Below are 63953 nucleotides of genomic sequence, written 5' to 3' on the forward strand. Positions count from 1 at the left end.
TCCAAAAGGATGACTACCCAGATACATCCAGCAAAGGAGGAGCCATCACCACACCAGGAAATTGGCGTGGTTATCAAAATGCACTTACTATGAAGGATTTCTTCCTTGCAATTCAGTGAGTATTTGCCTTCCTGAAACTTAAATATGTTATTCACTATTTTGCCCTTTGGAGACAGAAAAGAACAGCTCTTGATAATCTCTTTGTTATATCATACTTAGAGTCATAGACAAGCAATATTTGTTGCTTGCAGAGGTGGGCTTCACATAATTTAACAATCGGTTCATCCAGCATCAAAAATGTGCACACATGCGTGCTGCGTCGAAAACACGGCAATTGCATAGGACGGGATAGCCTTGCTCACGTGAGCGCCTTGCATACGTGCGCACTGCATCAAAAACACAGTGATTGTATAAGATGGGATAGCGCCGGGGCAGGTGAGTGGGCCCAGCCACTGGCAGTAACTATAGTTTCACTCGAACTGGTCCGAACCATCTGAATCTCACTTGCATCTATAGCAGGGGTCTCCAACCTTGGCAACTTTAAGCATGGAGGACCTCAACTCGGAGTTGAAGTTCTCCAAGCTTAAAGTTGCCAAGGTTGGAGACCCCTGATTTATAGGTATCTAAATCAATTGTTCTATGTTTCAAATCAGTTCAGTACAAAAAGGAATCTGATCAAAGTCTCTCAAATCCGATTTTGCAGCAGAAGTTGTAGGAAAACAATCTTGCCAAGAGGGAGTGGTTAAAATTTATTTATTACTGTCTTGTGCCAAACGTGTGCAGTGCTGAATCAGAAAAACCTCCGCCAACAATATAGGGTTGAATGGAAGCTACAAGACTGGAAAAACAAGGGGAATCCAGATGTTACAACATGCTTGTTTACACCCTAATCACTCACATCAGACCACCACATTGTTAGACAGTGAAAATAAACCCAAATCTAGTGATTCACATATCTCAGAGCCAGATGTCACAATAACCCACGTTTAAAGTCAAGGAATGCAATCAGTGGAAGGGGAAAATCTGCTCTTAAGTATGCAAGAAAAATAGTTTGATAATATATTCCAAAGTCAACATTCTGAAGAAGCAGCTACAACTGCTCTTTCTAAGGGGGCTACTCTGGTCTATCCAGTCCTTGGCCTTCCATCTGGAACTGCAACTGATAGGAGCACCTTATGGTCACCACAGCATCCCACCAACATGCATGCATGATGAACCCCAACACACATTATTTATAAACTTTGAGATGGGGTCATTTCTGCACACTATTCTTTTAAACGGCATACAATATTTTCCATTTTTAATAAAAGAGAAATACTATTATGATGCTGAAGGGGCGCGGCAGCCTAGCGGTTAAGTTGCTGGCCTTGTCAACTTGAACGTTGATGGTTCGAGACTCTAGTGTTGTGCATTGGGGTGAGCTCCCGTTCCTTGCTCCAGCTCCTGCCCACCTAGCAATTCAAAAGCAAGCAAATGAGAGTAGATAAATAGGTACCACTTTGGTGGGAAGGTAAGAGCGTTCTGTGAGCCTTTGGCATATAGTCCTACTTGCCACATGACCACAGAAGCATCTTCGGACCACGCTAGTTCCCTCCACTAAGAAAGGGAGATGAGCACCACCCCTCAGAGTCGGACACGACTGGACCGGGGAAACCTTATCATTTACCTTTACCTATTATGATACCATAATATGAATGTCTTCATTGTATTACTACCATGGAATAGTAGCATTCAGCAGTACTGCTGAATTTAAGCGGTGATTTTAAAAGCCTTTCAATCGAGAATGTTTTAGCCACAAACAGAAAGTTCATTTTTAACATTACAGAAGTGTTGTTATTCCTCTGAATTATAAAAAAAAACTTATCTCCATAACATTATTTCTGTAGTGTTACTATTCTTTATTGTTGCTTTTTTTTTCCCCCATAAAGAAGATCCATAAATAACAAAGTTACATGAGTTAACTAGATGTGCTTTCTGGATAATTTGTGGATCTCATATAAACCCAGCCCTTAAAAAAACAAAAGGAGCATCTGTACCTGTTTGGAGGGTGGGGGTTAAACTTTTTGCAGTTTGGAAAAAAAGTCAAATGACTACTGGAATGAGCGGATGCTGTTGTTGTATGGATTCTTCACAAAAGTAGATGAAACATGAGAAGCCATCATCAGGTGTAGCAGGAAGAGCTGCCAAATTCTAGGTTCACTTAAAAATTAATGAGTCTTTTTCAATACACCATGTTGACATCGGGGATGCCAGAGTGACAATGAGCAGATTCCTGGCTTCTTTCTGCAATCATGTCTCTGGCAACTCCCTGGCAAGTGGATCCCTTTCTAGGCAACCCTGAGGAAAATGACTTATTCTTTTTTTTTTTTAAGAGTTTTTATTGAATAAACAAGATTATAACAATTCAACTTTTTCGGTTTGGCTACGTGCAATTATGCTATGTACAATATGTAAATAGTATCAAATAAAATTTATATAATTTAAAATTTAAATATTTAAAATTTATACGTTATTACATTGTCAGTTATAGTAGATCTTATTACTTTACCTATGTAAGTTGCATAAATAGTTTGATATCATTTCTCCTAATTCAAGTTAACATTTACATTTATTTCCCAGCCACCTATACCACCTTTCCCATACCGTGTAAAATTCTGAATCCTCGTTCTCATTTAATATATAAGTTAGCCTGCACATTTCAGCGCATTCTAATATTTTACTAATTATCTGTTCTTCTGTTGGGCCTCCTTTCTCTTTCCATTGTTTTGCATACACTAATCTGGCGGCAGTAATGAGGTGTATTATTAAGTATTTCTTCTTCCCATATGCCCTTCTTAGTACTCCCAGGAGATAGATTTCTGGCTCCCAATTGATATTTTCCTCTATTACTTCTTGGATCCATTTTTGTATTGTTCTCCAAAATTTCGTCGCTTCCGGACACATCCACCACATATGGTAGAAGGTACCTTGGGAATAACCACATTTCCAGCACATTGGGCTAGCATTTGGGTATATTTTCGCTATCCTAGCTGGCACTAGGAAAATGACTTATCCTTTCACTTGGTCCCGACTGGCTTTTGGCTTGTCTTGCAGCTTGCATGGCCAGTTCACCACTAGGAGACTCACAGTTTAAGGAATGACACCCAGGGGTGGGCTGTTGGGGGTTCACAGGGGTTCAGGAGAACCTCTAGCTAAGATTCTATGCAGTTCTAAGAATCCCCAAATCTCACTCCTGGCTGGTCTCACCCACCCCTCCCTTCCCAGGAGTTCCCACATGGCCCGTTTTGGATGTAGGTAAGTGCAAGGCAAGCATGGAGGCTCAGTGAAGGTGAAAAATGGGCCTACCAGAAGTTTGGGAGGGCCAGAAATGGGACTGTTTCCAGCCTCCAGAGGGCCTCCGGAGCCTGGGGAGGCCGTTTTCACCCTCCCAGAGGCTCGGGGAAAGCCTCCGGAGCCCGGGGAGGGCAAAAACGCTCCCCACCCCGCCGTGGTGCAGAGGCTGATTATGCCATGCTGACCATGGCCACACCCACCTAGTAATCAGGCAGAGAACCCCTTGCTAAAATTTTTGAAGCCCACCCTTGATGACACCAAAGGACATCACTCCTCCAAGAGGTTGGCCTGCTTTCAGGATGCAAACTACAGTCTGTTGTGTTGTCTGGACTCTTAATCTTTTGGGAACTCTTCTCTACTCTTCTCTACTCTTCTCTTCCGTTCTCTTCTCTTCTCTCCTCTTTTCTCTTCTTTTCTCTTTTCTCTTCTCTTCTCTCCTCTCTCCTTTTCTCTTCTTTTCTCTTCTTTTTTCTTCTCTTCTCTTCTCTTCTCTTCTCTTCTCTTCTCTTCTCTTCTCTTCTCTTCTCTTCTCTTCTCTTCTCTCCTCCCCTCCCTCTTCTCTTCTCTTCTCTTCTCTCCTCTCCTCTCCTCTCCTCCCCTCCCCCCCTCTCGTCTTCTCCTCTTCTGGAGGACACAAGAGAAAACATTGGTGCTTTCAAGGACCTCCTTCTATCCATCAACAGGATATTCTCTTCCTGGTAGCTTTCATGATTCAGAAGCATCAAATACATAACTCAATGTATGTTTTTCTTTCCAGATTTGGAAGAGATGGAAGGAAGGAAATTTTTCTTCTTTGAAATCTGCAAAGTTACGCCCTTTTTTATTCTACTAAGGAAACTCGGCCCCCGCAGGCAGCCTGTTTTCCATGGGAGGGATTTCTCCTACGCCTCCCAACTGCCGGCACCTCTTCTCAACTTCACTATGTTATTTTCATTCAAAACCAGGGCAGATGCCATTCTCTTTGTCTCCTGACCTAAAGCCTCCTATCTGGTTCGTGGCCCTTCCAATGCCATGGAATTGGTGATTGGTTTATAAATGAACTTATTTAAGTCCTGCTTCCTGCACACCATCCATGCATTCGTTCACCAGTCTGCCACTCACCATGTATTCGACTCCAGCCATTCAGCTGTACTAATGGACTTTTGTTTCTAGCTCTACTGTTGTTTCTCTGAAGCCTGTGAGGTGATGCTTTTGGCAGCATTTGCTTCCACCCAGCAAATATAAGCAAGCACAGGTCGATACATCTAGGAAAATGGAATGGGACAACTTGCTGCGGCCAACGTCCCATGGCCAACTCGTCACGGCCAATTTGCTGCGGGACAACTCGCTGCAGGATAACTCAACAATTCGTTTCAATTATTTAAAATAATTTTAAAAACTATATTAGTGGAACTCTTATCTTGCAGTGAGTTGTCCTATGGTGAGTTGGCCACAGAGAGTTGGCCATGGTGAGTTGTCCTAGACCTCCAGGAAAGGCAACGGGTAGCAATAATTCCCCCCTTTTCTTTTTCTAGTGGCAGATACCAGTTCAGGACTTGCAAATGCAAAAGCTTGAAGACCAGGAAGCAGAATAAGGAACATTTATCTGTATCGTATTTGTTTGTTATTTATCTGTTACGATGATTTGTTTATTACAATGGTTTGTCATTCAAATAGCAATAGCAGTTAGACTTATATACTGCTTTACAGTGCTTTACAGCCATCTCTAAGCGGTTTACAGAGTCGGCCTATTGCCCCCAACAATCTGGGTCCTCATTTTACCCACCTCGGAAGGATGGAAGGCTGAGTCAACTTTGAGCCGGTGAGATTTGAACTGCTGGCAATCAGCAGTCAGCAGAAGTAGCCTGCAGTACTGCACTTTAACCACCCGGCTCTGATGCTAGGTGGCTGACCTTCATTACATTAAAATGATCCTTAATTCCATAAATATCAACATAGTATATTTAAACATCTGCTGCTGTCCTACTCCAAAATTTGCTCCCCCAAAAACCCAGAGAAAAGAATAGCTTTTACCTGTTTCCTGAAGAGTAAAAGGGTGATCTGATTTTGGGGAATGGCTGTTCTGAAGAGAGGTGCGTCGTTGTTGTGGCTCCGTTGCCTGAGCCTGGGCTATCGACAGATGCAGACTCTGAGAGTGAGGGAGAGGAGTTGGCAAGGCCTCCCTCTCCAGGACCCTCCTCTCTGGCAATGCCTCCGGAGGACACCGAAGGCCAAACGATAGGCTCAGAGCCAAGCACGTCCCCACAGCCACAGGTGGACAGCGATGAGGAAGATAAGTGCTGGCTGGACCCTTGGCAGAGGCGCAGGGAGAAGCATGCACAGCAGAGGTGAAGGCATGCCAGAGATTAGCTGAGTCACTGGACCACACCCCACAGGGTATAAATGTGGGTGTGGTGGCCGGTTCAGTTTGTGACGAGCAAAAACTGGAAATGCTCCATGATCTCTGCGTTACTGGACTTTGCCTGCTTTATCGGACTGCATTTGGATTAATCCTAGTATTATTGACACTCTGCCTGTTTTATCGGAATGCTTGCAGTCTAATCTTTGTTGTGTGAGTAAAGTCTGAATTGGCAGCTAGTCACTGGATTACTGCCAGCTTTATCTTCAAAGAGTTTTGTTGTGTGCCTTATTAACTCCGGGCCGTCTGTGGGGGTGCGTGTGGGGTACGGGGACAGAACAGTTGTTCCTTTACTACGATGCAATGACCAAAGAGGAGAACTGTCTGTGCTTATTAGGGTCAGTCTAAGCTTAAGTATGACTGGGAGCAAAAAGAAACTGCATATCACAAAGGAAGATATCATTTTCTGATTTAAATAACTTCTTCATGCAACATGAAGCTCTGCTCCTTAAGGTCTGAATCAGTCTTGGCTCCCAACTTTTTCTACCTGTTACTGGTTCTGGGTCAGGCCATGTTTGTGACTGGAGTCCAATGGGGTGCCTCTTTTTCCAAGGTCATTATCAAGGGTGATGGCCAACACCAAGCAGTGGTGGGTTGCCCCCGGTTCAGACCGGTTCACAAGAATTGGTAGTAAAACCGGCGGGAGGCCCCGCCCACTGCCCCGGATGTCATCAATGGCGATTTGCGCATGCGCAGAAACAAGGCGTATGCACAGAAGCAAGGCACACGCACAAGTGAAGCAATCGCACACAAGTGATCCCATTGCAAACTGGTAGTAAAGGTAAGCAGAACCCACCCTGACACCAAGTTGTGTCATTGCTTGGGCCTTCCCTTTCAACTGAGAGAAGGCAGTTTCTGCTGCTTGGCAGAGCTTAGTTTTTACTTTACTTTAGTTTAGTTTATTGTCATTGCACATCGTACAACAAAATTAAATGCCGTCTTCAGTGTACATTATAACTATAAAAATAAAAACACAAACATACATCCTTTACATTCTATATAATTGAAATTGAAAACCCGATATTGCACTATACTGTAGAATTCAATATGGTTACTGCCCTGGGATAGAAGCTGTTTTTCAGCCTCTTTGTCCTTGTTTTTATTATCCTGTACCGTCTGCCAGATGGTAATAGTTAAAAAAAAAAAAAAGGGTGCCCAGGATGAGATGGAACTTTGAACTTTCAAAGTTTTGAAGATTGTTTTGAACTTTCTTAAGGCAGCAGGGTCTATAAAGCTTAGTTGTGTTTCCTCCAAAGATATATGTTCTTGTCCACTGTTGCTTTTTCTCCCTCAGACAATTTCGTCTTCGATCACTGATTCAGTTGAAATAACTAAATTGTCATGCTCCAACATATAATCTTTATATACTCTTGTTGCTCTCTAGCCCCATCTAGTGGCCGGAGGAACAAATACCAATTATATATATTCACCGCCCTGAGTCCGAAAGGAGAAGGGCGGTATAGAAGTTTGAATAATAAAATAAAAATAAATAAATAATATTGTTTTAAAGCTGACGCCACCACTTTACCCATCAATCGCACTCTCAAAACAAGTGCACACTGAGAAGCCAGACTCCATTTTCCTTTAGCATTTGGAGAAGGCAGAAGCACAAAGAAGAATCCATCTTAATCTGTGGCACATGGTCATCCAAGGACAAACCTACATCCCACACACAGAGCATCGCTGGTGAGATTTAGATTGCTTGTATTTATTGTTATGTTCAGCCGTAACTCAATACCGCCTATCTTCTATTTGGTTCTCATTGTATGTATCCCTATTTTCCCCAGTTTCACCATATCCTGTTCTTTCAATAAAGCATCCAGATCTACACACATGGACCGATTTATTGGAGGATAGGTGGGTTTAGCCGCAAGTCGAGCTGCACACAGACTAACATGTAGTGTGGACAGAACACAAATCACAAGGCCTAGTTCTGGATCTGTTACAAATTCTTCAGTTGTCTCTGATGCCTTTTGTAGGAATAGTCTAAAGTTAAATCTTTAACAGGGTTACCTTTTTATGGCATACAAATAAACCTGGATTTCTCTATAAGGCTTTTAATTGATGTCTTTATCAATGAATGTATTGCACACATCGAGGGCATCTATTCAGATCCCTGTCAGAAAGAGTGGAATTTTCTGTTCCACTTCTTCCGGCAGCTGAGCCCATTGTTTTAGAGAACAATAAAAAAAAATCTCTTCCTTATCATTGTTTCAGGGCATCCAAGTTTTGAAAAAAAAACAAACAAAACCGAGGCCATCATTACTTAGCTAACACCCAAAATGGCACAATTCCTTAATACCTGTTCTGCAATCCTTCAACTGGCCTTCTAGCCTTGTAGTGGTTCTTCATGCTTTGACTGGACAACAAAACTCACATGTTCTTCTTTTAGTGGAAAGTTTGTTTTTCTTCTTTTGCTAAATTTAGAATCCCATCCCAGCTGTGCAGATGTTCAGTTTCACTTCTGACACTGATTTATGAAAAGACAGTGACACAAGAAGCACACTAGATTTACTAAAGATCAACTTGGATTCAACTCAGACTTGGAACAAAGAACAAAGAAACTGTTGGAAGAAATATCCAGGTCCAGTTCCAAGCCAGGAGAAAGGCACTGGAAATAAAATGGAGGCTGGAGGCAGATTGGGGAAAAAAGGTTCCATTTATTGATGATGCAGAACCACCAACCACATGTGGTTCTGGGACAGCTGACAAAATGGAGTTTAGAGTGGGTGGGTTTTTATACCTTCTGGATTCCTATGGGGTCATGTAGGGGTCATGGCTGACTCTATAGGCAAAAGGGGAAATGCAAATCTTAGGTGTTCTGTCTGAGCTAATCTTGTCAACCTTTGGCTTGCCTAATTGTGTTGTTTATCTGGAGTCTCTCTCTGACCCAGTCTTTCTGAATGGATTATCAAATTGCATTTCTAAAAACTGGTCTCCTCAGTTTCTGCTTGGGGCAGGGAAACTGGGGCTGGTTTCTGCCTCCCTTAAGGGTTTTTTTTTTCCTTCTATTTTTCCTTTAGGGGAAATATTCTATCCTGCCTTTTTAATATTCCCCAAAATATTTCATTCTTTGGAGGGAGGAGCATCCCACAAAATTTAACATTTTATTATTTATTTAACTTCTGCCTTTATTTTTGATCAGCTCAAGGCATACCTAATGCTCCCACCTCCTATTTTCTCAACAACAACAGCAAGGCTTTGAAAATAAATGAAGGATGATACGGAAAGACTGAAAATAAATGAGTGGGCAGTATATAAACTATTATAACTCTTGGCTAGGAAAGAAGATTCCAACCAGGATATTACAGCGAAAAGAAGGATCAGAGGAAGGAAGGACCATTCTTCCTTTTTTCCAAGCTATAATCTAAGAAAGTTGTCAACGTAACAGCATCACTGGATCTTCCCACTCGCTGTTTAATATCCAATCAGTCCTTGGGCAGTTGTCTCTCATCCAAGAACAGGTTGTGGATGGAAGCGCTAGTTTGGCATACATCCCAAACACTTAGCTAAGGAAATAAGGAGGGGGTTTTCTTGCCCACTATGTCTGCCTGATTACTCTGAGGCATAGCAAAATTAGTCTGGAATATGACAGCAGCTTTGAAGAATTCTATCCTAAATGCCAGATGCTTCATCCGGCAATCGACAAATTTTGGCTGCGTGTGGTTGCAATTGGATGGTTGGGAGAGTGTTTGGTTTCTGTGGTCAGAATGTTGTTTGGTCACCCAACAGTCTGATTTCTGAGCCATCCGCAGCAATCCAAGGGTGACCATTTTTATTTTATTTATTTTGTCGAGTACATATTAGATAATATATATAAGTATAAGTATGAATTGAATACATAAAATGAATACAATTAATGGAAACATTAGGACAGGGACGGTAGGCACGCTGGTGCTCTTATGCATGCCCCTTACAGACCTCTTAGGAATGGGGTGAGATCAACAGTAGACAGTTTTAGGTTAAAGTTTTGGGGTTTTGGGAATGAGACCACAGAGTCTGGTAGTGCATTCCAGGCATTGACCACTCTGTTACTGAAGTCATATTTTCTGCAATCGAGTTTGGAGCGGTTCACTTTAAGTTTGTATCTATTGTGTGCTCGTGTATTGTTGTGGTTGAAGCTGAAGTAGTCATTGACAGGTAGGACATTGTAGCAGATGATTTTATGAGCTATGCTTAGGTCATACCAAAATTGGCATAATTCTAAATTTTCTAAACCCAGAATTTCAAGTCTGGTGGCATAAGGTATTTTGTTGCGAGCAGAGGAGTGGAGGACTCTTCTTGTGAAATATTTCTGGACGCACTCAATTGTATTAATGTCCGATATGCAGTGCGGGTTCCAGACAGATGAGCTGTATTCGAGAATTGGTCTAGCAAATGTTTTGTATGCTCTGGTTAGAAGTGTAATATTACCGGAGAAGAAGCTACGCAAGATTAGGTTTACAACACCTTTTAATGTCTTTTTGGCGATGTTGTTACAGTGGGCTTTGGCACTTAGATCATTTGAGATGAGTACTCCAAGGTCCTTGACAGAATGAGGGTCAGATATCTACAAGGTCATGTCCACTTAGCTTGTATTTAGTGTTCTGATTCTTTTTGCCAGTGTGTAAGACATGGTATTATCCAGAGTCTTGGAGCAGCAATGGGGCAATTTTGAAGATCTTATGCCCTCTGGCTTCCCTGTGTACCTTCATTTCGACCCACAAACTCCTCCACTGCTTTTTTTCCTCCTAAACAATTATGCATGTCCCTTTGTTTCTTTTCTCTTCTCTTTTTCATGGTGTCCCTTCTACAACCAAAGGAGGGCAAGTGGGCAGCAACTAAGATCACTATGGCAGTATAGGCGCAGTAGTTACCAGCAGCAGTATAGAGGATAAAATGGCAGCAACTGTAAAAAAAAAAAAATGGTTGGGTCAATGGAGAGGCAAGCATGCTTTCTTGGAAAAAGTGTTCACCAACTCTGGAGAGCTGCAAACTACTACACTGTGGTATGAATGGAGCTGTGTCCTATCCAGGGAAGAAAAGAAACAAGCTTTGTGTTACCTGTGGTGTAACTGCCCATTACAAGAACCAGCTACACCTATAGGAGTGAGATCCTTGGTAGTTGCCCAGCCAAATGAACTTTCATGGGATCCAAAAAGGTACCCATGACTCTTTTATCAGAACGTGAATAGACTGGAAGGGATCTTGGAGGTCTTCTAATCAAACGCCCTGATCAAGCAGGAGACTCTATACAATTTGAGACAAGTGGCTCTCCAATCTCTTCTTAAAACCCTCCAGTGATGGAGCACCCAAAATTTCTGAAGGCAAGACCTTCCACTGTTTAATTGTCCTCACTGTTAGGAAGTTTCTCCTTAATTCCAGGTTGCTTCTCTCCTTGATTAGTTTCCATCCATTGTTTCTTCTCCTGCCTTCTGGTGCTTTGGAAAATAAGATAACTGCCTCTTCTTTGTGCAGCCCCTCAAATACTGGAATACTGCTATCATGTCACACGTAGTCCTTCTTTTCTCTAGTACCATTAAGATGTAGTACCATTAAGAACTATTTGTTGAGTATGGTTTGTCAGCCAGTTACAAATCCATCTGGTGGTGATGCTGTCTACCCCACATTTTTCTAGCTTACCAAGAAGTAGGTTGAGTCTACTTTGTCAAATGCCTTACTGAAGTCTAAGTATACTATGTCTACGGCATTTCGCTGGTCTACTAGTTTAGTCACTTTGTCAAATAATGGAATAAGATTGGTTTGGCATGATCTGTTTTTAACAAACCCGGGCTGGCTTCTACTTATAACTTTGTTTTTAGATGTTCGCAGATCTATTTTTTGATCATCTTTTCTAGTATCTTCCCAGGTCAGGCTGACAAATGAAGCTTGAAATGTTTATACTTAAAGATATAATAGGAAAATGAATACAACAATGGGTAGAGCTTAAGGCCTATACAAAGTTAACATAACAACCAAACAACCTAGTAAAATAACAGTAAATTGCAGTAAATTGCTCTAGAAGGAGAAGTCTTCAAGGAGAAAAGCTTTCTAGAAAGACCGGAACTGTCATTTTATGATTTTCTGTAACACTGGATGGTTAATTCGGCTGTCAGTTATACTGACATTAAGAAAGGCAAGGGATCATCTAAGAGCATGGCAGTGCCTAATTTCATGTTTTGTTTTGTTTTGTTTTGTTTTGTTTTGTTTTGTTGTTCTGTTACTTGGTTTTCATTTGTGAACCAGTAATTTCATACAGAGAGCAGGCTCATCTTTCTATATTTAAGAAAAAGGTTTACGTGGCAAACATGTATACAAGTAGAAAATGTCATGTTTAATATCAAAGTTTACCATGTCTTGAGTCAAGCTCAGTTGCCAAGGCTAAAATGATCCCAACCAGGCCTGAAGATGACTTCCAGCCCTCTCACAGCAAATAATTGAGGCCTGCCAGCCATATGGATGGATCATTCATGTCCTTGGGGGCTTCTCGATTGTGGGGTTCTGATTCAGAGGTTTTGCTTTAAACCCTGTAATATGAGAAATTTGAAGTAGCAGCTTCCTCAAGTTCATGTCATGATTCAGCTCACATTCATCTACTCAAGTGGTTATGATACCTAAAAAATATAATTTAATGTGAAAGTAAAGCCACATTTCCCTTCTTTATCTTGAAATTTATAGCCCTTTCTATAAAGTTTTAATTCCTCCTCAGTTCCAGTTTTGCATACTAGAATACTTTATTTTATTTTAATTTTATTTTTTATTTATTTTATTTTATTTTATTTGTCAAGAACATATTAGTAATATATATAAGTATGAATTGAATACATAAAATACTGTAGATACAAATAGAAGAAACATTAGGGCAGGGACGGTAGGCACACTGGTGTGCTTATGTATTACAGACCTCTTAGGGATGGGGTGAGGTCAACAGTAGACAGTCTTACGTTAAAGTTTTGGGGGTTTGGGGAAGAAACCACAGAGTCAGGTAATGCATTCCAAGCATTGACCACTCTGTTGCTGAAGTCGTATTTTCTGCAATCGAGTTTGGAGCGGTTCACTTTAAGATTGTATATGTTGTTTGCTTCTGTATTGTTGTGCTTGAAGCTGAAGTAGTCATTGACAGGTAGGACGTTGTAGCAGATAATTTTATGAGCTATGTTTAAGTCATACCGAAGGCAGCGTAGTTCTAAGTTTTCTAAGCCTAGAATTTCAAGTCTGGTAACATAAGGTATTTTGTTGTGAGCAGAGGAGTGGAAGACAATTTTTGTGAAATATTTCTGGATGCGCTCAATTGTATTAATGTCCGATATGCAGTGCGGGTTCCAGACAGATGAGCTGTATTCAAGAATTGGTCTAGCAAATGTTTTGTATGCTCTGGTTAGTGGTGTGATATTACCGGAGAAGAAGCTACCCAAGATTAGGTTTACAACTCTTAATGCCTTTTTGGCAATGTTGGTACGGTAGGCTTTGGCACTTAGATCATTAGATATGAGTACTCTACTTGTTTGTACATTTCTCATTGTTTCACTCGGAAAGCTTTAATTGATTTCTCAGACAGATCATAACATTAAAAGTTTATCTATAATAATAGAGTATCAAGTAAGCAATTGTTTGAGCAATACGTAATTGAATTCCAAAAATGTAATGCGTACTGCCTGAGCTGTGAGTTTCTCCAAAACCAGAGATATTTGGGCAGAAGAACTTTGTTCCTCAAGGCTTATTTTCCACCGTGGCTTCCTTTGTAAGGGGTCTTTTCAAATGGGGGTCAAATGGAGTTCTATATGTTATTTAAAACTTAATCAAACATTATGCCACTGGCTTGAAAGTAGCTTTGTTTCGAAAATCCTAGTTTACATTAAACTGTCCTTATTATAATCACCCAACTTCAAAATTACTGGAAATTCTTAGGAAGATCTCCCAAGCCTAGTAAAAGCGGCGGGAGGCTCTGCCCACCCAGCCAGCTGTCATCATGGACGATCTGCGTGCACTCCTGTTGCGAACCGGTAGTAACGGTAAGTAGAACCCACCCCTGACCAGGACATTTCCCTAGGTAAGTTGAAATACTACTGCAACACTCTCTACATGGGGCTCCCCTTGAGGAGCACCCGGAGGCTCCAACTGGCGCAGAGTGCGGCCGCGTGAGTGGTTATGGGAGCGACGTGGCACTCCCATGTAACACCTCTCCTGCACGAGCTACACTGGCTCTCGGTGGTCTTCCAGGTGTGCTTCAAGGTTTTGGTTACCACCTTTGGTTACCACCTTTGGTTACCACCTTTAGAGCGCTCCATGGCTTAGGGCCCGGTTATTTACGGGACCACCTGCTGCTGCAAACAGCCTCCCACTGGTACGCTCTCACAGAGAGGGACTCCTCCGGGTGCTGTCGGCCAAACAATGTTGGCTGGTGGCCCCCAGGGGGAGAGCCTTCTCTCTGGGGGCACCTACTATCTGGAACGAGCTCCCCCCCCGGAGATAAGGAGGATCCCGGATCTACACACCTTCCGCCGCGCTCTCAAGACCTTTTTATTTCACCAGGCGGGTTTGGCCTAACCTCTCCCATTCTCTTTTTAATGTAAATTTTAATGTAAATTTTAAATTTGTTCTTAACCTGGGGTTTTAAATTTGTCTTGGGCTAAATTGATTTAATTCGATTTTACTTCTGCTCTTAAATTTTTTGTATTCTATGTGTTTTATCTTGTGCCTGTTCACCGCCCTGAGTCCTTCGGGAGTAGGGCGGTATACAAACCAAATAAAATGAAAAAAATGAAAAATGAATTGGTTGGGCTGATTATAGTGCGGAGAACGTAGTCATGAACTTAACTTGGAGCCAAGCTATGAAGGACTTTATAGGTGAAGACCAACAACATCAGCCTGGAGCTCTAAGCCCAAGCAACTCTTTAGAAGATGGACAGGTATAAACTTGCAACCTGAATGTTTTCTCAAGCCATTCCACAATCTTGTCTCATGCGCATGATCCCATGAGTCAGGAAGATGTTTATCTTGGAAACTGCCCTCTTAATATCCAGATAATACAATAATTACACCAAGAACCTCAGTGGAAGTTTGCAGCCATGTCTCCAATAATTCCTCTACTTGTTTGCTTAACTTTATGCAGAGAAAAAGTTATGTTATTGATCTGTTGCATTTAATGTTACCGGTCTTGAATCAATCCGCTGCAGATGTAGGCCTCTTCATTTAAAGTTATGGACCTTAATCCATTTAGGTTAATGCTGGTTGGTAGATAAGTGTTCTTCAACTTCCAATCTAGAGGTGAGAGATTGTCCACTTTTATAGCTAAGGAAGCACCAGAGACTGACTAAATTCACCACCTTAACCATTAAACCACACTGATTGTATCAGCATGTTTGCAAACATTTTATAAATAGAGCAATTTAATGTAAAGCTTTACATTTCTTTGTACATTAATTATTAATATGCGATTTAGAAACAATCCTATATTTTTAGAAAAGTATAAATCTGTGCATTGGCCACCTAATGAGAAGGAAGAACTCACTGGAGAAGAGCCTAATGCTGGGAAAGACTGAGGGCAAAAGAAGAAGGGAGCAACAGAGAACGAGGTGGCTGGATGGAGTCACTGAAGCAGTCGGCGTGAGCTTAAATGGACTCCAGAGGATGGCAGAGGACAGGAAGGCCTGGAGGAATGTTGTCCATGGGGTCGTGGTGGGTCAGACACGACTTCGCAACTAACGACAACAAAAATCCATGTAATAATGCTATTTCAAAAAATAATATTTTTGTGAACTTTTATGAGGTGGGCAATACCAAGATGATATCAACTGCCTATATTTTAGAAGGTTTGGCCCGCAATTCTAGGATGCTTCTGGCAGTTTTTCATCATTGGCAACTCTATCCTGAAGCCGTTTTAATCTAGATATTGTTATTATGTACCCATAACTAGGTCATTCTTTGGTCTCTGGGATTAATGAAGTTGTCTTCCAAACCAGGGGTCTCCAACCTTGGCAACTTTAAGACTTGTGGACTTCAACTCCCAGGGTTGAACTCAGCAAAGCTGGCTGAGGAACTCTGGGAGTTGAAGTCCACAAGTCTTACAATTGCCAAGGTTGGAGACCCCTGTTCAAACTGTATATCTGAGTTGAGGGAACAAGCTTACTTTCTCTGCTTTATGGTCTGAGTAAGTTTGTTCTCCACAACTTCAGACTGGATATAGCAAAACCTAATGAGATTCAGATGTCCACTTCTATGGAATAATCTTTCCAGAATCTAATTCTGCAATTTAGACCCAAGTACAGTCACAGAGATGCAGTCTTATTTCTTCTTGGATCTCCAGAGCCCAGTAATATTCATTCTTTAGAAGAGCATATGATGGCCGTGGCCAGGGGGGCTTTTTATCAGGTTCGCCGGGATGCCTTGCGCACGGTCAATCACGTACTTGTCACCTCCCAGCTGGACTATTGTAATGCTCTCTACATGGGGCTCCCCTTGAAGAGCACTCGGAAGCTCCAGCTGGTCCAGAATGTGGCCGCGCGGGTGGTTATGGGCGCAACCCGTTGTGCCCACGTGACACCCCTCCTGCGCGAGCTGCACTGGCTCCCAGTGGTCTTCCGGGTGCGATTCAAGGTGTTAGTTACCACCTTTAAAGCGCTCCATGGCATAGGACCCGGGTACCTTCGAGACCGACTTCTGCCACCAACAGCCTCCCACCGGCCAGTTTGGTCCCACAGAGAGGGTCTCCTCAGGGTGCCATCAGCCAAGCAATGTCGGCTGGCAACACCCAGGGGGAGGGCCTTCTCTGTGGGAGCCCCTGCCCTGTGGAATGAACTGCCCCCAGAAATGCATTAAGATCTCCGACCTCCGTGTATTTCGCTGTGCCCTCAAGACCCTGCTGTTCCACCAAGCCGGGCTATCAATGTAATGATTTTTAAATTGGGTGTTTTATATTTTTGGGGTTTAAAATCTGAGCCGAAATTATGTAATAATTTTAATTATTTTTAACTGATGTTTGTCTTTGTGTTTTTAATAGGCTATACACTGCCCTGAGTCCTTCGGGAGAAGGGCGGTATAGAAATAAATTTATTTATTTATTTATTTATTTATTTATTTATTTATTTATTTATTTATTTATTCCATTCCCCCCCCCTTTCTTGCTTGCTGTATGCTGTAATCTGCTGGAGTTATCTCAGATTTTCAGGAATCAGAAGGGGTTGCTTGAAAGTCATGACTAGTTATTTTCTGCATTCTGGCAATTATGATTTGGGGGGGGGAATCAAAGTAAGATAACAATAAAGAAATAAAACACTTTTCCATAGGAGTGTAGGAAGTTAGCACCCACCCCTCTCCTAGAAAAATGAAATATTCTAGGAAATATTAAAAAGGCAGAATATTTCCCCTAAAAGAGAAATAGAAATCTTAAGACAGAAACTCAGCCCCAGCTCCCTGCCCCCAGCAGATACTTTGGTTATTTACTAGACAAAAGGCTGGGCCACCTTAGTTACAACACAAAAGACATGGCCCTCAGAACATGATAGGATTAGCCCTCACTCAAGATCCAAACCAGGGCAAAGCCATTAAGCCATAATAGGAATCGCCCAAAGCCCCTTCATTACATCATCACCAAGCAAGATTCAACCAAGCATGGGAGTCTGACAACCAATCAGGATACATTTCTTGCCACAGGAACAGGAAGCAAGTTCAAAGCCCAACTCACTTTCTCTCTCACCCATGTGCTCTTTTTGCCCAGGACCTCAAACCACGTGGTCCTGTCCACCATTAAACCATCTTTCCAAGCAGTCTCCATGTTTCCAGTGTCTTTCTCCCCACTTGGCTCTGAACCCAGATGGACATTTCTTCCAACAGGAGAAAAAACCTGAATTGCTTATAAATTTGTGGGCCAGATAGCCAAGGAAGAATAGATCCCAAAATCCCTGTAGAAATATCTCTAGGAAGGCAAATCCTCAGAAATAACGAGACTTTCAGCCATATGAGTAACAAAATTCAAAGAAGTGGAAAATCAGCTTTTTAAAATAATGAATTGGCTGAAGGTGGCAGATCTTTAGAGATAATAATGCTTTTAGCCATATGAGTAACAAAATTCAGAGAAGTGGAAAGTCAGATTTTTGATAAGTACTTGGGTATAAACGTTTATAAGGTTATGCCCAAGTATTTATAAGTACTTTATAAGGGGACGTGGTGGCTCGGGATGTGATGGCTCAGTGGCTAAGATGCTGAGCTTGTCCATCAGAAAGGTTGGCAGTTCAGCGGTTCGAATCCCTAGTGCCGCGTAATGGGGTGAGCTCCCATTACTTGTCCCAGCTTCTGCCAACCTAGCAGTTCGAAAGCACGTAAAAAATGCAAGTAGAAAAATAGGGACCACCTTTGGTGGGAAGGTAACAGTGTTCCGTGCAGCTTTGGCATTGAGTCATGCCAGCCACATGACCATGGAGATGTCTTCGGACAGCGCTGGCTCTTCGGCTTAGAAACGGAGATGAGCACCGCCCCCTAGAGTCGGGAACGACTAGCACATATGTGCGAGGGGAACCTTTACCTTTACCTATAATCTTTTAGAATTTATAAATCTGTGAAATAGTCTTTGAAAGCGAAAATCCAGCTGACCACTAGATGGAACAAAAGGGTGAGTGATTCCTTTGCTCCTCTGTTGTGGTGAGATGGATTTTAGGAGCCCAGTTGTAACAGTTAAGAGTTAAGGCCGTAATGGCATAAATACCCAATAATAAGATCCATCGTAATCTTGAAATGTTCAATAAAGGCTACCACACTATACTAACACAGGCTGAATTTTTTCAAAATATCACTGGGCAAAAATGGTAGACTTTGGAAGACCTGCAATGCATCTGTAGCTCTGTAGCCCCAGAATGGAAGCACTGGAAGTCTGTTGTTGTGTGATGTCACTCATGGTTTCCCATCAGTTTTGGATGATGCCTGTCTTCAAAGCCCATGGAGGCTTCATACTGGGTTTTGTCAGCAGATAGAACTTCTAGTTCTCTTGACTGAATGTCACGGTGGCATAGCGTCTCTTCCACAACATCTTTGTAGCGCTTGTGTGGTTGATCTCAAGGTCTCTTCTCCTAGTGACTCTAGTAAACCATAGAGCACGGATGTCAAACTCAAGGCCTGGGGGCTGGATCTGACCCGTGGGGCCGCCCTGGAAACAGCGAAGGACCGGCCCGCAGTGCCTCTGACAGTGAAAATGGGCTCCCAATCTCCGTTTTCAGCTGAGATGCTCCTGCAACCCTCTGCCAGCAAAAACAGAGCTCGGGAGGGCCGTGTTTTTGCTGGCAGAAGGTTGCAGGAGGCCATCCAAGCCAAAAACGAAGATTGGGAGTCCATTTTCCCTGGCAGAGCGCTCGGGCCCTCACAGGCACCCCCAATGTGAGTGACGTCGAGCTGGCCATGTCCACCCTGGCCACACCCATGCTGACCCCCTCCCAAGTCAAAACTCTGATGCGGCCCTCAATGAAATCGAGTTTGACACCCCTGCCATAGAGCAACTGGCAAAGCATATGGAGGCCATCAATTCCAATGAAGTATCCCAGCATCTCATCCAGGCTCTGATCATCAGGGATTCAACTCTGGTGGACTCGACACGATCCACGGTGTCCAGGTTGGAGACATGATCTGGCCAACGAATGCCAAGGATGGAGTGGAGGTCACGCGTGATGTGAAACTTCTCCAACTGTTTGATGTGCTTTCAGTTCAGAGTCCAGGACTCACACCCGTGATAGGGGGGAAGGGATAATCATAGCTCTGTAAGACTTTTAGCTTTGTGAAGATAGAGATGTTGCATTGATTGAGCCCTCTAGTTCTCAGCTGCCCCTGTCAGCGCCTGGGTGGCCTTGCTGACTTCAGAGTCAATTTCTTTGTCCAAAGTTGCTCAAAAGGATGCTTCCCAAGTATTTGAAGCTGTTTACATTTGTCAGCTGGGTGTTGTCAGCAGTTATTTTTGGCTCTCCAAGCCTGGTATTTGGCTAGAGCCGATGAGGTAGTTCAGTCTAGTTCAGGCTGAAGAGTCGGGGTCAGGGCAGAAGAGAATTTTTCAGCATCAGCTGCAGATTGCAGTTTCATGTGCTAGGCGTGCAAAGAGGGTTTCTTGAACGCCTGTGTGTTCAAGTGGCAAAGTGTATTCAAGAGAGCCATCCAATCAGTACCTGCGCCCTTCTTCAGAGCCTAGAGAGCACATGACATTGTGACTAGTGGTGGGTTTCAGCCGGTTCGGGCCAGTTCAGGCGAACCGGTAGTTAAATTGCTGGATGGCCCAACCCCTTCCTGCCCTGCCCCTTCCAGGAGTCCCCCCACGGCCTGTTTTCACTCCCAGGAGGCTTCAGGGAGGCCTCCTAGGCCCAAAACGGGGTGCGGGGGCACCACAGCCCCCTCGTGGCCCTTTTTCACTCCCAGGAGGCTTCAGGGATGCCTACTAGGCCCAAAATGGGGCACGGGGGGCAGCACGTCCTCCCCTGCAGCCCATTTTTGCTCCCAGGGGGGGTGCAGGAAGCCGAGTGCTGTCTGTCACATCCCCTGGCCACGCCTACCAAGCCATACCCACAGAACCGGTAGTAAAAAAAATTGAATCCCACCAGTGATTGTGACAGCGTGCAAGCAAAGAACAAGCGGAATAGCACACAAACCTGTTTTACACCAGTGTGTTACCTTTCAAGGATCAGTAATAAGTTCTGGTTCTTTTGTGAAAGACAGATGCCACATTTTAAGAGTATAATAATAGCCCTTCCTCACTGTTATATTATCCAGCCGCCTTTGAGTCAGCAAAAAACTATAATGCATGAAATTTGCTGTTCTCAGTATCAATCTCTGTCCTTCCTTTGTTGCATCCATTCCGAAAAAGTGCAGTCACCTGACTTCCCTCCAACCTTATGCTGGGGACTAACAAATTTTACACATTTCAGGCAGAGCTGAATTAAAGGGGAAAGCACTTCTTTGACTCCGGGGTAGCTATGAGTCCTTTAGGACTGTCTCATTCATAGGATAAAGACAATGTCATTGGAGAAAAGGAAGGATTGTCCGGGTACAGCTGCGCTGTGGTTAGAGGCAAGTAGGAACACGACTTAGAGAAGAAAGAGAAACCTCTTTCAAAAGGAATAAAACACTTTCAAATGTGACCCTCTTGATCCACGTTTTATTCTCATAACATTCCTGATCTTTGCTGCTGGGGTAAGATCTCCTTTTCTTCCCCTTGCTCAAATGGCTTTTATTTCTGTTTCTGTTTCTTCTCCCTGGTTACTGTGCTGTGCCAGAATTTTTCAGGACCGTTTCCTTCTGCAATTGGCACATTGCACAGTCTTCTTTTAAAGCAGGGCAGAGTCTCTGAGAAATCCAGACAGACCCACGTGCCATAGCCTTTCCCAAGCAGGTGTGGGAAGAAAAATCTACTTGGTTCAGTTCCAAGCCGGGAGAAAGGCAAAGGAAATAAAATGGAGGCTAGCTGCTTAGGAAAGAAGGTCCCTTTATTGATGAGCAAAACCAACAACAGCATGTGGTTCTGTGGCAGCTGACAAATTGGTTTGATGAGTGCAAGGATTTTTATATAGTTTCTGAAATGCTGCTGGGGGTTGTGCAACGTAGTGAGCTCTCTATCTTTTGCTATTCTAATAGCAAAAGGTGGGTTAATCCTATTATGTGCCAAAGGCCATGTCTTGTTCTTATAATTTGTGTGGGGGAGGTGCAGAGGTGGTATTCAGCAGGTTCTGACCAGTTCTGGAGAACCGGTAGCGGAAAATTTGAGTAGTTCGGAGAATCGGTAAATACCACCTCTGACTGGCCCCACCCCCATCTATTCTCTGCCTCCTGAGTCCCAGCTGATCGGGAGGAAATGGAGATTTTGCAATAACCTTCCCCTGGAGTGGGGAGGGAAGGAGATTTTACAGTAACCTTCCCCTGGAGTGGAGTGGGAATGGAGATTTTACAGTATCCTTCCCCTGTCACACCCACCAAGCCACACCCACAGAACCGGTAGTAAAAAAATTTGAATCCCACCACTGGGGAGGTGGGTGTAAATTTTAATCCCATTGCTGGAGGTGAAAGTGTTTTGTTTGTGAATAGGCTGGCCCAGTCTTCCTTAATGGGCACAAAATATCTCTAAAGACTTCAGGCATCTGCTGGAGGCTATTAAGAAAGATTGGAGAGCTGCTTTCTGCCTTTAAGAACATGTTTCTCCATTTCTCCTTTGGGGAAATATAATATTCTACCTCTTTTAATATTCCCCCAAAATATTTCATTCTCTAGAACAGGAAGAGGGGCTTCCCACAGAGGCATCTCCCACGGGTGCCAATCATGCGGGCTGCAGATGATGGGTGCTGTAATTCAGCATCTTCTGAGGGCCCTAGTAGAAGAAGAGCTGATCTGGAGCCAAGCCTGCCTTTTCCTCTGGATGTCAGATTCTTTTCGGGCCTTCCTCAAAGTGTTTACAGGAAAAGACAGAAAGCTTGGGTTAAGTCTAGGACGGGTCAGCACTTAAGCTACGATGATTAAATTTTACAGCAAGAATTTATTTGACTCACTGACGCATCCTCGAATGAAAGATGTGACGTCAATTTAAAAACCTTTCTAGGAAGCAGAAGAGTCAGAAAGTTACTGAAAATTGGAGTTTTTTCCCAGGTGGGGTTTTTTGTTTTTTTCCTGATAAATTTGATATTCTGTAATACAGAAATGATGTTTTCTTGGAATTTAGTTGCAGTGGTGAGGCAGATGTGAAAATGACCTGGGAAGAACCCAGCTGCAGCAGAACATGTGACGGTGATCACATGAGCCATTTTCAGTATGATTCATTCGTAGTTAATGAGGAATCTGCCTCTGAATTTCTTTTTCTGTTTGTCCTCTTTTTGTCATGCTTAAACCTGACTTTTCTTGCTTGCCTGGAGTCTCTAGTAATGAAGGTTGATTTCTCCAGGGCTAAAAAAAGGGAGGAAAGGCTTGCAAGGAACAGCAGAGAGAAGCCAGTGCACAGAATATGAATTGATTTGCAAAAGCAACTGAATTAGAGCCAATATCCAAAATAAGGGACGCGGTGGCTTAGTGGCTGAGCTTGTCGATCGAAAGGTCGGCAGTTCAGCGGTTCGAATCCTTAGTGCTGCGTAACGGGGTGAGCTCCCGTTACTTGTCCCAGCTTCTGCCAACCTAGCAGTTCGAAAGCACGTAAAAAAATGCAAGTAGAAAAATAGGGACCACCTTTGGTGGGAAGGTAACAGCGTTCCGTGCACCTTTGGCGTTTAGTCATGACGGCCACATGACTACGGAGACATCTTTGGACAGTGCTGGCTCTTCGGCTTTGAAACGGAGATGAGCACCGCCCCCCAGAGTCGGGAACGACTAGCACATATGTGCAAGGGGAACCTTTACCTTTATTTTTGGGATCCAAATAATTGCACTCGTGAGGGAGAAGCTAGAAGCACCAAATACTTTCTCCCTTTTTCAATGGTTTGCCTGTTTATTTGGAAGACGGCACTACTTACTTGCAAAGATTTTCCCGTGCATAAATTTAAAAGGCCTGTAGTTACCCTCAGTTAATCGCTTGATAAATTTGCAACAGGGTCCCAACCGCTGCAAGATTCCAGACTGAGGAACAATTTGTTTCCAATTAATCTCACCCTAATTTCATTTAAATGCCCTCCAAAAGGCTCAAGGCAATGTTCATGAACTTTTATTATTCGAGTTCATTCTCCTGGCAAGCTAAGATGGGTGAGTCTGAATATAAAGCGATTGCTGAGCCCTTTCCTGTGATTCTGGCCTGTACTGAGGGGAATCTGAATCTAAACCAGAGTCCCATTCATAATCTGCTACACACACACACACAGCTGAAAATGATGACTTTTCCTGGGGATTGTTAAGTGGATAGGGAAATAAGTGGGGGTGGGCTGCTGGGGTTCGCAGGGGTTCGGGAGAATCTCTAGTTAAGATTCTGTGCAGTTTGGAGAACCCCCAAATCCCACTCCTGGCTGGCCATTTTGGATGCAGATAAGTGCAGGGTGAGCACGGAGGCTCGGGGAGGGTGAAAAACAGGCCTACTGGAAGTTTGGGAGGCCGGATACGGGCCCATTTCTGGCCTCCATAGGGCCTCCGGAGCCTGGGGAGGCTGTTTTCACCCTCCTGGAGGCTCGAGGAAAGCCTCCGGAGCCCAGGGAGGGCAAAAATGCCCCCCCCCCCCCGCTGTGGTGCAGGAGGCCGACTAGGCCATGCCCACCATGGCCACGACACTGCAACCAGGTAGAGAACCCCTTGCTAAAATTTTTGAAGCCCAGCCCTGCCTTGAAAATAAGGTAGCTCTTCCTCTTTTTATCTGTTTTCTGTCTTCTCCACCTGCTTCTGTCTCCATATGGGAAAGCTTTCTCTTTCCCCCCAAAACTTTATTAAATTTCAGAAAAATATAAAATACAAAGAAAAAGGAATCTCAGGAGGCAAAGTTCTCATCTCCACTGACTCTCCTGGGGTCAGGAATGTGACGGGTAGCCAACAGAATCACTATTAGAGCTGGATGGTGAGATATACATATACATACATATTTGTCTATGTAAGTTTTCACGGGTATATATGTATGTACAGTTAATATTTCGGGTTTCTTCCCGTGTAATTGTGAACATATCCCTAAAAGGGATATGTTCACAATTACACGGGAAGAAACCCGAAATATTAACTGTACATATATATATATATATATATATATATATATATATATATATATATATATATATATATATATATATACACCAGCCATGTCAAGTTGCCAGATCTGATGCTCTGTAATACATTGCTCTTCCCATGCAAGTCAACCTTCTCAAACTGGTGCTCTTTAGATGCACTTTGGGCAACTTCTAATTCTTGCAACTGTAGGCCCGACATATTTAGGAACCACAAGGATGGGGATCACCTTTCTGCTATAATTTAGATCCCTTTAGTTAAATATATTACCTACAAATACTAAGTAATTATAATTTCAGTTCTGGTGCCAAGCATACTGGAGGAAACCTTAATTAAAATCTACGAGTAGATTAAATGCAATTAATATCATCTTCTCTCTGGAAAAAGTGCTATAAAATTCTGATTTCTATCTCTTTTCGGACTTTACACAATTTCCTAACTAAACTGAAGCTAAATTCTTTAATTTTGCAAATTCAGTAGCGGAGATGCATAGGACACCTAGTGGCTGTTGGCTGTAAATACATCATCCTCTTGTGAAATGCCTTCAAGACATCACAAACTAAACAGCTATCAGGCTTCAACCAGAATATTGGTGAACATGGATGAATTGCTCAAAATAACCCCAGAGGTCTAGTCTAGTCTAACCTAGTGGAAGAACAGATCTGCTCTTTTGCAATAACAAAAATCAAGACTGAAGATTTGCAAGGGGAATCTTTACTTTTACCTTATGGGAGATTAGACACCATTATGGACTTTCTGTGAGTTAAATACAATAATAGATTGTTTAACAGGGGACTTTGAATTATAAAAGGGATTGTGCGATCTCATTATGGGACTACTAGACAGCATTAATCTCAGATGACATTTCCTTTACCACTTTGCTACAATTCCTTTATTTATTTTTTTGAAAAAACACACTAGCTTAAAAAAAACAGACACGAACCTCCACAGTATGTAACGCATCTCACACTACTATAAAAATAATAAATACACAAAGAAAACACAACTTGATGAGCAACCATGAACTACTGTGCTAAAAGTCCTTGTTTTCCTTTGCTCCACAGGTGTGCGGTCCATAACCAACCAAGAGCTGTTCCTCTGATAAAGTCAGACTTGTGGAAATTAGAGGCCTTAAAAAGAAGATATTTGAGAGAAGTACCTTTACGTTTGTACCAGTTCCAGCCTGCAGAAGAAAAGCTCTGATATTATTATTATTATTATTATTATTATTATTATTATTATTATTATTATTATTTAATCTTTAGTGAGATTCACAGCCTTTGAGGCTGGTTAATAGCTCAGCAGCTCGAGTCCTAACCAAGGACCTAGGAACTGTTAAGGTATCGTCGGAGGATGTAAGCTGTTCCGAGTAAGGTAGTTTTTTGTAGAGTCAAAACGTTCAAGTCCGGCAAATTTAGAATTTCTAAATAGCGGGGTAGCCCTTTGGGTATTGCTCCAAGGGCCCCAATTACAATCAGGACAACACACAATTTCTTTTTCCACAGTCGCTCAACTTCAATTTGCAAATCACTTTGTGATTTTTTTCTTGCTGCTTATCTTCAATCCGTGCATCACCAGGTATTGCAATGTCAATGAACCATACTTTTTTCTTTTCAACTATTGTTATGTCAGGTGTGTTGTGGACCAAGTGCCTGTCAGTCTGAATCCTAAAGTCCCACAAGATCTTGAGTTTCTCATTCTCTAAAACTTTCTCAACCTGAAAATGAGAAACTCAAGATCTTGTGGGACTTTAGGATTATTATTATTATTAATTATTTCTATGCCGCCCACTCTCCGAGGACTCTGGGCGGCTTACACCAAAGACAGTATACTAAATAGCATATTGCCCCCAACAATCTGGGTCCTCATTTTACCCACCTCGGAAGGATGGAAGGCTGAGTCAACCTTGAGCTGGTGGGATTTGATCCGCTGATCTGCTGAACTAGCAGTCAGCTGAAGTAGCTGCAGTACTGCACTCTAACCACTGCACCACCTCGCCTAATTTTCACCTAAATTATCTCTTTCGATTCTGTTTAGAATGCAGCATCCAATTTTTCCTAATATAAACCCATCCAATCTTCTACTACTGGCTGCAGAAATTATTCGGAGGGACATTAGTATTTTACCTAAAAAATGTTAGACCCTTTTATCTTGTAGGGATTTAATTCAGATGGGGGCTTTGACAAAAGCAGGGAGGGGGCCCCTGAGCTGAGCTTTGCCAATTAGCTCTTCCGTCCCACCATATTCACGGTGGGAACAGCTTGTCCTGTTTAAGTAGTAGATTCAACCTAGCAAACTAACAGCTCTGAAAGATCCATGCACTCATTAAACCAGAGGATCTTTTAGATAATGGATCAGAAGACGAATCTGTGCAGATAGATGTTCATTTGCCAGGTGAGCTCAACCCCAACATCTGGGGCCCCTGATCAGCTCTGCGGGAGGCCTTTGCAAAGTGAAGCTGCTTTCCTCTCACGTCCCCACAGATGAGTTAAATATGGCTTTGTTTAAAAAGGTTATATAAAAAAGGTTCTGGAGAGGAGAATCGCTTGAGCCCTTGCGGTATTTTCTGGGCTTAAGGATGCGGCCAATTTGTATCTTCACTAAAAAGAGAGAGCAGGAGGGAGAGAGGGGGGAGGGAAGGAGAGAGGGGGGAGGGAGAGAGAGGGAGAAGGGCGGAGGGAGAGAGAGAAAGAGAGGGAAGGAGGGAGGGAGAGAGGGAGGGGGGCCACAGAAGCTGAGCCAGCATGCAGGAGGCTGTGGTTTGGAGGCCTCCCTCTGGGCGCAGGGCTACGGAGAGTCAGATCAGGGCCTGGAAGAGGGTTCCCTTCCTTTGCTTGTCCCCTCAGAGTCACGGCTTCTTTGAGGGCTGCTCTCACTCCGCTTCAGAGAAGAACCACTGGACACGTCCGCCTCATCCGGGCCAACGAACAAGGCTGCCCTGCTTTCCTCCTCCTCCTCACGCTGAGCCGTGGCAACTAAAGGGTCAGGCTTCACTGGTGAATCAATGCCTGGCACATTAAAGACAACACAAAAAGGTCACGAAAGTGGAGCTGGGCCATAGCACCGGCCCCATGGATGAGACCTTCATCCCCCAGACATGATCCCTCCTTTGTTTACCAAGCAAAGCTTTAAAAAAAATGGAACAGCGGAAGTTCCTTGAGAAAAATAATTAGCACTTCCTAATAATGCCTGAACTGAGGTGCCAGGCACTTTCCTATGCCAGAACCATAGCTCTTCTGAATTTGTATTAATCTAAAACAGGGGTGTCAAACTCAAAGCCTGCGGGCCGCATACGGCCTGCGGAGCCACCTTGGAAACAGCGAAGGACAGGCCTGTGGTGCCTCTGCCACAGGCGGCCCTCCTGAGCTCCATTTTCACTGGCAAACGGTTGCAGGAGGCCGTGGCAGCTGAAAATAGAGCTCGGGAGCCCGTTTTCACTGGCAGAGCGCTCAGGCCACCACAGGCACCCCCAACACAAGTGATGTCAAGCTGGCCACGCCCCCCTGGCCACGCCCCCAGCCCCCCCCCAAGGTCAAACACAACCCTGATGCGGCCCTCAATGCTGCTACCGATAACCTCCCACTGGCCAATACGCTCTCACAGAGAGGGCCTCCTCAGGGTGCCGTCGGTCAAGCAATGTCGGCTGGTGGCCCCCAGGGGGAGAGCCTTCTCTGTGAGAGCACCCGCCCTCTGGAGCGAGCTACCTCCCGGAATACGACTGATTCTGGATCTCCGCACTTTCCGTAAGGCCCTGAAGACGTTTTTATTTCAACAAGCCGGCCTGGCCTGAATAGGTTTTAGGGGTTAGTTTTTTTAATTGTATTGCTAGGGGTTTTAAATTGGGGCGGCCGTTTAATTTAATTTATTCTTAATTATTTTAACCTTTATATTGTATGTTATTTTAATTCTCGGCTGTTCACCGCCCTGAGTCCCTTCGGGGAGAAGGGCGGGATATAAATTTAATAAATAAATAAATAAATAAATAAATAAATAAATAAATAAATAAAATCGAGTTTGACACTCCCAATCTAAAAGAAATATCTGCAAATAATAGTTTTAGACCAGCGGAGTTTGAAGGGAGACAGTATACTGGACAATATAATATTGCCACCTATGCATTTTGGTCCTTGGGGCTTCGCCTTAAAATAACACACTATTGAGGTAGACTAGGGTGATCTCCAAGCCCCTTTCAATCCTAAAATATAGTCTGTCAGTTTTGGATCATCTGTGGAGCTCAGGCAGCAATTAAAGAAAAACAGGAACATCCAGAAAAATCAAAAGCACCCGGCTTGTCAAAAATAGGGGATCAGCCAGCCCCAAAGATCTCTTTACCTAATGGGCTCCGAGTTGCTCATCTCCCCAGAGCCCCCCAAAGGGAAAGAGGTCCACCTGCTTGTCCTTCAGCCCCTGCAGAGCCCAGCTGGACGGGTGGGGGAGCTCCAAAGGCTGGGCTGGCCTTGCTCCTGGGGCCCTGAGGTTGCTCGCTGGCTCCAACTTACTCAGCTCTTGGTAAACCGAAGTGGCTTCTTTGGCCAAGAACAGGGGTGGCTTTTGAGGGGACCCCGTCTCCATCCTCATGAACTCTTCACAGCAGTGCTTCCACTGACCTGGACAGAAATCAGGAAAGGAGCCGAGTTCATATTCTCCATGTTTAAATACTAGCCAACACAATTCCAAATAAGCATTTCCCCCATAAAAACGTATTTTTATAATTGCACCTAATTGATGGATAAACCGAACTTCCCTTGCGGCGATCATCTCTTACAGCAGGGGTCAGCAATCTGTGGCTCTGGAGCCACATGTGGCTCTTTCACTCCTCTGCTGTGGCTCCCTGTCACTCAAAATATGCGTCACAACCACCAATGTGTGACACCTGTCTGCATGCGATTAATTGAGCTTTTCAACCCCCGGTAGGCCAACCATGGATAAATCCAAGAAAAGAAAAGTTTCAGAAGAAAACAGAAGGTTTAATTCAACTACATATGCTAGTTTTGTGGCTGCTCAAGAAATAGTCAGGCACGGGAAGGGTTTTCTGGCTCCTGGTGTTTTCTTTTCTGTGGGAAATGGGTCCAAATGGCTCTTTGAGTGTTTAAGGTTGCAGACCCCTGTCTTAAGGTAAAGGTAAAGGTTCCCCTCGCACATATGTGCTAGTCGTTCCCAACTCTAGGGGGCAGTGCTCATCTCCATTTCAAAGCCGAAGAGCCAGCGCTGTCTGAAGATGTCTCTGTGGTCATGTGTCTGGCATGACTACATGCCGAAGGTGCATGGAGCGCTGTTACCTTCCCACCAAAGTGGTCCCTATTTTTCTACTTGCATTTTTTACATGCTTTTGAACTGCTAAGTTGGCAGAAGCTGGGACAAGTAACGGGAGTTCACCCCGTTACGCGGCACTAGGGATTCAAACCGCTGAACTGCCAACCTTTCAATCGACAAACTCAGCGTCTTAGCCACTGAGCCACCGCGTCCCTTTGATCATCTCTTAGGTAGCCATAAAGCTGCTGAATCAACCACAGCTGAGCTAACTGATATTTCGTATTTCCAAGACAAGATGTGGATAATTGCAGTGGGTGGCCCAACTCCGTCTTTACCATCACAACTTTACAGTTCGTTGTTATCGGTCTGACATGGCCATTTATTGGCAAGGCCCTGGGGAAGCCCTAATCCCTCCAGAGACCATTATAAACAAGTTTTAATAGTCTCTGGTGACGTGGTGGTTAGAATGCAGTATTGCAGGCTAACACTGCCTACTGCCAGCAGTTCAATCTGACCAGTTCAAAATTGTCTCATCCTTCCGAGGTCAGTAAAATGAGGATCCAGATTGTTGGGGGCAAGACAGGGGTGAAATGCTATCGGTTCGGGCCAGTTCGCCCAAACAGGTATTAAAAAAATGCTACTGGTTCAATGAACCGGTAGTAAAAAATGCTTAAAAAGTAAAAAAATAAATAAATTCCGAAGATCAGCTGAGGAATTTAAAAAAGCTTTAAAATTTAAAAAAGCTTTAAAAAGTAAAAAAAAAAAAGTTCTAACGATCCTGCGTCACTCAGCTGATCTTCAAAACTTTTTTTTTTTTTTACTTTTTAAGCATTTTTTCAAACTATCAGTTCTGGTAGTTAAAAATGCTTTAAAAAGTAAAAAGAAAAAAAGAAAAAAAAAGCAGGAAATCCAAAAGTGCGTGCTTGGTGTGGATTACGCATGCGTGCGCAGCGTGCGTCTGGTGTGCACTGCACATGTGTGCATGCGCAGCATGTGTCCAGCATGCAATGTGCATGCGCATGCACAGCATGCATCTGGCACGCACTGCGCATGCGTGGGAAGCGAACTGGTGGTGACCGGCGGAGAATTTCACCACTGGGGCAAGATGATCACTCTGTAAAACCGCTTAGAGAGGGCTGTAAAACCCCTGTGAAGCGGTATATAAGTCTAGGTGCTGTTGCTATTTGGGCTTTTGGGCCCTCTCTCTGAGCGGGCCTGTCAGCGTTTCAACGCTGGGATAGAGAGCAGAGGAGAGCGAGCGATAAACTCTGAAACTTTTGCCTGCTAAATCCCTTTGAAGTCGGGTTGTCGTGGAAATGAGGGGAGGGGGCACATTCCTGGGAAATGACGAGAAAAGAAGTCTGAAGAATGACTTGGAAGACAGCCAATGAGAAGCAGAGATTTGGGGATCGGAAAGGGAGGGATTGGGGGGCAAAAGGTCAGTCTTGTCCACGTGGAGTCATGATCCGGTGGCTGTGCTCAATTAAAGAAAGATTTCCTTAAAGATTGGCAGTTTGGAAATTCATTTAATTTTGAGATAGCATCGTAGTCTGACAACCTGCATAAAGCCAAATTCTGCCACTTTTGTCAGATTCCATTGTGGCTACGGGGGACGCGGTTTTGCAAATGTTGGGGCTGTTGTGCAAGGGAAACCACAGGGTGTTTGCACTTCCCTTCAACCAGGAAAAAAGGAAGACGAGCCACTTACTGAAATCAAAAAAGTGCTGCGAGAACGCTTCCATCCACTTGCAAAGATCCTGCCGGCTTTCTGCTTGGAAAATCCGAGCTGCGTCCTCACCAGGCTCAGGGTTGATCACGGAGAAAAGGTTGGCCTTTTTCCCAGCCTCTTCATCCACAGGACGAATGTGAGTTTCCTAAATGTTACACAAAACCGTAATGTTGCCGTGCGCACATTGTGTGGTCTCCTTTAACCTGGTTTCAGCTGAAACACAAACACACAACACACACAAACACACACCGGACTTTCTGCTCTTCTCCTCCATGTCCATCCACCCCAGCAACCATTCAATGTGCAGCTTTATTTTTTTTACGTCTTATTGTCCTGGTGGGAAAAAAATAAGTAGATGTCCCAAGAACTGACCATCCATCAAATGGTCTAGCCTAAATGGCTCTTAATTGGGATTTTAAATTTTATAGACTTGGTGGTTTTAAATTGGGAAGCCAATGATTTAATTCTTTTTAATTATCTTAACTTTTGTATTGTATGTTTTTTAATTTTGGCTGTTCGCCGCCCTGAGTCCCTTCTGGGAGAAGGGCAGTATACAAATTAAATTAATAAATAAATAAATAAATAAAAAACACACAGAATATTTTCACAGATTTTTAAAGAGGCTCTCCTGGAAGAGTGGTTTGAAATTCACGGATTTCTGTTTGTAGCTTGGTCTGATTCATTTGCTCATTTAAAACTTTCATTCTAAAAATAGAAGATTAAGTAATGCATCCATAAATGTTGGCCTCCGGTTAATGCAGGTAACCATAGATACCAGCAGAAAACTAAGCCAAGCAGTTTTGCATTCAACAGGTTAGAACTGCAGGACTCCCAGTGGCAAGAATTCATTTAGCATCTGCACCGTGCAGGGGTGAAATCCAGCAGGTTCTGACAGGTTCTGGAGAACTGGTAGCAGAAATTTTGAGTAGTTCGGAGAACCGGCAAATACCACCTCTGACTGGCCCCACAGTGGGGCGGGAATGGAGATTTTGCAATATCCTCCCCCCAGGAATGGGGATTTTGCAGTATCCTTCCCCTGGAGTGGGGTGGGAATGGAGATTTTGTAGTATCCTTCCTAGCGGTGGATTCTACTTACCTTTACTACCGGTGCGCAATAGGAAGCTTCTGCGCATGCGCGAATCGCCAATGACAACATCCGGGGGGGTGGGGGGTGGGCAGGGGTCTCCCACTGGTTTTACTACCAGTTCTTGTGAACCAATCCGAACCGGGGGCAACCTACCACTGATCCTTCCCTTGTCATGCCCACTAAGCCACACCACACCATGCCCGCCAAGCCATACCCACAAAACCAGTAGTAAAAAAAAATTGAATTTCACCACTGGCACCGTGTCTCGTGCCACAAATGCTTTTACGAAGCAAAAGCTGTCCTCTGATGAAAACCACTTTATTCTTCTTTTGGTTATTCAAGGAGTGGAAGATGCTAACTTCAGCAATAACAGGCCCGTCCTTCTGTAGCTGCAATGCAGCAGAGGGAAAATGTCCAAGGAACAGCATATTAAGGATCTTATTTCAAAGCAGCATCTGTAGCAGAATACAGATTTAAGCAAGCAGTGAAGTGCTCCCCAACTCTCCAAGTTGGTTGGTCATAATACCGTGTTTCCCCAAAAATAAGACCCTGCCTTATATTTTTTTTGAACCCTGAAATAAGCGCTTGGCCTTATTGCCATGCACTCAAAAGCCCGATTGGGCTTATTATCAGGGGATGTCTTACTTTGGGGAAAACAGGGTAAACCTCTCCTGCGTGAGCTGCATTGGCTTCCAGTGGTCTTCCGGGTGCGCTTCAAGGTATTGGTCACCACCTTTAAAGCACTCCATGGCATGGGACCTGGGTATTTGCGGGATCGCCTTCTGCCGCCGATAGCTTCCCACCGACCGGTACGCTCCCACAGAGAGGGTCTCCTCAGGGTGCCGTCAGCCAGGCAATGTCGGCTGGCGACCCCCAGGGGGAGGGCCTTCTCTGTGGCAGCTCCTGCCCTCTGGAACGATTTGCCCCCGGAGATACGAAGGATATCGGATCTCCGGGTTTTTCGCCGTGCCCTAAAAACTTTTCTTTTCCATCAAGCAGGGCTGGCGTGAAACCCCCCCCCCCTTTTTTTTTAGTCTTTTTTAGCTTTTTAAATTGTCAAATGGTTTTTAGTTTTCAATGTTTTAAATTTTTGGGCCACGGTTATTTAATTCTTTTAATAATTTTAAATTTTGTATTGATATGTGTTTTAGTTCTGGCTGTGCTCCGCCCTGAGTCCACTAGGAGAAGGGCGGGATATAAATTGAATAAATAATAATAATAAAATGCTTAAATGCCTAGAGCCTTGGTAGTACAGTGGTTTAATGCACCCTGTTATTAACACAGCTGCCTGCAATTTCTGCAGGTTCGAATCTTACCAGGCTCGACTCAGCCTTCCATCCTTTCTAAGGTAGGTTAAATGAGGACCCATTTGTGGGGGCAATAAACTGACTTTGTATAAATATACAAAAGTATGAAGGCTATTGTTTAACACATTGTAAGCCGCCCTGAGTCTCCGGAGAAGGGCGGCATATAAATCAAATTAAAATAAATAAATAAATAAATGGGTTCCAGAGCCAGACACGGGATGGGTGGAGAGCGGGAAGGAGTGGGAGGGGTGGTGCTCTTCTACTAAATTCTCTAAGGTGGAAAATAAGTTTCAATCAAATGCCCAAATCTGGGAAGCTCTTTGGCCCCAGCTCCAGTCCATTGTGAAAAGGGGTCAGTGGGTGGATACTGTCGCTGCTCCCTGCTTTTTAAGTCCGCATTTCTCACCTGGGGCAATGCCACCCTTCATACATATAGAGGCATTTAACCAATGAAACGTGGACAAAGTGCAACGAGACCCCAACAATTTAATCTGAAAATGATTAAGCAATGCTTGGCTTTACCCGGTTGATGGGAACGGACAAGGCCGGCTCCGCATCGGCCTCTCTTTCTTCGGGGGCAGAGAAGCAGAGCAGCTGTCCCCCTCTCAGCACACAGTATCGCCGCCTCCAAGTCTCCCCTGGGACGCCCCCCAATGGCTGTAAGAAATGTCATCGGTCACAGATTGTCCCCCAAAGATTATTTCACCCTCAGGCGAATTACAAGCCCTTATCGGGAAAGGAAAACTGTCAACGAATGGCCTTTGTGACCCTGATGACAATATTTTATTAAGGGCGAAAGCGAGTCTCAAAAGGATCAATTGGGACAACCAGGGGGCCTCTGGTACTCCCCCCACCCACCCAGAGCCCCACTGAAAATGCTGCTTGACAATGAACGACGGAGGGTCGTCTTCTCTCCGCTGGGCGCGTCATCCAGCCTCTTCACCTAAATTCACAGGGCACCTGGACCCCTCCTGCACCCACAAATATACTCCAGTATATACAAATATATACTGACCCAATATAATCCAGACAAAACCTTTCACTAAAAGGACATAAATCATGGACAAAAGAGTAGTGGCGTCCAGGGCATTTGTTGGAATGGCCCCCTTGGAGCGAAAGCAGCAGAGATAAAATCCAGATATTATAAAAGGAGGCACAAATTGAAGAAATTCTCTCCCTGAGGAGCCACGAGGGCCTTAAAAATGTGTATTAGCTGGAGCTTGTGTTTTGGTATTCCCAGTGGGAAGAGGCTCTCCCAGGTGGGCGTGGCCTCTCCTTCTGGGGGAGGTCTTCTGGCCCTCCACCCTCTTGTTGTGGCCCGCCAGCAGAGCTGGCAGCAGATTCGGACAGTGAGGAGGTTGGGGAGGAACATGGGCCAGTCCTGGAGTCTGGGAAAGGCTCTGATGAGGGCTCTGCGTCAGAGGCAGAAAGGAGGCCAGGGCCGTATGCCAGTTATCAGCTGCCTTCGGAGTCAGACATCAGTGAGGGAGAAGAACAGCTGGAGCCTGTTCCCAGTGTGCGCATGCACAGAGTTGCCAGACGAAGGGAACAACTAAGGAATAAGGGTCGACTTGGGAGTAAGGCCATAGGTGGACGATGAAGGGCCCCTCCCAGAGGGAATAAAAGAAGAGCGAAAGGGGAGTGGAGTTTGCAGGAGACAATTAGTTTGTTCCTGCATTCTTGCCAAGTATTGTGGCATCTGAAAGATATCGGCCTGGCTACTCTCCAAGCCTGATAAAAGTCAGTAATTGTGAACTATCTTGAAAGACTGTGGGAGAAGAAAGACTTTGCTGGAGAGGAATTCACTGTAAATTAAATAAAAGGGGTTTATCAGGACGAGGACTCGGCTTCATGCTGCTGGGGAAGCCTCCTTCCGGCCAGGGCAAGGAGCAGAGAAAGCAGGAGGACCATCCCTTCCTCGAGAAAGGACCAGATCAGCTGCCTCTCAGTGTCCAGCATGGAGGGAGGGATGGAGGGAGCTTCCACCTTGCTCTTGGCATCCAAGGGGCAGTCGGGGTTATCAGTGTCCTGGGAAGAGACGGACTGCCCTGCAGGATCCAGCTGAAGATGGCAAAAGAGCTGCCAAGTCTTCCTCAAGATTGAAGAGGCATTTAAAAAGGCCGCTGTCCAAACGAAAGGCCCATCGGGCATTTTTACCTGTTCATTAAGAAATCCGGTCATGGCATCCTGGGTCATGCAGTCTGGCTGAGCAACCAAGCGGCAGCACATGGTGCCATACAGCGGAAGCCAAGAAGGAGAATCCTCTGCAAAGACAACCCAGGACAAACCGGCCACTTAGACCCCATGCTCCTTGGCCAAATTCACACTGAACAATAACTGAGCAGGCACGGAGCAAAAGAGCCACCTCCTGATTTATGAATTCACTCCACGGGTGAGATATTTAGACTGGAAGAAAAGCCACAGGAAAATGAGGCTGGTGCCAGGTCCGTTCCTTCACCGGGAGATTCTCCCAGGCCAGATTGGGGCACAAGGCCCCCTCTCATTTCCATGGGGTGGGGGAATCCAAAGATGGCTCCCAGCCTATCGGGTAGCCAGTGGTCTATGGACTTTGCACTGTGCATTTACTTATTAACTGAACCATTCTTAAGGCTGCCTATCTCAGCCTAGTCATCCTGGGTAGCTGACAGTACATAAAAATATGAAGTGGAGCAAAATAAACGCACCCAGCGAAGTACCATACAATCAATCCTCCAAACAAAACTCACCCACAACATCTGGCAAAATATGCACCCAAAGCTCAACTAACATTCTGGCCCAATTCCAGTGGGAAACATCAATTTTTCAAAGTCTTCTGGAAGATCAACTCTCACGATCCGCACGATCCAAACTTATTGGGGCATCTTCAGAATTTCTTCCTCAAAGCAAATATTTTCACACGCACAATATATATATAGTTACACCTCCACACCTCTGGCCCAAAGCAAGACAAAATAAAAAAGAATGCAAGCCTCTTGCAGCTTCCAAGCAGAAGATTTGGCAGGTCTCGTTCTGCACTGCCAGAAATTGCACAGGTATAGTATAGGTCCATGATGGCGAACTATGGCACACGTGCCCAAAGTGGCATGAGGAGCCAGGTCGCCTGGCATGCATGGCGTCACCCATTCCTGTTCCGGGTTTCTGGCGCACATGCGCGCGCAATGATCAGCTGGCCTTTGTGTGTGTGGCAGTGCCGGAAGCTGGAAGAGCTGGTTTTCCGTTTTCCTGCGTGATTTTGCTCGCTGGCCAGCTGATTGTTGTGCGTGCATACAGGCCAGAAACCCAGAAGTTCATTTTTGGGCACACGCATGTGCCCTGGGCAGCTCCTCTTCCAGGTTGTGGCCCAGATGAGCACACATGCACGTTCATGCTCCGTTTTTGGCACTCGGTGCCGAAAAGATTCGCCATCACTGGTATAGGTGGTACCTGGCTCAATAGTAATAACTGTGAGAGGGACCTTGGAGTCCTAGTGGATAATCATTTAAATATGAGCCAGCCGTGTGCTGTAGCTGCCAAAAAAGCCAACGCAGTTCTAGGCTGCATAAACAGAGGGATAGAATCAAGATCACGTGAAGTGTTAATAGCACTTTATAATGCCTTGGTAAGGCCACCATTGGAATTCTGCATCCAATTTTGGTCACCATGATGTAAAAAAGATGTTGAGACTCTAGAAAAAGTGCAAAAAAGAGCCACAAAGATGATTAGGGGACTGGAGGCTCAAACATATAAAGACCAGTTACAGGAAATCGGTGAATGTTTTCTACTTTAATGAAAAGAAGGACTAGGGGAGACATGATAGCAATGTTCCAATATCTCAGGGGCTGCCACAAAGAAGAGGGAATCAAGCTATTCTCCAAAGCACCTGAGGGCAGGACAAGAAGCAACGGATGGACACTAATCAAGGAGAGAAGCAACCTAGAACTAAGGAGAAATTTCCTGACAGTTAGAACAATTAATCAGTGGAACAACTTGCCTCCAGAAGTTGTGAATGCTCCAACACTGGAAGTTTTTAAGAAGACGTTGGATAACCATTTGCCTGAAGTGGTGTAGGGTTTCCTGCCTAAGCAGGGGGTTGGACTAGAAGACCTCCAAGGTCCCTTCCAACTCTGTTATTCTATTCTAAATTCATGCTGACATGTCTCCCAGAGACCAGCGGAGAGCAGACATTCCCGTCCGTCTGATACTTCAAGGAAACACAGAATGAGGCGACACGGGACAAGGGCTTCCAGGCAGCTCCAAGAGAAACCTCTGAAGGAAGGTTGCTCTTCTCCCGGCTTCTTCTGCCCCTCCATAAAGATGTCCAGGGAGAAAAGTTTCCTGAACTCAAGACAGGAACACAATTCCACCTGCATGGGTTGCGGTGAGAAAAGGCGCAGCACAAAAAAATGCACAGCTTCTCCAAAGATAACTTGGAAGGATTTGGAGGGATTCAACATTTTCAACGTAACTTACCGTTTCCCAGGAGCGTGAGGCTGTGGGCGTTGAAGCCGTCCTTGGCATTCTCCAAGCTCAGGGAGGCAGAGGCCAGCAAGCTGTAATTCACGCCACTGGTTAAGAGAGAGGAAACACTCACAGATGGATCCAATGGCGGTCTCTGTACATTTTGTCAGAGTATAAATATTCATAGACTGGAATAGACATGGCAACAGGTCAGCCAATGGAGACTGTTTGGATAGACATGGCAACATGTTACACCACTCCTTCGCGGTCTGCGTTGGCTCCCGGTTGTCTTCCGAGTGCAATTCAAGGTGCTGGTGATCACATTTAAAGCCCTACGTGGCCTAGGACCAGAGTATTTGCGAGACCACCTTCTGCCACCGGTGGCCTCCCATCGTCCGGTTCGCTCCCACAGAGTTGGCCTCCTCAGGGTACCTTCGGCTAGACAATGTCGACTGGTGACCCCTAGGGGGAGAGCCTTCTCTGTGGGAGCCCCTACCCTCTGGAATACGTTACCCCTGGAGCTCCGGATAATCCCCGACCTCCGAACCTTCCGCCGGGCCTTGAAGATCTGGCTCTTCCAAAGGACGGGCCTGGGTTGACTCTATACTGCTTTTGTAGCTTTTTATATTCTTAAATCTTAAATTTGAATTGGTATTCCCACGTTTAACTTTATTTATTGGATACTCTGTTTTAATTTGTCTTTTAATTTTTGTATTTTCTGTCTCTTATTGTTGTGAGCCCCCCTGAGTCCTTCGGGAGAAGGGCAGCATATAAATCCAATAAATAAATAAATAAATAAACAGGTCAGCCAATGGGGACTGTTTGGAAACTGAAACATGGTATTTGTTTGTATGGGTCCATAAGAGACAGTTTGGAGCCTGGGCGTGGCTTAGACTTGCTGAACTGTATATAAGAGTTGGCTTGGCCTCTGTAATGAGAGCCTCTGTACTATATATTAGCCACTGTATCTCTCTACTCTGTAATGACTTGCTTCTATGAATAGGGCTTCTGTGTTCCCGATTTTGTATGCTGACTTCTGCTGTATGGTATTGTAACTAAAGAAGTTTCTTATGTAGTTGAATCCTCCTGAATTGTCTGATTGCAACAAGCTCTGACACATTTGGCCTTTGCTATTTGTACCTCTCCAAAAAGCAAGGGGAGAATTGGTGGAAAAAGACAGGGGCGAGGAGGGGGAGATCACCAGAAGGTAGTGCTTGGAGCATCCAGAGCACATCGGGGGCTCACAGGGCTTGTGCGAATGACCCGCCTGTCCCTTGGCCTCTGCCACCTTCCCCCTCCCAAATTCCTCTTTTGCTTTGTGGCTCAGTTAGAGCCGAATGGAGGGCCAGTTTTCCTCGACCAACAGCTTCCTTCCTTCCTGATATGCTGGCGCTGCCCAGGCAGCCCAGCAATCATCACTGGGCACTTTATAAAAATAATCAAAATGCATTATCAAAATAATGCTGTAGCCGAGTTTTTATTTGGAATTTCCACGGCACAAGCAGAGACTGTATCAAGGATCTCCTGGCTATTTATGGGGGGGCAGGGAGAGGGATGTTGTTGACTTAACTGCTCGTGAGTTTAGAAGCTCTTCACAGCTCCAAAAGCGATAAGCAAGAAATTAATGGTGGTGTATTTGGTCTCCTCTGTGTTTCCTTTGCGGGTTTCCCTTTTGAGAACACAGAGGGATTTTTTAAAATTCTGCTTTTCTACCCACAGACCCCAGAACCACGTAATATAAGGATGAAGAATGGCTTTTTCAGCCCATAAATTCAAAGTGTCCTACATCAACTTATTTTTTTTTAATTTTTGTCACCATGGAGAGTTATTGCAGTACACAATGAGCACAGATTAAAACAAGCTGCTCGCTTTGAATATATTGTTGTGGCCCGCCAGCTGCCAGCACAGCTGACGGCAGACTCGGACGATGAGGAGGTTGGGGAGGAACTTGGGCCAGTCCTGGAGTCTGGGGAAGGCTCTGATGGATGCTCTGCGTCGGACGCAGAGATAGAGCCAGGGCCCTCTGACATTTCTCAGCCACCAGAGAGGCAGCTGCCTTTGGAGGCTGATATGAGTGAGAAGGAAGAACAGCTGGGGCCTGTTCCAGATGCACGTATGCGCAGAGCTGTTAGGAGAGAGGAACAGCGGAAGACAAGGAGTCAACTCGGGAAGCAAAGCATACATGGACGCTGAATGGCCCCTCCCTGGCTGGGGAATAAATAGAAGGAAAGGGGAGTGGTTGTTGTAGGAGACAACAGTTCGTATTTCTGAAGATTTTGCTCATTGTATTTTGTGCATCAAAGATTGCTTGCTAGAACTTAATTTATAACTTTGCAGCTGGGAGCTCACGGCCTTGCAATTATCGCAAGGAACTGATAAGGTCTGTTACTGCAGTTAACTCCTTGCAGGACTCTTGCCTGGACGTTTTGGTGGGTGAATGCAATTAATTCACAGGAGGGGATTTTCATGACAAGGAGTCTGTTTCTTACTTCTGCTAAGGCTGGGTCAGAACATACATTTAACTTCAAAAGACATTTTCTTTAGTGTCTGAAGACAAGAAGTCTCTGAGAAACACCTACTTCTTTACATAAGGCAGCCACTGCCCAGGTCGGCATCACTAGATGGCACCGTCTTAAAAAAAAGGAGCGGACAGGTTCCCTTCCAACATGAGTCTTTGCAGAATTGTTATTTGTACAGCAATGGGCCTCCTTATTCCTTTGTTTGTCCTCTGTTGTTTATTTTGGGAGCCTAATTAACATCAAGGGACGTGGTGGCTCAGTGGCTAAGACGCTGAGCTTATTGATCGACAAGTCAGCAGTTCAGCGGTTCGAATCCCTAGTGCTGTGTACCAGGTGAACTCCCGTTCCTTGTCCCAGCTTCTGCCAACCTAGCAGTTCGAAAGCACATTAAAAAATGCAAGTAGAAAAATAGGGACCACCTTTGGTGGGAACGTAACAGCGTTCCGTGCGCCTTTGACATTGAGTCATGCCGGCCACATGACCACGGAGATGTCTTCGGACTGCGCTGGCTCTTCAGTTTTGAAATGGAGATGAGCACCGCCCCCTAGAGTCAGGAACGACTAGCACAGATGTGCGAAGGGAACCTTTCTCTTTTTAATTAACATCAAGGCTTATTTGCTTTCATTCAGGCCTTCGTGAGGTTCTTCCACAGCCATTCCTGTACAATTCTCAAAGCATGTACACAACAAACACACACACAGCCCAAACTCCTGGATCAAAGAGAATGGCAACTGGGAGACCCCTGTCCTAAAGCCCCCTGCCCCTCCCAACAACCTGAGCCTCACGTTCCTCAGAAGGAACCGCAGAGCAAGGATGAAATGATGATCATCGCTGGACCGTTTCCACCAGCCCCTCGGAGGGAAATGACCGAACACGGGCCAGTTCTCCTATCCCGGAGCCTGTTGCTAGGCCGCCCATTCAAGCCATCCGTAACTGACATTTTTTGGATAACTTTTTAATAGCAGCGTTTGAAAGTCTTTGCGTGCCGAATGCTAAACGAGAGATCCTCGTTGCCAAAGAAAACAAACTGCTTCATTATTGAAATATGCTTCATGGTAATGTTTTCCTTCTAAAACTCTCTTTTGGGGGAGGGGGGAGGGCTAACTTCCTCATGCCATTTCCTATAACTGTCCTGAACTGCCAGTTTCTTCGTACTTCAGTGCTGGTGGTTTCAAATTTAACTGGCTAATTGGCGGGGCTAGCAGTGTTTGCTCAAACGTTTGAATCCGATTATTGCCATAAGTCAGGGGTGTCAAAGTCAAGGCCCAGGGGCTGGATGCAGCCCGCGGGGTACTTAGATGTGGCCTGCAGGGTCACCCTGGAAACGGCGAAGGACTGGTCCGCAATGCTTCTACCAATGAAAATGGGCTCCCAAGCTCCGTTTTTGGTTGCCACAGGCTCCTCAACCATCTGCCAGTGAAAAATGGAGCTCAGGAGGGCACACAGCCCTCCTGAGCTCCGTTTTCACTGGCAGACAGTTGCAGGAGCCTGTGGCAACTGAAAACGGAGCTTGGGAGTCCGTTTTCACTGGCAGATCGCTCAGGTGACCACAGGCACCCCTGACAGGAGTGACGTCGAGCTGGCCACACCCACCCTGGCCACGCCCATCCCAGCCCCCCAAGATCCTCAGGGCCCCACAACCCTGATGCGGCCCTCAATGAGTTTGCCACCCCTGCCATAAGTAGAAGCATCTTTGCAGAAAGAGCGCGGCCTTTCTCTACCGAAATGGGAACTCTTACTCTTCTCAAAGCAATTTCTGCAAGACTTTGCCTCATTCGCGCATTAATTAAGACCCTTTCTGGCTCCATCTCAAGGAGCACCGATAGATGCCCTTTGGGCTGCCCTGGGAAGACCCCTCCTCTGCGGATTCCCTCAATCTACTCTTCGCATCCCCCGCCCCCGGGGAGCACACTCTAAGGAGAAGCTACTCAGATAAATTGCTGCCCTTGGTCTCCAAACTCTCCTGCCAGCCGTGGTGCCCATTGAGGGCCCATCTTGCAAGGCCTGGCCCAGAGGCTTCAGGGCCTACCCCAATGAAAGAGCTCTCTGTGCCCCCTGCCCCACAAGGAAAGCTCAGGTAAGGCTATCCTTTGACAGGGCCTTTCTGAGGCCTCGCTCCATTCAACAGATAAACCACCCTCCGCACCCCGAAGAGGACAGGGGCAACAAGCCAGTGAGTCAAGGGCTAAACGCTAAACCTTGCAAGCATGCCCATTGGAAAGGCAGGGAAAATGAGGCCGTGGTTCCATCATAGCTTCTCTGTTGTGCCATAAATGTGTCCTTTCTCTCCGTGCTCCGACAGGCATCATGCGAGATCATAAGGTCAGGCGTGTCAGGGAAAGCAGTGTTGTGGCCCCTCACCACACTGGAGGACATCCCTGCCCACCTCGTTGAGAAGAGTGGCTATGCCAATGGAATGGAGCAACAAGCCATAAATAAATACTTTCCTGGGAGAAGTTAGCCCCCAAAAATGAATGAAGCAGATTCGACAATGAAGCAGTTTGTTTTCTGCATTAACCGGTCCAGACACACTCACCATCTCCAAGCCCCCGGATTCCCCCACTGGACTTCCTGCCCCGTTATGTCTCCTGCTGGGCGGGGGAGAGCATCCCACCAAGGGACATATTGCTGGCACAAGAGACAAGAGGATCTAAACCAAGGACCGCCAACAGGGGTGGGATTCTACCAGTTTGGACAGGTTCGGGCGAACTGGTAGCTCCGACGATCAGCTGGGAGCGAACCAGTTCACCTCGACAATCAGATGTGCCCACCTTCCCGCCTGCGCTATTTTCCTAGCTTTATCTTCTCAGCAGATTCATGTGGTAGAGTGGACTCCCGCGCGAATCAGCTGTGTTACTCCTCCGAAGAAACCAGGAAGTGAAGATTTCTTCGAACTGCGCACATGTGCATAGCTGCCCAAATCGCACGATTACCGAACCGGTTGTTAAACCGGGAAGATCCCACCACTGGCCGCCAACCTTTCGGACCTCAGGGACCACTAAATTCATAATTTTAAATCCCGCATACCACCAACATGATTTTTTTAAAACGATAAATAGTATTTAGTGCAATATTAAAAAATGGAAATAAATTTTCTGTGGACCACCAAAATTTTCTCGCGGACCACCAGTTGGTGACCGCTGATCTAAACCTCTTCCCCCACTTCAGGAGAGACAGAAAGTAGATTTCTGGGATTGAACAGCTCCATAGATGGAAATCACCCTGAGAACCCACCCACCCCATCTGAAACAGTCTCCCCCTCCCTCCCGCCATCTGAGTTCACTCACTGTGTGGCTGTTTCAGTGAGCAGGAGAGTCTCAACATCACTCTGGTCCAAAGCAGAGCTGAATTTCTTGCCAGCGCTTTTTCCCAGGGAGTTCTTCAATTTCTTCACCAGCTTCCTGGGGGTGTTGGTGAAGGTCAAAGGGTCTTCCCCACAGCAGCAACTGTACACCTCCACCTTCAGCTGGAAGTCTGGCCCAGCTCCCTCGCTAGACAGAAACGGGGGCAGGTTTCAGAAGGACAACCATAATTTTTTTAAAAAAGCTACTACTTCTGTTTTTTTTTTTTAACCTTGGCTGCTCTTTCGTGGAAATGCTCCCAGTACAATTTAAAGTAACCCCATAAAATCCCACAAATAAAATATTAAAAGCACAGAGCAGCGTGTACAGGAAGGAATCAGCAGACTCAAGCAAAGTAACAGTCCCTAAATTTGCTAGAAAGAATTTTGAAATTTTGAAATTTCTGAAATTTGCTCAGAAATTTGAGAAAAATCTCTTTTCTCTTTGAAAAAGCCCCCCCCCAACCCGGTGCACATTGCTGCAGCCCAGTTTCAGTTTTTGAGGGCTAGAGACCCCTTGGTGGATTTCTCAGCCCCCAGTCCCCTCTATTCCCAATGACATTCACAGCTGCTGTCGTTTTCAGGTTCAGGCGGAGATGGCCTCACACGAAGCTTACATGTTCTAAAATTTTAAAACAGTGGAATTCGTTCAAGACTTTGGGTGCCCTTACTGGTTCAGGAATACTCACAATATTTTTTTTTGAAATTTTTTATTAATAATACAAATTAAAAACATTGGACATGGTGTGACGTCTCCAGTTTAAACATTTTCATCAAGTTTTACCTTGCAATCAATACAATTCCTTATCTCTATACAAGTTTTACACTATTTATCACATTTCAAACATGTAGATTCTTTCATCTGTGAAGGTTACATCAATACCAAGTTCATTCCTTTCTATCACAGAAAACTAACATAAAAACTTCTAAACATTCAACTCGTCAATACTCATTTATCCCAGCATTCCTCCTCCTGTCCAACCAATAATAAAATTTGTTCCAGATTTCGTAATACTCTGTTTCGTTCTTATCTTTAAGTTCCAGAGTCAATCTGTCCCTTTCTGCACAAGTTAATATTTTAGCTAATACTTCTTCTTCTATGGGGGTCTCTTTATTTTTCCATTTTTGTGCAAAAGCCAATCTTGCCGCTGTTAAAATATGTAACATTAGATATATTGTACCCTTGTTGTAGTTGCCCTTTATTTTTTTTTTTATTTTTTTTATTGCAAAAGTTTTACAATTACATTTTCACCCCTTTTTTCACCCCCCCCACCCTCCCCAAACTTCCCATCCTCCCTAACCCTCCCTAACCCTCCCCCCCAGACTTCCCTATTACATACTCATAACTAATAACACTAATAAATAAACCTGAACCCATCCCTCCCCCTATATAATTTTTCCTCTTTGTCTCTTTACATTAAAATATTTCTAATACATTATTTTCAAATAAAAGCTATTTGATACTTTCTAGTTTGGTATTTGTTCTGAACATAATCTATCCACCTTTTCCATTCCCATTCATAAGTCTCTTGTGAACAATCTTTTAAATACGCTGAAATCTTCGCCATCTCTGCAAAACTGGCCATCTTCAAAGTCCATTCCTCGATAGTAGGCAAAGCTTCATTCTTCCAGTATTTACCTATCAACAATCTTGCTGCTGTTATCATATACAATATTAGTTTTATTTCACCCCGTGTAAAACCCTTAACTATACCCAATAAAAACAATTGTGGAGAAAATTGAATTTTTTTCTTCAAAACATTCTGCATGACCCACCAAATTTTTATCCAAAAAGCCTTAACTTTCCTACAGGTCCACCATACATGATAATACGTAGCATCCAAACATTCGCATCTCCAACATTTTGGCTGAACATTAGGGTACATACATGACAACTTTTTAGGATCTAAATGCCATCTATAAAACATTTTATAAAAATTTTCTCTCAGGTTTTGCGACTGTGTAAATTTAACATTCTGAACCCAAATTTTTTCCCAAGTTTCCAGCATCACTGGTTCTTCAAAATTCTGTGCCCACTTAATCATACAATCTTTAACTAATTCCGTTTCTGAATCTCTTTCTAACAAAACATTATAAAGCCTTTTAATATGCATTGGACCTTTCTCTCTTATATGTCTAACCAATTCTTCCTCATGCAACATAATACCAGTTTTTTGGTCCTCTTTCCATCTCATTTGTAATTGATTATATTGTAACCAGGTTAAATTAATCCCTTCGTCCAACAGTGTCTGCAATGTCTTCAGCTGCCATCTGCCCGCATCTGTAAAAAGAACCTCTTTATATAAAAACCCCCCGAGTGACATTATATTTGTATTCCACAAGGTATGACCAAGATCCAGCCATAGCGGTATTTTATAATCCCATTTGAGTCGGTGCTTCTTCCAAACTTTCATCAGGGAGTCTCTAAGTATATGGCTTTTAAATACTTTATCAACTTTGTCATCATAAAATAAGTAGGCATGCCATCCAAATTCAAGATCAAAACTTTCTGCATTCAATATTCCAGCCTTTTTATTTCCAAACCAGTCACTTGTTAAAGTTAAAGCTGCTGCATCATAATATAACTGTAGGTTTGGGAGTTTAAGGCCTCCTCTTTCTGGAACATCTTGCATAATTTTCAATTTCACTCTCGGCTTTTTCTCGTTCCAGACAAACTTATTCACACCAGACTGCCAGACTTTCAGTTGTTTATCACTTTTAAGCACCGGAATCATTTGGAACAAAAACAGAAATCTTGGCAAAATATTCATCTTAACTGCTGCTATTCTTCCAAGTAAAGACAGTTGCAGCTTTTTCCAAGTCTCCATGTCTTTCTGAACCTCTCGCCACAACACCTCATAATTATTTTGAAACAATTTCATATTTGATTCTGCAACCTGAATTCCAAGATATTTTACCTTAGGTACAATTTCAAAACCTGCCCTCCTTTCAAGCTCGTGTTTACGATCTTGTGTCATATTCTTAACTATCATTTTAGTCTTTTTTGAGTTCAGTTTAAAACCTGAAACTCTACCATAGTCTTGTATAATGTCGTTCATCAGGATTATTGATTCCATTGGTTGTGATAGGGTAACAACCAGATCATCTGCAAATGCCTTTATTCTATAATCCTCTTGCCTTATCACTATACCTTTCAAAATTTTTGAGTCCCGTATTGTATTTAGCAAGACTTCCAATGTTAATATAAATAAAAGTGGGGACAACGGACATCCCTGTCTTGTTCCTTTTTCAATTTTAAACTCTGTCGTCAAACTTCCATTAATAATAATCTGTGCTTTTTGCTCTTGATAAATTGCTGAGATCGACTGTATAAATTGGTCCCCAAAGCCCATCTTTTTTAAAGTCTTTAGTAGAAAGTTCCAATCCACTCTATCAAAGGCTTTCTCCGCATCCAAAAAAACCAGCACTGCAGAAATCTGTTTATTCTTATCAAGATATTCCAATAAGTCTATTACTTGCCTTACATTATCCTTCATATATCTGCCCTCAATAAATCCCGCTTGGTCCTCATGAATTACTTTTTGGATTACTGGCATCAACCTGTTGGCTAATACCTTCGCATAAATTTTATAGTCTGTGTTCAAAAGAGATATTGGTCTGTAATTCTCTGGTTTTTTAGGACCAACTTGTTCCTTTGGTATCAGAGATATATAAGCAGTTGTCCAAGATGGGGGTATTTTACCCCCTTGTTGAATATTGCAAAATAAATCTCTAAGTTGTTCCACCATTTCAGCTTGTAAAGTTTTGTAATACACTGCAGTCAAACCATCCGTGCCAGGAGCTTTGGCTGTTTTTAGCTGCTTAATTGCTGCTATTATCTCCTCCTCTGTTATAGGATAATTCATTCTTTCCTTTTGTTGATCAGTAATTTTTGTAACTCTCTTATCCTTTAAATATTTTTCTATAAGTCCATTCTGCACCTCTTCTTTGGCATATAATTTAGTATAATAATCCACAAAAGCTTCTTTAATTAATTTTTGTTGAAAAATTTCTTTCCCTCCAATGTTAATACTATCAATAGTCCGTATACTTTGTTTTTTCCTCAGTGTGTAAGCCAACCATCTGCCCGGTTTATTGGCATTGCAAAATGTATTATGCTTCGCGTATTGTAAACTTGTTGCAACTTGTTCCGCCATAAGCATTTGAAATTGGTCTTTCAAAAGTTTTATAGCACTTCGTATTCTTTCATCTGTTGGGTTTTTAATAAGTAATTGTTCCTTATTCTTTATTTCCATTTCCAACTCAGATCTTTTCTTTTGTCGGAACAGTCTATGTTTAGAGTTCATGTAGATAAGTACCCCTCTCATATAAGCTTTACTAGCGTCCCAAACAATTTCAATTGGGGTACCTTTATTCAAATTTATCTCAAAAAATTCTTTCAAATGCTTTTTAAGTTCTATTGTATTTTTTTCATATCTAAACAAATTCTCATTTAATCTCCAAGAACGTCTCTCAACCTTATCCATCTCAATTTCTATCCATACAGGGCTATGGTCAGTCAAAGTTCTTGGAAAAATCTTTGTTCTTTTTGTCTTAATAAGTAGATCATTTGACAACAGGATAAAATCAATCCTAGAAAAGGATCTATGTCTGTCGGAAAAGAAAGTGTAATCCAATTCATTTGGATTATGTATTCTCCAAACATCTTTTAGTTCCATATCTTCTTTCAAATCAAAAAAAGTCTGCGGTAGTCTAATTCTAGACTTTGCCAAGCTCTTTTTGTCTAATTTAGAATCAATTACTCCATTCCAATCTCCCATAAATAAAATAGATCTATAGTCCCATTGCACTATTTTAGTATGTAACATCTTGTAAAAACAATCCTGTTGTTGGTTGGGAGCATAAATTCCAATCAAAAGAATTTGACCATTTGCTGTAAGCAATTCAATTGCTACAAACCTACCATCTTGATCTACTTCTATAACTTTTGCTGTTAATTTTTTATTTACATAAATAACCACACCATTCTTTTTCTGCGAAGTTGAAGATATATAATGTACTCCTAATTTTGAATTTATCAGATATTTCTGATCTTGAGTTGTAATATGCGTTTCTTGTAAACATATTATATCATTATTAAATTGTTTCAAATATGTAAATAGTTTCTTCCTTTTCTGTGCTGAATTCAACCCATTAACATTCCAAGATAAACACTTAAGGGTCATCGGCCTGTTTCTGGAGCGCAGAGCAAAATATTTGAAGTTCATCCAAGAGCTTCGATCTTGCTCCTCCCATAGCTCCACTCTCTTGTGGGGTACTCTTTGCTGCCTTCTTGTCTTGTCTTTCCTGTTGTTGTTGTTGCTTTTGTTTAAGTAATTTGGATTGAGCTCTAGTTATACGTTGATCTTTAACTTCAGTCAACTGCATCAAATCCAAAATTGGAGAAGAATCCAGCAAGGGCTCACTCAGAAAACCTCCTTCTGCACCTTGCACATTTTCTAATTCCTGCTTAGGCTGTTCTTCCAATTGCCTCTCTTCACTCTCCTTAATCTCCAAAACTGTAGATGTACGTGGAGATGGTGTTCTTTCCTTAAGAATAGTACTATAAAAATGTTGTGCCTTCTCCACAGTATTCAATCGATATCCTTCTCCCTTATATCTAAAAATTATCCCAGCTGGCGCATCCCACCGGAAGGGTATCTGTAAGTCTTTCAATTCCTTAACAAGAAAACCAAATTCTTTTCTAGCTTTCAGCATTTTAGGAGGTAATTCTTTAAAAATTACAAGTCGTGAGCCCCCCACTTGTACAGAGGTGTGAAAAGATTTTTGGAGGATTTCATTTCTAATTTCTCTCTCAGTAAAATATATGACCACATCTCTAGGCAGTTGTCTTTGTCTGGCCACCCAAGAGTTCACTCTGTAAATTTTATCTATTTTGTGAAATACCAGATCAGGGTTAACTTGTAAGATCTTAGCCAGGGCTTCAGAGCAAACTTGTCTCAAGTCCTGTCTCTCCTCCTCTCGAATTCCCCGAAGCCGTATGGCAAATTCCATCGCCCGGAATTGTATCATGACAATCTCATCTTCAATTCTCTGCATTTTATTATCAGCTTCTTCAATTTTATAGTCATTATCTTTCATCCTAACATTAACTTCTAATTTGAGTTCTTCAACTTTAAAATCAACTTTCCCAATAAAATTTGCCAGGCCAGACGCCACTTCTGATATTTTTTTGGTCACCATATTTTGATTCTGCTTCACCATATCTTTAACTTCATTAATTTCCTGCAGAAATTCCTCATGTGATTTTTGAAGTTTATGATCTATTTCCTGTTGAGATTCTTGAAATTTTTCATCCAAAGTTTTAGAAATAAAGTCTTTTAAGTCTCCCACATCAATTTCTTTTTTCTGAGTTTGTAACTGTTGAGCAGGGGGAAGTTGCGTTTGATGTTTATGTGTGGGGGATCCCCCCCCTGATGCCTTCCCTTCCTGCTTCTTTGAAGCCATTGTGCCACGTAAGCTAATTTTTCTAAAGAGGGAAGTTCTTTTTCCTTTCCCTCTTCCACAAAAGCTTCTAAAAAAGTCCCCCAGATTTAATCAAGTGAAGCTGAAGTAAAACAAAGTCAAATTTTAGAAAAAGAAATTTTTTCTTTAGATAGAGCAACTTTGTAGCAGCTTTATAACTTTGTAACAAAGCAGGAAGGCTTCACAAATCCACTTTCATTAGCTCGTTAACTCAAATGCTGGGCGCCATTTTTTTTCAAATCACTTTCACTCACTCACTTTCTCTTTTAAATTAGGAAGTCAACAAAGCACTGATACTTGCAGTTTTCAAGTTTCTGGATTCAAGTTGATATTTCCGTTGTTTGTTAAAATTAGTTCCTTTCGCTTTAAGAGTTTGCTGCTGCCGGCTTGTTCTGCTAATTAGCAGAAACGTCCCACGCCGCCCGGAGTTTCAGCAGGTTGGAAGGGAGCCACGCCTGTTTCCTCCCCAGAAACAGTTCCCTGGGGGGTTACAGGGGCTCAACCTGTACCCTGCTATCTCTTCTCCTTCAATCTTCAAGATTTTGGAGTTTTCGAGCCGCTCCTCGATCGCGGGGCGGCTCTACAGGCGGCGGGGCTGGCGGTCTTTAAAGAAACACCGCCGTCGCCGAGGCTCGCAAACCGGAAGTCGTAGTTGCCCTTTATGATACCCAGGAAAAATAATTCCGGTTTTGATTCTATATTTTGCGTTAATATCTCTTCTAACCATTGTTTTATCTGATGCCAAAATTTTGTAGCTTTTGGGCATTCCCACCACATGTGATAAAAAGTCCCTGGCACTGCCTCACATTTCCAACACATCGATGAATATTTTTTGTTTATTTTTGCTAGTCTTGTGGGTGGGAGATGCCGCCTATAGAACATCTTGTATAAATTTCCTTTATACATAGTAGCTAGAGTAACTAGAGGAATACTCACAATATTGTTGCATTTTCTAAACAGATATCCGTTGCTGCCTTATCCACAATAAGCAGGTCTGAATCATACACCTGAGCTCCCATTTTGAATAAGCAAAAAACCGAGTAACGTTCGGTTCCTGCAAGGAAAAAAAAAAGGCTTCAAAATAATGTGTTGTGTCACACACTATACAGTATGTAATTACTTATTTATGGGATTTACTGACTGCTTCAATCTTAGGGAAGTGAATGAAGCATAGCAATAAAATAAAAGTTTGTAAACAAGAATCAAGAGAACCAGTAACTGGTTTGATGTCCTTAATGTTTATACAACTTAGCAAATTCCTCACTTTACAAATGAACTTTTAAACAGATTCATCGAGGTTTCTGACCATACATTACATCTGGAAGTTCAAACTCTTGAAATCAACTTTGTCACAAAACGATTACCGTATTTTTCGGAGTATAAGACGCACCTTTTTCCCCCCAAAAAGAGGGTGAAAATCTGGGTGCAGCTTATACTGCGAATGTAACCCCGCCCAGCTTCTCAAACGGAGGTTTCAGAGGCTGAAAAAAGCATCAGAAATGAAGCTTCAGAAAAGAAGCCCTCAAACAGAGCTTCAGAGGCTTTTTTTCTGAAGCTCTGTTTCAGAGGCTTTCAGAGGCAGGAAAAAAAGGTTTTTTCTGAAACAGAGTTTCAGAGACCGGAAAAAAAGCAAAAAAAAAAAAAAAAAAAGCAAGGCACTGAGCTCACAACCAAGGAACCTGTTGCTAAAATTCACCTCTGGGAACAGCTGATTGGGGGTATTCCGGGAGGCTGATCCACCTGCCAATCAGCTTTTTTCTTATTTTCCTCCCCAAAAATTAAGGTGCGTCTTATACTCCGGTGCGTCTTATACTCCGAAAAATATGGTAATGAAAACACACCGAGAGAAACTGTACCAACATTATGAATGCAGAACGAGGAATTGGAGTATTTGGTTGTGTGAGCACCTCTGAACTTACAAAAACACAAAGTTAAGAGCCACGGTGGCCCAGTGGTTAGAGTGCAGTACTGCAGGCTATTTCTGCTGACTGCCAGCTGACTGCAATTTGGCAGTTCGAATCTCACCCGGCTCAAGGTTGACTCAACCTTCCATCCTTCCGAGGTGGGTAAAATGAGGACCCAGATTGTTGGAGGCAAGATGATCAATCTGTAAAACCGCTTAGAGAAGGCTTTAAAGCACTATAAAGCGGTATATAAGTCTAAGTGCTATTGCTATTGCTATAAATCCATCCGCAGGGAGGGGAAGGTGGCAAAAACAGAGCAGGGCTAACCTCAGAGGCCTAGCCGGTATCTCTTCCAGCTACAGCACTAACAGCAGACAGATTTTCAGTTGTTTCACCTGCCAAGTATATTTTCTGTCTCTGACAGTTCAGCACTTCCATGGCCAAACACATGGAAGGAGTCACTTCTGTTACTGCACGCTTTTCTGAAGAGCACATGTTCATCAGCCAATTTCACCCAGCTACAATTCACAAGCTCAGCTATAAACTGACACTTACAGACCTCGCCTGTGTGAATAAATGCTGGATGATGTTTTGTACTGAATCAGCACCGATGAAAAGCTTCAGCTTGGCTAAAGAGGTTGCATAACCACCCAAAAAATAAACATACGTACTGTCTTTGCTGTTGAAATGATGGGAGTTTTTCCACATCAATGGAATTCGCAGATCTAAAACAAAGAGAGGAAATAAAATAAGTCCGTTGCACTTCTAACACAATCCAAAAATTCAGAATGGAGTCTATTTTCTACTTTTTCTAGAAATGTTCTGTTCTCGACATTCAGTGTTAATAAATGCTGGCTGGGGAATTCTGGGAGTTGAAGTCCACAAATCTTCCACAAATTGCCAAGTTTGGAGATCTACACCTTAGTGCCATGAGCTGTAGTGGCGCTGCAGTTAAAATGCAGTACTGCAGGTTACTTCTGCTGACTGGCGATTGCTAGCAGTTCAGCAGTTCAAATCTCACCGGCTCCAGGCTGACTCAACGTCCCATCCAGAGGTGGATTTCAGTAGGTTCTGACCAGTTCTGGAGAACCAGTAGCAGAAATTTTGAGCAGTTCGGAGAACCAGTAGTAAAAATTCTGACTGGCCCCTCCCCCATCTATTCTCTGCCTCCCGAGTCCCAGCTGATCAGGAGGAAATGGGGATTTTCCAGTAACCTTCCCCTGGAGTGGGATGGGAATGAAGATTTTACAGTATCGTTCCCCTACCACGCCCATCAAGCCACGCCCACAGAACCGGTAGTAAAAAAATTTGAAACCCACTACTGGTCCCATCCTTCCGAGGTGGATAAAATGAGGACCCAGATTGTTGGGGGCAAGATGCTGATTCTGTAAACCGCTTAGAGGAAGCTGTAAAGCACTGTGAAGCGCTATATAAGTTTAAGCGCTATTGCTATCAGCTTTGATGTAAAAGTAGCATTTGGAAAGCAAGTCTTCCGTTTTTGTTTTGTTTTGTTTTTTGCTTACTTACATTACACTGAAGTGATTCCCTCTCTACACTGAGACTGGAAGCAAATTTTTGCTTCCTTTCTACTCAAATTGGCACTGAAAATGTAAAACTATACTTTTTACAAGAGAATCGCAAAACTTGCATAGGTGCAAAAACCTTTTAATGTTAAGATAATGGACGAATTTACCCTCCAGGCCTAGTCTCATCAGAGCCAAGGAGATGAAATTGGAGCCAGCATTTAAGTGGGAAGAGGCATCAGTGCGAGATACCAGCCCGATCAGCATAATTTACAGCTAGTCCTCGGAGTTACAAATGTAATGGAGCCTGCCTATTCCATTTGTAGCCCAAGGATTCATGGGAATAAATCTCATACCTTAAACAGGATCACTCCCTCCTTTCGCCCACGCATTTGCTAATTGAATGAGGGGCTCGTTAAGTGCGCATGAGGTATTTCGGGGTGGGGAAGACTTACTTCAGACCACCCAAAGCCTCCCCTGACCTCATTTTCCCTTCCTTGGGGTCCCCACAATTGCTTCCTCCCCCATCCTGCCACACCTGGTGACTTACTTTGTGAGGATCTGTCTCCTCTCCAGCATGCATCTTTGCTTGCTTCCTCCTTTCTCATCCGCAAAGGGCTTGAAGAAGGCTTTGGTGATGAAAAGGAGGCACGGAAGGCTGCGTGTGGCCCTCCAGGCCTCCTTTCCTGCCTCCAGAGCCCTCTTCAAGCCGTCCGGCAATGAAAAATGCAGACTGAAAGTGCATGCTTGAAAAGGGCTCTTGTTGTGGTTTGCCAGCAGCCTGCGGAGCTGGCAGCGGAGTCAGACAGCAATGAGGCTGAGGAAGAACATGGGCCAGTTCTGGAGGCTGGGGAAGGCCCGGATGAGGGCTCTGCGTCGGAGGCAGAGATGGGGCCAGGGCCATTGGGGAGTGATGTGTGGACTCCGGAGCCTCCAGAGGCAGACAGCAGAGAGGTAGAGGAACAGGAGGAGCCTATTCCTAGTGCACGCATGCGAAGAGCTGCCAGAAGGCAAGAGCAGCTAAAGCAAAAAGGGCGACTCGGGAGTAAGGCCAGGAGATGACTGGCCCCTCCCATAAGGCTTAAAAGACCAGCAATGGCTCTTGGGCTCTTTGTCAAAAAACAACGTTGATAGTCTTGCTGCACTTATCTCTTGTCGGCATCTTCTGCTTTTGAACTTTTGCCAAGAGAAGCCTTTGGCAGTTTGCCTAATTATACCAAGGTTGGTGATTAGACTGAAGAATTTGTGTTATGAAGAGTTTGTTTTAATTTAGTTTGGACTACGCTGAGAATGAGTTAATTCTCAATTGTTCTAATAAAGTCTGTTTGTTTTGGAACTCTTTGCGTCGATTGCTACCTACTTGGGCCTGGGTCACAACAGCTCTGGAGGTGACAAAAGAGGCCTGGAGGGCTGCATGCACCTCCTTTTCATCACTGAAGTCTTCTTCAAGCCATTCACACGTACTTCCGGTCCACATTTTTTTGCCGCCGAACCGCTTGATGGGGGGGAATAGGTGGGGTGACTGTTGCAGAACCTTTGAGGTCGTTCGTAAGAGCGAACAACTGCCGTGGTGCTGCAGCATTCATAATTTTGGGACCTGTCTGTAAACGCTAAGGGGCGCTTATCACGTAACTTCAACCATTCGCTAAGGGAACGCTCGTAACCCGGGGATTACCTGTATTATGTTCACCAGTTGCAGACAACAGAAAACAAACATACCTGAAATGCCAACCTTCCCTCTACAGGCTGCACGATCTTTAGCTGCAACATCTGAACCTCTAACAAAAGAAATCAAAAATACTAATTAGAAAGAAAAAAAAGTTCATCATTTTCTTTCTCTTCTCTTCCAAGGTAACCTCATCAGTAATCAAATAAATGGATACCACTAATAATTTAAAGCTAAACCTTTTAGAAATTTAAAACCACCGACATTTTTGCATCCATTAAAACACATTTGTCTCTTATGCAAGGAGTATAAATCCTTCCATTCCCCACTATCCTGTCAGAGCTGAAGAAGCTTCTTGGATGAGAAGAGAAACATCTTCAAAGAAAAACAAGAAAGTCCAGCTGTCTCCTGGACACCTTTTGGACAACCATGACCTGGATGACTTGAGCAGCTCTACAGACTAATAGAGGGAGAACTGCGAGAATGACACTATCAACCCCCCCCCGCCGCCCAGATTAAGGGACTGTTGATAGTATGAACTTTGGCCAGCAGATAGCGCCAACCCATCATTTGTAACAGGAAAACGGGAAGAGATAGATTGCAAATATTGAGTAACCAAGTCACCTCTCGCTCATTGTTACTTTTATCTCACTCTCTCTTTACTTGACTGTGGCTGACTCCTCATTGTGTCTTGATGGTCAGTTGAGAAACCTGCAAAGTTACTTTGCCATGCAGCCAGGAGGCTCTGTCTGGTTAAATCAATGAATAATCTCCAGTCCATCCCTTCCAATTCTGCTCTCCTTGCAAAATCTCCCTTGCAATTTCTTTTGTTTTAAAAACACTTCTTAACAGTTGCAACCCTTGCAAAGATTCAGTTGCTACTTTGTTCTACAGCCTATCCTGGCTAGAAAGTTTCCACTGACCCAGAGCCAAAGAAGGGGAAGCAGAGAAAAGACCAAGGGGGGGGGGGGCGTGGAGGGGGGGGGAAGGCAGGGCCTGGCAGACCATCTGGCGCAATCCAGCCTGGGACCACAGAGAAATGTGTGTGTGTGTGTGTGTGTGTGTGTGTGTGTGTGTGTGTGTGTGTATGTGTGTGTGTTTGTGTTGACTGGGAGGGCAGCTTTCCAGGAGCATCAAGGCGCTGTGTGTGTGTGTGTGTGTGTGTGTGTGTGTGTGTGTTGTCTGTGTGTGTTGTGTGTGTTTGTGTTGACTGGAAGAGAAGAAACTTTCCAGGAGCATCAAGGCGCTCTGTGTGTGTTGTTTGTGTGTCTTGTGTGTTGTGTGTGTGTGTGTTTGTGTTGACTGGGAGAGCAGAAGCTTTCCAGGAGCATCAAGGCTCTGTGTTGTGTGTGTGTGTGTGTGTGTGTGTGTGTTTGTGTTGACTGGGAGGGCAGAAACTTTCCAGGAGCATCAAGGCGCTGTGTGTGTGTGTGTGTGTGTGTGTGTGTGTGTTGTCTGTGTGTTGTCTGTGTGTGTTGACTGGGAGACCAGAAACTTTCCAGGAGTATCAAGGCGCTCTGTGTGTGTGTGTGTGTGTGTGTTGTGTGTTGTGTGTGTGTGTTGTGTGTGTTTGTGTTGACTGGAAGAGAAGAAACTTTCCAGGAGCATCAAGGCGCTCTGTGTGTGTTGTTTGTGTGTGTTGTGTGTGTGTGTGTTTGTGTTGACTGGGAGAGCAGAAGCTTTCCAGGAGCATCAAGGCGCTGTCTCTCTCTGTGTGTGTTGTGTGTGTGTGTCTGTGTTGTGTGTGTGTCTGTGTTTGTGTTGATTGGGAGGGCAGAAATTTTCCAGGAGCATGAAGGCTCTGTGTTGTGTGTGTGTGTGTGTGTTGTGTGTGTGTGTTGTGTGTGTGTGTGTGTTGTGTGTGTATGCTGACTGGGAAAGAAGAAACTTTCCAGGAGCATCAAGGCGCTGTTTGTTTGTGTGTGTGTGGTGTGTGTGTATGTGTTGTGTGTGTGTTTGTGTTGACTGGGAGGGCAGCTTTCCAGGAGCATCAAGGCGCTGTGTGTGTGTGTGTGTGTGTGTGTGTGTGTGTGTGTTGTCTGTGTGTGTTGTGTGTGTTTGTGTTGACTGGAAGAGAAGAAACTTTCCAGGAGCATCAAGGCGCTCTGTGTGTGTTGTTTGTGTGTCTTGTGTGTTGTGTGTGTGTGTGTTTGTGTTGACTGGGAGAGCAGAAGCTTTCCAGGAGCATCAAGGCTCTGTGTTGTGTGTGTGTGTGTGTGTGTGTGTGTTTGTGTTGACTGGGAGGGCAGAAACTTTCCAGGAGCATCAAGGCGCTGTGTGTGTGTGTGTGTGTGTGTGTGTGTTGTCTGTGTGTTGTCTGTGTGTGTTGACTGGGAGACCAGAAACTTTCCAGGAGCATCAAGGCTCTGTGTGTGTTGTGTGTGTTGTGTGTTGACTGGCAGGGCAGAAGCTTTCCAGGAGCATCAAGGCTCTGTGTGTGTTGTGTGTGTTGTGTGTTGACTGGCAGGGCAGAAGCTTTCCAGGAGCATCAAGGCTCTGTGTGTGTTGTGTGTGTTGTGTGTGTTGTGTGTTGACTGGCAGGGCAGAAGCTTTCCAGGAGCATCAAGACGCTGTTTGTGTGTGTGTTGTGTGTGTGTGTGTGTGAGTTGTGTATGTGTGTGTGTGTATGAGAGATTTCCTGCTCCACCGAGCCTCAGAAGCTGCAGCAGGAGATGCCCCTTCTTGCCTCTTGAATCAGGGCATCTGCCCAAGAGCTCCGGCCCCGGAGTGGGGGGGGGGAGGCTCGACGGCTCCTCATCGGCCTCTCCCAGATTTGGGGTTTCAGGCCGCGTCTCCCCCCACCCCACCCCCTCCACCCTCACGGGGGAAGAAGCTGCTTGAAGGGAAGCGCGGCCCGGGAGCTGCCCGCCACTGGCCCTTGTGGGTCTCTCACCGTCCCGCCGACTCCTCGCTCCGCCGTCGGAACTCCGCGCGGAGGCCCCGCAGGCGGCCGTTGCAGAGGGCCAGCGCCTTGGCGGCGCGCAGGGCTTGGTCCCGGCTGGTGCTGGCGGCCAGCAGTTTGTGGAGCCCGTCGCGCATCCGCGTCTCCATCTCGAGCTGCTCCTGGGGGGCCCCGAAAGCGGAGGGGGAAAGCGTGAGCGGAGCGGATCCCGACAACCGGCAGACACGCGTCTCGCGTCCCGTGTCCCCCCCCCTCTCCCCCAAGAGGCCGGGCTCCGTCGCAACTCGAGCATCTGACCGTCGCAACTCGAGGAACCCCCGGAAACGTCCCTCGCGGGTCCCCCGGCAGGAGAAGGCCGAGGCCGGCCGCGGGTTTCCGGCAGCCGGTTCTCGGCAGCCCCGGCCGCTCGCCTCCCGCTCCCCCCAGCGCCCCGCCGCTCACCTCCGCCATAGCCGCCTTCGCTTTTCCCGCCTCGGCCGCCTCGCCCCGCCCCGCTTGGCTGCAAAGCCGAAAGGGATGGGCTGCCGGTCTGCGCTTCTCGCCCCCAGCTCTGCGATCGCCCCGTGGCCTCCTTTCCCTCCCTCAGCCTTGGCTCGGCTTCTCCCGACCGCCCACCCACCCACCGCGTCGGGGGGGAGGGGAGAGTTGTTTAAGTAGTAAAAAAATTAAAAAAAATTACAATTAAATTATATATTTTCTTACAAACATTTTAACACACCATTTTAGGTCAGTCCACGCAAGCTACAATACATTTTAAAAATGTGAACTGTACATAATTTTATAATATATTTTTATTTTAATCTCATCGTTAATTTTTTCGGAGAATCGAGTTCAATGGCTATTCGATCTTTGTCTCATTCTAACTTATGAAAAAAAAAGACAAAATGCGATTCTCCTATCCTTATTCTCTGTACAGCTTTAGATTACGTACCATTTCATCATAAAGCTTTTGAATAAAAGAAATGTCCACTATTTTGTGAAAAAAAAAATAGTGAACATAATGTGAAAAAAGCGGACGGTCCGCTCAAATAGTGGACACCTGGCAACCCTAAAAAAGTCAAACCCAGAATTTCTTCCCGCAGATGGAACAGGCGGCCCCAGGAAAGGGGCGGCCGAAGAAGGAAGCAAAGGGAGAAAGAAGCCCAACGAAGGCGAATTTTGGATGAGCCTCACTTGTGGTCCGTGTTAAGGATATATTTGTGAGAGAACCAGGAATGGTTACGAAGCAGAGCATAAGAGTTTTGCACACGGAAACGGTGCTGAGAGTAGTTGTGAATAAACTGCATACAAACTGGTTTTTAAAGTAGTTTACTTATAGTGTTATGGAATGATGAGACCAAACAACATTCCTGGTCAGCCAGAGACAGTTTTATTGCGCAGTTTCAGAATCAGATTTGTATCTGCAATTCTGAAACCAAGAAAAGCTCTGATACAACTGCTTTTATACATATCCAAGACAAAGGATTTTGTGAGCACAGCAGTTTTCCATATATGGTTAACATACATTTGTTACATGATAATTGATACTTTCTAAATTACTAAATTCCTACATTATTTTCTAGTTCATAAGATTATCTTAGCTAAACAACCTTCCTCAGTTCTGTGATTGCTGATGCATAGATTCATGGCTGCTTTGGATAATAAGTAACTTTTGTTTCCTATGGATGTCCTTGCATTCTTGACAACTAGGCCCCTCAGAAGATATATATATTACCAAGAATGGAATTTAGCTGACTTAGTGTAATCTCTAAACAAGCACATTTCTTTCTTATAATAATGTGAATAAAGAGGGTCCTTCGGTGTTCATATAGCTGACCCTGTACTATTCCTACATCATTCACATTAATAGAGCAAAGCAAATTCATAGTCTTTTACCAATCCAAGTCTTAGCCATGCATAATCAATCCAAAGATACAAAACTTCTTACCGGTTCCTAGAACAATACATGAATCATTCAGGAACAATATAAAAATAGTAATAAATAAATAAATAAATAATAAATAAACCATGATCATATTGAACATGTAAAGAGATCAAAGATATCTGTTAGAATATGGTTTGAGCCTAACAAGTTGTCCAGGCAATATATGTGTTCTGTGGCTTTAACATGAATATGTATTGTGTGACTTTAAAGTTTTACTGCTGATTCATTGTAATGCTGAGTCATGCTGTAATTAGATAATCACTAGTTGTAAACCTATTTAAGAAAGGTACTGCAAAGTATTCAGTTGATAAGATACCATTGTGTGAGGAGTTGCTACCATTGTGCTATCATTGTTGGATGGATCTGCTACCATCGTGGTTTGTGAATCAGAGTGAGTTTGTTATTCTAACCAACTACTGTTTGTGTGGTAAGAAGATTTTTGTATCACTAGACTGATTTAACTGGCAAAGACTTGGATTGATTTAAAGACTATGAGATTCTTTTTTCACTATAAAGTAAACTTTTGATAAACCAGTTTGCACATCTCTTATTCATTGCTCTCAGCAACGTTTCTCTGTGCTCTACATTCTGCTGGTTGGTAGAGGAAGGGTGAAGAAGGCCAGCCTCTGCTCGGCCCACCGAATAAGCCCATTCATTCGCATTAACAGAGTTGGAAGGGACCTTGTAGGTCATCTAGTCCAACCCCCTGCTCAAGCAGAAGACCTTCTTATACCATTTAACAGATTAACAGAGTTGGAAGGGATCTTGTGGATCATCTAGTCCAACCCCTCAACCAAGGAGGAGACCCTACACCATGTCTGACAGATGACAGCCCAGTCTCTTCTTGAAAGCCTCCAGTGATGAAGCTCCCACAATGTCCAAAGGTAACTTCTGTTCCATTGGTTGGTTGTTCTCACTGTCAGAAGATTTCTCCTTATTTCCAGGTTGAATCTCTCCTTGATCAGTTTCCATCCATTGTTCCTTGTCTGGCCTTCGGGTGCCTTGGAAAATAGCTTGACCCCCTCCTCTCTGTGACAGCCCCTCAAATATTGGAAGACTGCTATCATGTCTCCTTCTTTTCACTAGACTAGCCAGGCCCAGTTCCTGCAACTCTTCTTCAGCTGCAATTGGAGCCCGTAGACTTTTGTTTTGCTCACAGCCCAACCACAGTCCTTTCCTGTCGCGTATTGCCATATTGTGGTTTTGTGTGTTTGGATCAATGGTGAAATGTAAAATTTGTTTTTAAAAAGCCTCTGCCAATCAGGCAACTCAGCTTGGATCATCAGAGGCATTTAAAAGAAAAAAAGCCTCTGATGATAGTGCGGCTCAGCTGGGACTGCCAAAGGCTTTTAAAAGCATTTTTTCTACAACCTCTTCAGATTTTCTACAACCTCTTCAGAGGCTATAGAAAAAATGCTTTTAAAAGCCTTTGACGATCCCAGCTGAGCCGCACTATCATCAGAGGCTTTTTTTTTTTACTTTTAAAAGCATTTTTTTGGCCAAAGAGAAAAAAAATGCTTTTAAAAGTAAAAAAAAAAAAGTTTCTGATGATCGTGCAGCTCAGTTGGGCATGGGGGAGGGGGGCAGGAATTTTTGCTACCTTCTCCGAACCACCTGCCGCCATTGCTACCGGATCGGGCGATCCAGTCCGAACCAGGAGCATTTCACCCCTGGTTTGGATCAAATCAAATCAAATCAAATCAAACCTTTATTGTCAATGACCAACATTTGTACAATGAAATTGAATTAGCTTCCCTTGGTGCAGCCCCCCCCCCCCAAAAAAAACACAGAATACACATCAATAAATGTGTATTTATTGGTAGCGCAGCAGACTAAAGCACTGTTATTAACATCAGCTGCCTGCAATTACTGCAAGTTCGAATCTCACCAGGCTCAAGGTTGACTCAGCCTTCCATCCTTTCTAAGGTAGGTGAAATGAGGACCCGGTTTGTGGGGGCAATAAGCTGACTTTGTATAAAGTATACAAAAGGATGAAGACTATTGCTTAACGCATTGTAAGCCGCCCTGAGTCTTCGGACAAGGGCGGCATATAAATCTAATAATAATAATAATAATAATAATAATAATAATAATAATAATAATAATAATAATAATAATAATAATAATAATAATAATAATTTTATTTACATACCGCCCTCCTCCTGAAGGACTCGGGGCGGTGAACAGCCAATTAAAAACATAAATATACAATATCATTGTTAAAATTAATTAAAATCATTAAATAGTTTTTTAATGAAACTATTTCATTAAATTTTAATTTAATTGAATTGAATTTTAAAACCAAAAGTTAAAACCCAATTTAAAATCATTCAATTAGACAGCCTGTCAGAACAGTAGGGTCTTGAGGGCACAGCGAAAGACCCGGAGATCAGAGATGTTATGAATATCCGGGGGCAATTCATTCGCTCTCATAGAGAGGGGTTCCTCCGGGTGCCGTCAGCCAAACAATGTCGACTGGTGGCCCCCAGGGGGAGGGCCTTCTCTGTGGGGGCACCCACTATCTGGAACGAGCTCCCCCCAGAGATACGGAGGATCCCGGATCTGCGCACTTTCCGCCGTGCTCTTAAGACCTTCCTATTCCAGCAAGCCGGCCTGGCCTAATTTTCTCCCCTTTTTTAAAATTCTTTTAAATCGAAATTTTAATCTGTTTTAAATTATTGGGATTTTTAATTGTCTCGGGCTAAATTATTTAATCTGGTTTTAATTATGTTTCTAACTTTTGTATCTATGTATTTTAGTCTGTGCCTGTTCACCGCCCTGAGTCCTTCGGGAGTAGGGCGGTATATAAATTTAATAAAAACAAAAACAAACAAATTCCAAAGGGCAGGAGCTCCGACAGAGAAGGCTCTCCTCCTGGGTGTCGCCAGCCGGCACAACTTATAACTAAATAAAAGAAAAAACAAATCCCTAAATCCCCAAATAAGTAATAACTAGCACACAATCCCACATACATACATGTATGTAACATTATATTACACCGGTATAAACATATTGCATGTTACACTGGGTCCATGACCTGCCCTAAAGATGCTTCCACTGTGGTTACTGCCCTGTCTGGGACCTTCTCTCTCTCTGGCAGTGGACCGGGCATTTTTAACAGATTAACAGATTAACAGAGTTGGAATCTGTAATCTAGTTCAACACCCCCTCACCCCCACTCAAGCAGGAGACCCTACACCATTTCTGACAAATGGCAGTCCAATCTTTTTTTGAAAGTCTCTTGCTCTTAGTTACCGGAATAATGTAAAAACACAATGCTGAAAGCCCCCTGAACATCTGCGTATAAGCCCCCTCCCCTCTCATTCCAAAGACAGTTCATCCGAATGTCAACCTGTCCATGCCTGTTTGATGCAGCTTTTTCAGCATAGATTTACACCCCCACCTCCTTCTCTCCTACAAGGACTTCTTGTTTAACTGATAACAGATTAACAGAGTTGGAAGGGACCTTATAGGTCATCTAGTCCAACCCCACCCTCACCCCACTCAAGCAGGAGACCCTACATCAT

General features: G+C 44.0%; 1 protein-coding gene across 1 annotated transcript; it reads right to left on the reverse strand.

Annotated features, from left to right (window-relative positions):
- Nucleotides 1–27151: 27151 nt before the first annotated feature.
- RTKN2 (rhotekin 2) lies at nt 27152–58794 on the reverse strand. The gene is given in 12 exon segments (XM_070945812.1): nt 27152–27357; nt 28849–28956; nt 31311–31476; nt 34248–34382; nt 35883–35989; nt 38175–38269; nt 43969–44172; nt 51444–51561; nt 53083–53136; nt 55654–55712; nt 58494–58741; nt 58744–58794. Coding segments are annotated over 12 exon segments (1551 nt in total).
- Between the last annotated feature and the right edge of the window lie 5159 nt (nt 58795–63953).

This window comes from Pituophis catenifer, unplaced genomic scaffold (assembly GCF_029215685.1).
Source record: "Pituophis catenifer annectens isolate HBS135680 unplaced genomic scaffold, rPitCat1.0.hap2 SCAF_6, whole genome shotgun sequence".
NCBI classification, from domain to species: domain Eukaryota; kingdom Metazoa; phylum Chordata; class Lepidosauria; order Squamata; family Colubridae; genus Pituophis; species Pituophis catenifer.